Source organism: Alosa sapidissima, chromosome 3 (assembly GCF_018492685.1).
Source record: "Alosa sapidissima isolate fAloSap1 chromosome 3, fAloSap1.pri, whole genome shotgun sequence".
NCBI classification, from domain to species: domain Eukaryota; kingdom Metazoa; phylum Chordata; class Actinopteri; order Clupeiformes; family Clupeidae; genus Alosa; species Alosa sapidissima.
The window spans coordinates 35,480,372-35,552,157 of NC_055959.1; the positions used below are offsets into that span (position 1 = coordinate 35,480,372).

Genomic DNA, 71,786 nt, shown 5'->3' on the forward strand with positions numbered 1-71,786 from the left:
CGCTTGAAATTTATCAACACATTATACAGTAGGTCCTTGAATTTGATCTTAACCAAGGTGTGGGAACCCTGCATACATAGTTACAGGTAGCTATTAAAGGTGCATTCCACACATAGTTACAGGTAGCTGTTAAGGGTGCACTCCATACATAGATTAACCCCTAAATACTCATCTTAGCTCCTCAACGGTACATATTTAAAAATATGTACTTGATTAAATGTGTATTTAATTAAAAAAAAAGGCAATTCCTTCATGACTTTGAAACAGCTTCAGTGTTTCCCACAGAATTGAATTCTACTTGTGGTGGCAGGTTAACAGAATTAACTTGAATGCAACAGTTTTTAACAAATTAGCGCAGCGTGCTATGATGCTAACCAGATTTAATCACAATTTAGTACAACCTGGAAAAATCATTGTGTGGTGGTCAATGTTGATATTGTGGTGGGCCGCCACAAATAAGTCAATGTATGGGAAACACTGAGCTTGTATGCATCTCTATCCTTCTCTGCCTCATCTCCCATGTGGGGAGCTAATTAAGTCTTCTTGACCGTCTACGTGAGGCCTCTGTCATACGGTGTCTTGTATACTAAACTCCATTTCCCATCAGGCCGTATGCTGTGAGGACCACCTGCACTGTTGCCCCCATGGCACCACCTGTAACCTGCTGGCCAGCACCTGTGACAGCGCCCGCGGCCCCGTGCCCCTGGTGAGGAAGGTGCCCGCCCTGAGCGCCACGTTGCCCGCCGCGCCGGTGCCATCCCATGGGCTCATGTGTGACGGGCACACCAGTTGCCCCGACGACAACACCTGCTGCTTCATGCACAAAGCCGGCAAGTGGGGCTGCTGCCCACTCCGTCAGGTGAGACAGGAAGTGATGTCGCAGAGGACGGGGGAAATGGGAGTGTTTGGTGGAGGAAGTAACATCAAGCATGTAGATGCTGATGGCTTATTGTCATTTCTGTTTTTGTTGTTGTTTACTGTCGTTGTTGTTTTTAAACCAGTCCTCCTCCCATCCTCCCCTCTCTTCTACGGTCTGTTGTTGTTGTTATTGTCTTTTACTTTACCTTTGTCATTATCTCACACACACACACACACACACACACACACACACACACACACACACACACACACACTATTTATTGCACTAAGCACTTTACTGGATATAGAACTTTCTGTTTTTTCTATGGGGGATTTTATGGGGAGTTAATTATGTGTAAGGTAATGGGTGATTCATGAGGATTTAAATATTAAATGATATAAGGTAAATGGGTGGACAACTAAAAACTATATGCCTGTCTGTTTTGCTCTAACAACATTTCGTTGTTATCCTGTAACAATGACAAAAAAATAAACTGAACTACACACACACACACACACACACACACACACACACACACACACACACACACACACACACACACTTACCCTGACCCACTAACTGCCCCATCACTTACCATCCTTATCTGTTTTACTCTCCTTTCTCCCCTCCTCCCCTCTGTCCCCTCTCTCTCCCTCCATCTCGTGTCCAGGCGGTCTGCTGTAGCTCAGGTGACCACTGCTGTCCCAGTGGCTTCACCTGTGACGAGAAGCACACGTCCTGCACCAAAGGTCGCCTTGAGATCCCCTGGTACAGGAAGCAGGAGGCCCGGGTCGTCCAGGGGTCGGCAGGGTCAGAGGTCGCAGAGGGTGTGATGGACGTGAAGTGTGACGACGAGAGCAGCTGTGCGGCGGGCTCCACGTGCTGCAAACTACCCACTGGAGACTGGGGCTGCTGTCCTCTGGTCAAGGTACACACACACACACACACACACACACACACACACACACACACACACACACACACACACACACACACACTGTAAACTACCCACTGGAGACTGGGGCTGCTGTCCTCTGGTCAAGGTGCACACACACACACACACACACACACACACACACACACACACACACACACACACACACACACACACACTGTAAACTACCCACTGGAGACTGGGGCTGCTGTCCTCTGGTCAAGGTGCACACACACACACACACACTGTAAACTACCCACTGGAGACTGGGGCTGCTGTCCTCTGGTCAAGAGACACACACACACACACACACACAGATAGATAATAACAAAATAACAAACACCTCCCTCCTCCTCGTTCCAGGCGGTGTGCTGTAGCGACCACGAGCACTGCTGTCCGCAGGGCTACACCTGTGCGCTGGAGTCCGGTACCTGTGTGAAGCCCTCGGACTGGGCCGCCGCGGTCCCCCTCTCGCCGCTGTCCGAGGCCCAGCAGCCCTCCCAGGATGTGCAGTGTGACGCCGAGACCCGCTGCGACACTGACCAGACCTGCTGCAGGACCTCCCCCGACAGCTGGGCCTGCTGCCCCTACAAGAGGGTATAGAACAGTCACCTATTTCCACCCTTCACAAGAGGGTATAGAACAGTCACCTATTTCCACCCTTCAGCTAGGCCTGCTGCCCCTACAAGAGGGTATAGAACAGTCACCTATTTCCGCCAATGACTATGCACAGTGATACAGTGCTGCAGTGTACAAACCGCTTGGAGCTACTAGTGGAGTTTTGATTTTGCGATGAGAATTCTGTCTAACGTCAATTTGTTTCCCCCTTCTCCTCAACGTTTTCTGTAGTACTGATCTGAGCTAATGCACTGATTACCTAGTGAAGTAGGGCTCTTGGGAGGATAGAAATGATATACAAATAATTATCTGAATTTGGCTTTAAATTCACCACTACATTTCAGTGTCCCTTTTTGCACCTTGAGGGACTGAGTGAGTGGGTGGAAATAGGGGACAGGACAACACACTACCAAACTACGAGCGGGGTCAACATGATCGGGTAATTTAGGCAATCAATGCTCCAGGTAAGGGCCAAGCCAGTCTTGGCTTAGTTGGCTGGTTGCCCCCGGGGTGCAGAGCTAGCGTTCAGTAGGGTGACCGCCGCAGGGAAGAAGCTTCCTCTGAACCTGCTGGTTTGGGTGCAAGCAATTCTGAGATGGTGTGTAGAAGGATTCTCCTACTTTGATTGAAATGACACAGTATGACCCTACAGATGACCCACCCGTCTACCTGAAGCCCTAACATTTCACTGTAGGCAATCAATACTTTCTCTAGGTTTGTTGTGCACAGGGCTTGAAAACGAAATTATTTTTCAAACGTTCCGTTCCGAACGGTTCAGGTAGGCCTATGTTTAACGTTTTCGTTCTTGCATGCGTTCCGCCACCAACATATCGGTCCTGAACCGGTTCGGAACGCAAAATATCGTTCGTTCTTAAAGTTCCGGCAGTGTTTGGCGGGCCTATCAAGTCTATTTTTGTGAACTTTACCTTAGAATAGACATACTCATTATTTCCCCTTGATTTAGCCTATACCGTAGCTATGCCCAAAAATAATAAATCACAGGCGGCATCCAAAAACATTCAGATGGGCTATCCATCCCATAGCCTACAGACTTACTGTAAGCCTAACCTATGCCTATAAATAATTTCTTATCAAAAATATTTCTGGATACGTGCTAAACTCCTTACCTGGTTTTATCCATATGGATTTCTTCAAAGGCTTGCGCTATAATTTCCAACCTGTCTGTTGCTGACAAGGCCTATCTCAAATTTTCCGTTTAACTCTTCTACATAGAATAGACTATAATTGCGCAAACATTTCAAATCCCGACTTTAAAACGACAAGGCGTGGACAGGCAAAATAGGCTATTACGCATAGGCTACAAACAATTTCCAAATAAGTTTCAGTAGCCTACGCTACGAGCTGGCCTAAGATCCGAAGTGGCAGACGGATAGGTAGGCCTAGTTGGCTACATAGCGGCTTGTTAGCTTACATTAACAGTGTAGATGCGGGCTTGTTTTTCGCACAACCGGAAATAGTCTCCCTGACATAGGATATGCTTTTGTGAAATTTTATAAAATATATAGAGAACGAAAAAAAAACGTTATTAACCGGTTTTGTGGATTTCAGAATAACGTTTCTGTTCCGGAACAGTTGAAGACCATGTTGTTTTCGTTTCTGTTTCTGCTCCTCGTAAAATTCCGTTCGTTTTCGGTTTTCGTTTTCGTTCCTTGAACCGGTTTGGAGCCCTGGTTGTGCATATAAGACGATCGCTGCTGTCTCATCAGGCTCACGGTCCTAAAACCCCAGTTCATTCATGGTCAGAGATGAGGGAGAGAAACTTTAACCATCTCACCAGGCAGACAAGTATCTATCTCTATCTCTATCTCTCTCTGTCAAAAGAGACAATGTGGCCGTTGAACCGCAACACTAGTGCCACTTGAATTTCAGTGACCACTGATTTACATTACAGTTCCATATGTCTACCCTTTAAAGTCAGTTGTGGCTGTAACATCTAATAAATGGACAGGGCAAACCCTAAGCTCCTTAGTTCAGTGTGCCCCCCCCCCCCCCCACACACACACACACAAGCGTGTCTCTGTTCCTCCTGATCCCATCAGCTGCACGCTCACACTCCCACACCTGCCATCTCACACACATGAATGAGGCTGTGGAGCTGGTTAGCTCAGCTCGTGTGCCTCTCATGCATATGAATTAGCCTGACCATGGAGATGAAAGACAACCACGCCATGCCAGTTCACACGTAGAAGTCAGCCTCTTCATTAAAAACACTGACAGCTAGCATACCCGGTTCTGCTAGCTCTTTCACATCTAAATTAGCGATGGAAACAAGTGACTAGTCCCTTTTGGTTGCTTTATTTGTTCTTTAGGCTATATACAAACAAGTGGAAAACATATATGAACAGGCTATAGGAACAAGGGGAAAAATATATGAACAGGCTATAGGAACAAGGGGAAAAATATATGAACAGGCTATATGAACGAGGGAAAAACATAAGGCTATAGGAATAAGGGGAAAACGTATATGAACAGTCATTTTCATGGTGCAGCTCCTAAAGCCATCCATAATTATGTTTTAGTGAGTCATAAATTGAGTTTCTCTCTCAGATATGTGCCAATGCCACTGCCATCTAACCATCTAAACGGGCAGATAAGATATTCTCTGTCGTTTTTAACTTGCGCGTCGCTGAATATGCCCACCATATTTTAACCTTTACCATTTGCACTACACGTAATGTTGCTTCCACGTGCACAACTGGCAGAACGATGAAGTGCAAATGAGAACAGAGATGGAAAAGCTGCAATGAGGACTTTTTTTTTTTTTTTGCCTTAAAATAAACCTGTACTCTATTTAGCGTACTTCTCAAGACACTTCGGAAACGAAAGTAAACAAGTAGCCACTGAAATAGCCTAATGATGCAAGCTTGTGTTATTTCCTGCAGTGGCGTCTGTACTGTATGTTTGCTTTCATTTTGGTGACCCAAATCACTCTGGTGCATGAATGCGGGTTGTCTCATTGGTGAACCATGTAAACACAAACATCACAAACATCTGATATGGGCCGCTTTGAAATGTAGATGTAAAAAGGCAGACAATCAGAACTGTGCAGAAAAGGTCGCTCTCTCTCTCTCTCTCTCTCTCTCTCTCTCTCTCTCTCTCTCTCTCTCTCTCTCTCTCTCTCTCTCTCCTCTCTCTCTCTCTCTCTCTCTCTCCTCTCTCTCTCTCTCTCTCTCTCTCTCTCTCTCTCTCTCTCTCTCTCTCTCTCTCTCTCTCAAGGGGTAGTCTCCTCTGCATTGTAGCTGAAATGTTATTACTCATTTTTTTTTGTGAGTCACTTTGTGTGTGATAAAATGTGTGTGCTAAATGATTAAGGGGGGGGGGGGGAGGGCAGTGTGCTGTAAGTATGTTGGGAATGTGTGTTGGAGAAGCTTCCTGATGAAATAATGTGCTGTGTGTGTAGGGGGGGGGCAGTGTACTGCAAGTATGGTAAAGGGACTTACTATTGCAAGCAGAGTACTGTATGTATGATGTATGTGAGTGATGACAGTGAAGATGTGTGTGTGGGCTGGAGGGGAGTGGAGCAGTGACTGTGTGTAGTGTGCGTGTGGGTAGGTGGGGGCAGTGTGCTGTAAGTATGTAGAGGATGTGTGTTGGAGAAGATCCTGAAGACAATGTGCTGTGTATGTAGGGAAGGGGGGGGGGGATGGGGTCAGTGTGCAGCAAGTATGTAGAGGAGGCTTACTGTAGCAAGCAGTGTGCTGTATGTATGTGAGGTGATGACAGTGATGATGTAAATGATAACATTTGTGTGCTAAATGATTAGATGTAAATGATAAAATGTGTGTGCTAAATGATTAAATGTAAATGATAAAATGTCTGTGCTAAATGATGTAATGTGTGTGCTAAATGATTAGATGTAAATGTCTCTGCCTTCTTCTCTGATCCTACAGGCGGTGTGTTGTCCTGACATGAAGAACTGCTGCCCCATGGGATACATCTGCAATGCTGAGATCCAGGGCTGCTCCAAGGGCTCCACGGGCTCCAAGGGCTCCACGCTCACCTGGTGGGACAACAAGTTCTGAGAACCACCTAGAGACTGAGCAGTTGCACTACTATATATATATATATCACACACACACACACACACACACACACACACACACACACACACTTGCACAGAATAGTCTACAAAAAACAGTCTGTGAAAAAATCCAAACACTGGTTAAATACACACACACACACACACACACACTCTTTCTTCTCAGACATCTTGCTGAACTGACACACACTCCAGTCCAGTGCTGTTGGGTCTGGACCTCTGGAACAGAAGGGACCTTCCTCTCTCTCTTGTAGTTCCTCTCCTAGTCTTTCAAAATCAGCCATCTACTCAAACACTCTTTTCATGTCTTTTCATTTCAGAGTAGCTGCCACAAGCGCACCAAGTGAAAGAGACTTTTTTTAATTTCCCAAAAGCCTCCTCACCCGTATGTCTGTTCTGCTTCCTGTATGTCTGTTCTGCTTCCTGTATGTCTGTCACCTGCTTGTGTTCTAATCCGCTCGTACCTAGGAACTGTCTAGTGAGTCTCGGTTCTCTCTCACAGTAGATGATTATGTTTCATGTCACTATAAACTAATGCTGAGATGGGCGATGAGGGGGTTGTTTTTATTTTATTTACACTTGAGTCATTTTCCTGTGTCATTCGAGCAGGCGTGTTGTCTGTAGTCCCAGCATTTCGAGGTGGCAATCAGAGGGACATGAATGTAACCGAAGTCCCTCTGCTTTGAAGGAGGTTCTGTGGGTGTGCTGAACTTGTCACCCAGGTAACAGAGTTTTCCTTGATGTGGGCTGTCAGGGTTGTAAGCTGGTCCCCCCCACTTACCAGAGTTTCCTCGGATTCGAGATGTTGGTGTGGTAAACCGGCTATCCAGTTGGCAGGAACATTATGGGATGGAACTGGGCCCGTACATGGCCTTCACCTGATCTAGACCCCAACCCTGACCCCACACCTGGCCCCTCACCTGATCTAGACCCCAACCCTGACCCCACACCTGGCCCCTCACCTGATCTAGACCCCAACCCTGACCCCGTGTGATTGAGCCCAGACTAAGAGGCTGTTTGGGAACAGCTAACAAATGCCATCAGTGTTTTTTGTCGCAACCTCTGAGGCATAGCTGATTCATAAGGAAAGTTAAGAACTTTGATTAGAAAAGGTGGAAATCAAATCATAAATCCAAAGAGTTTTAGAGCCTTTTTTTAGTAACCTCTGTGACTGTTCATTACGGAGCCAAAAACGCATGACTTCAGGATAACCCTGTGACTTGTTTATAAAGGCTTCCTGGTTGATTACAGCCAAGTAAGACTGACCAGCAGTGCAGTTTTGTGTCTGAATGTCCACCCCCAGGATCTGTGTGGTCCATGTGCATGCACTCCCTACTCCTCCTCGTTTCCTGTTTGGATTGTCATGACAACACATCACACCTGCATCCCTGATACCTGCACCAGCTGCTTCCACTTTTAGTGTCACTAATGCTTTTTATTCATGTCAATCAAATCAGTGTTAGCACAGCTTTTAATTTTAGTTTTAGCTCATGCACTTAAGAGTGACTTCTGGTTAAATGGGGTGTGCCTTATCGTCCTAGAAATTCAGCTAACTGCTTACCCAAATGTAACATCAACCCAGAAGGTGGCCAGGCCCTGGGCATAGGCAGGACACTGCAGTTATCTGGGCCAGGTGAGAGCAGCGTCATGCTTCACAAAGTTAGCTGTTAGCTGTTAGCTCCTTCTCCACGCTGTTTGAAGGGCCTCATTCTCCCATGATCCTCAGGGTGGGGTTTCCTGCTGGACACATGGGTCTCGTGTGTCCAGTGAGGATGATTTACAGCTAGAGTCTGAACCATCTGATTCAAATTTGTTTTAAAAAAACATGGTTATTTTTTAGTGTATCTCTTTTATGGTCAGTCAGAACAACCTCTTGACTTTTAGGAAATTTTACGGATGGCGGAAAGCGACAGATTGTCTTTGGACAAGGAATAAAGAGCTGGCTTTACTCTGGATCTGTTTTTATTTTACTATTAAGTGATTTTTGATTATTACTTTGTTTGAAGTGGATCGGTTGTCTTTTGTTTATAATTATACAAGTGAAGGATTAAGATGGAAAATAAAAAAAAGGAAAGAAAACCATTCATCTGTGTGTCCTTTGTCTTGAGTCGAATTCTGTCCCTTTACAAAGACTGGTGTTGTGTGGGTGAAGGCATTAGACCCTCTTAGTGGATCACAGTTCACACTTATATTAACCCAGCTCTCTGCTGCCACCCATAGGAGGATCACTTCTCAAATGTTAAGGTAGCCATGGTAATCCAATGACAAGTCCTCATGAGATAATCTTTGGATATGTGTTTAATCTTTGAACAATACCAAAGGCTTCTTATCTAGGGACGCATGGTATTAGATTTCTGCTGATATTCGACATACCAGTATTTTAAAACTCATCCTGGCTGATAGCGATGCACATCTTTTTTATATCCTTTAAGGGTCTCTTACTATACTAAACTATTGCTCGTGTTGTGATGGCATGCTTGTTGCAGATACAGGCATAACACTTTCATTCTCATTCATTCTACCCCAAATTTATACTTTAAGTAATGTACACATTCACTCGTCAAAATAGATAGAACCTAACTTTTCCCCCCAAATAATTTTGGACACTGAACTTGTCTTCTTTGTGGTCATGTTTGTGAAACATTAGGGAGGTTCCAGAGACTCTTCTTCCTCGCGGGTTCACACAGTTTCTTGAACACAAGTACCTACTACTACTACTTACGGCCTCTACACACAGCTGCGTGCGTTGCAGTGCTGGAGACGCATCCCATTCACTTATATGGGCTTACGTCATCGGTTGCCCAACTGAATTGTGGGTCCGTTGCGTCGCGTTTCTCCCGTCCCTCGCGTTCAGCTGTTGCTGCACTGACCGCACCGGCCAATCAAGCCAATCGACGGACGTCACCAACCAATCAAATTACGGTTATACTTCATTTAAATGACTATAAGTCATTTGCATAACTACCGTCGGGAACACCCACTGGCATGTGTTGACGGAACACAACTGTGTGTAGGAGCCGTTACAGATTCCAGCTCGTTTCTCACATTTCTTTGCCTTGCTCTGCTTAGCGTGTTCAGTACATTTTTCCTGTGTCATTCCACTTTATTACACATAACTCTACTTATGGACTTCGATGTTTGGATTTTTTTTATATATATATATGTGTGGATTACCTGAGTTTATACTAATGTCTGGTGAAACTTTCATGCAAATAGACTCACTGGAAGTACTGTGTACTTACTGAAAAAAATGTTGACACATTCAATACTTATTTCTCCCGCTGTAGGAAGATGGTTTATACTGTATAATTAGTCATGTATGTCAATTATATATTGTATTACGTAAATGGCAATTCTATGCATACATTGCATAGTGCCATGTCATGGAGAATGTGGCTTCTGTGATCGCTGCTGTTGGCCCCTGGTCTGTCCAATCAGATAATATGGGCAATCTCGTAAGCAGAGCGGGTGTGAGTGGTGTGGGCGCTGTGTTCGAGAAACCGGACTCCTACTAATGGGTAACACAACGCCTGTGGCCAGAATTAAACCGCAGATTGATGGGTTCAGGAGATGGAGGGGGATGAGAGGGGAGGAGAGGAGAGGGGGAGGAGAGGGGGATGAAAAGGGAGGAGAGGAGAGGAGGGGGGGTCCCCTTGCCCCCTTGCCCCCTTGCCCTGCCCTGCCCTGCCTGACCACTGTGACGTTTGGGTGTGCTGGTGACGCAGGTGTTTCGTGGGAGAAATGCCTCTATAATGTATATAAATAACATAATCCAAACAGCTGCCCAGCCCTTGAACATCCCTGCTCGTTTAGCCTCAGTGGAATCACACTGTTATGAATGGAGTCTCTCTCTCTCTCTCTCTCTCTCTCTCTCTCTCTCCTCTCTCCTCTCTCTCTCTCTCTCTCTCTCCTCTCTCTCTCTCTCTCTCTCTCTCAAATTCAAAATGCTTCATAGGCATAACATGATCACTTGCATTGCCAAAGGATTTATTATTATATAATACAATAAATCTGAACATATACATACCCCCCCCCCCTCTCTCCCTCTCTCACTCATTTTGTGTGTATGTGTGTGTATAAAAGAGTGAGAGCATGACGTTTGTATCTCCATGAGTGAGCAAAGTAAATGTGTTGGTGTGTTTATGTTTGTGTATGTCTGTGTCCAAGCGTGGGTGGTTTTCGGGAAAGGGGGTCCAATCTTGTCATACTTGTCACCTTTGCCAGCCAATCAGAATCCACTGACACACATTCCCTGGCGTGCTGTCTTCCAAGAGGAGTAATGTTACACAGTGAGGCCGAGTATCTATGTGTGCGCATTTGTGGGTGGGTGGATGGATGGATTTGTGAGTGGGTGTGTGTGGGTGGATGGATGGAATTATGTGTGGGTGAGTGTGTGTGAGTGGGGGGTGTTCAGCATTAACATTTGTACACACACACACACACACACACACATTTATTCCCAAATAGTCCGAGCTGTCCTCAATCTACCTCAAGAGATTCAACCCAATGATTTTTTTAAAAATATGAATATTAAGTGCAATATTAAGTTTGATATTCAAAAGAGCCTGACACGTTTGTCCCTCAGTGTAGGGGAAGCGAGGTTGTCGGATTTCCATGACACAGCAACTTGAGTGTCGGGGCCTGTGTTGTAGGAAGTGTGGGGTAAAAATAACACCGAAGCCTTGGAGAAGTCTGGCTACTAAGCATCCTTCCACTAATCCCCTACTGCCATTGTCTCCTCAGAGCCTCCACAACAGCAGGTAAGAATAGCAAACCTCAGAAATGCTTTGCCTCAAACATCTTTAACTATTTCTTTTTTAATACTTCCACATTTCTTATTCTAAATCCTTTCTATAACGTAACTTTGGGAGCAGTAACCATGGTAACCATAGCATAATTCAGGGGGTGTTTTATTGAAACTTTGTGCTTGTGCATGAGGGATCTATGATGGCTCCTTCAGTCATTTGCTATGAATACTATAAGACAATGGGGGTGGGTTTGAGCAGCAGTAACTGATAAAAGGTTGGCATCGACTCTATACCCAAACATTGGACGTTTTTTTTATCCTTTGGATAAAAGTGTCTCTTTACTTGTAACTGTATTTTCCTTCATAATAATAATTTTAGATGATATACTTAATTGTATTTATTGATGATGCATTACTAAACTCTACACAAAGCGAATGATGAAACCACCCTTTTATCTACATGTTAATTGATTGTGGATATACTTTGTTGGAAATTCATTGAGAGTGACAGTGAGGAAGTAATTTGTTGCTATGCAAGACCTGAAACTTTCAACCTATAGACCCTTTTAACAATAAAAACAAAAACAATGCTTGAACGTTCTATTTGGTTCCCAATCTACTTCCTCTGCATTAAGATAACATATGGAATGTTAAAATGGAAGCCTTGTGGGGCCAACTATGATGCTGATAATGGAACTCTCTTGAAAGGGTCTATAAGATTTTTGAGTGTAGTGCTCTAGAATCTTAGCTTTCTAGAATTTTAGCTTTCAAATTCTATTTGTGTGGCAACTCATTTCTTTCTCTGCGGAAGCCACTAAATCACAACAAATAAATTTAAAAACACTTATTGTTATTTCTATTTTCATTTTGGCAAGTAGCCCCTTAGTAATATATAAGACAATTGACCTCAACGACACTACAGTACATCAGTTTCTTAATGACCCATAAGTCCTTGCGCTTCGCATCAGGGTCCGGTTCTTCCTGTCGGGACTTATTTTCTGATTTTGACCGGGGGACAATACATTATCCCATACTTTGGTTAGGCCTACATGACCAGACCCCACACATTGTTGTAGACCGCTTAAAGAGGATCATCTGAAAGGTGAAGAGTAATTCCTGCGGGCTTTAGAGGTATTTAAGGAAAGGTGTCATTGAGGTCGCGTGTCTTATTAAAACGATCCTTGAGGAGCCGTGTCGGACCTTGACTGGCCAGGGAGTTGAGGACAGATTGTTTTGATCCTTGGCTCTCTCTAGTGAAAGGGTAAGAGAGAGGGAGGGAGGGAGGGAGGGAGGGGAAGGGATGACTGGTAGGCTACAGGAGTGTGAGAGGGAAGAGGAAGTAAGGGCACTGTATGTATGTGTGTGTGTGTTGGCCAGGATAGGCATGTTGGACAGAGAGAGGGAGAGAGAGTGAGAGAGTGTGTGTGGGTGTGTTGGCCAGGATAGGCATGTTGGAGTGAGTGAGAGAGAGAGAGAGGAAGAGAGAGGGAGGGAGGGAGAGTGGGTGTTTATGTATTTCAGAGGGGAGGGGTGGAATGCCATCTATGTGTGTGTAGGTATGGGTAGGTACAGTATGTGTGTGTGTGTGTGTATGTATGTGTGTGTTTGATAGAGGAGGCCATAGGGCATGTGTTTGAATGTGACTGGGGAGAGAGAGAGAGAGAGAGAGAGAGAGAGAGAGAGACTGTGACAGCTGAACAGATAGCTGAGAGCAGGAGGCTGCTAGCATGCCTGCTCATACGTGCCAAATCTCCACTGGCTATTTATAACGGCCTCCTCCTCAGATCCTTAACACCAGCCAGCCGGCCACTCAACACACTCACTCATACCCGGCAGCCAGACCAACTGCATGGAAAAAGGTGCGTGCTGTGTGTGTGTGTGTGTGTGTGTGTCTGTATGAGTATGTGTTTGGTGTACATCCGTGTCATTTACCTGTCTCTCCTCACCTGTAGTGATCGCTACCTGTGGCTCTGTACCTGTTAGTGGTAGAGGCAGTGCTAAAATGAGTGGGAGGAAATGGAGCAGTTTTATAACAGGAGCTACAGTAGTTCTCCGTAAATGTTCAGTTGTTAGACGGAACCCAGTGGATTAGACTTTGAATTCATTCTGATTTAATGCTTAGAGAACAAACTAACCAGCTTTTCTATATCTGAGCAGGCAAAAGGTATTGTTGGGTTTGTAGACTGCATGTAAGTAAACATGTAAACATGACTGAATTGTTTTTTTTGTGCAATTCAGTGTTGATGTAGAATGTATAAATGGAACTGAGTATTGTCTGGTCAAATCATCTTGTTGTTTTGACTTATCTTGTTGAGTTGAATTATGTAAATGTGTAGTTTAAAGTTTATTATGTAAATGTATAGTGTTTCAAAAAGTTTATTACAAACAGACTTCAAATTGATATAACTGATTTCAGTCAAAGCAACAACATGACTACTTCACAGTGTTATGGTCAATACATCTAATGAATGTGGTATAGATGTCTATGTGGAACTGAAACCTTCATGTCTGGGGTATGGCTAGAGTTTGGCCACAGTGCATTCATCATATACTGTCCAGTTTCAGCATTTGAGCCTTTTCAGTGTAGACAGTGAGCTTTTTAGTTGTTTTTTCTTGTTCTTTGTTGAATGAGAACAAACTGTTACATCAATATTCAATAAATATATTGTATGAAATAGATTCAAATACTTAATTATACAGTATGATCTATAAAATATTTTTAAAGTCCTCTAGGCTGACACTGGTGTGTTCAGTGACCCATTTAGCAGACACTTCTTGACCAAAGTGACATATATCATAATATCAGAATCATATGTCAGATGTTACAAGGGATCACATTGTCCCCGGAGCAACTTGGGGTTAAGTGCCTTGCTCAAGGGTACAACGGTGGAAGCCGGGAATTGAACCGACAACTTTCAGGCTACTGCACGCTAGCCCAGCTCCTTAACCACTACACTACCACCGCCCTACAGGCTACTGCACGCTAGCCCAGCTCCTTAACCACTACACTACCACCACCCTACAGGCTACTGCACGCTAGCCCAGCTCCTTAACCACCACACTATCACCACCCTACAGGCTACTGCACGCTAGCCCAGCTCCTTAACCACCACACTACCACCACCCTACAGGCTACTGCACGCTAGCCCAGCTCCTTAACCACTACACTACCACCGCCCTACAGGCTACTGCACGCTAGCCCAGCTCCTTAACCACTACACTACCACCGCCCTACAGGCTACTGCACGCTACAGCCCAGCTCCTTAACCACTACACTACCACCACCCCATGTTATGCCACGCCGCCACTTGTTATGGTATTTGTGACAATAAACAGCAAAATGTTCCCTCACATGAGAGATGCAGTGCCAGTGTAGCACATCTTTTTGTTGAATGAGATCAAAGTGTTATATCAATACTATAAATCTTCTTATGAGCTTCAATACTATAAAGCTTCTTCTGAAGTCAATTAAAAAGACTTTTAGGCTGAGCCTGGTGGGTTCAGTGGTGCATTTGTGTTGTGGTATCTGTGGCAATACCTAACATGATTGTAAGCCACAACTGACCCAGATGTAAGTGCTGATAAGTCACTGTGTTTCTTGTTGTCGGGCCAAGACAGTGGAATGGCCATACCCACCATGTTTAATTGCAGTGCCAGGATCCTGGTGGGAAGGGGAGGCTCCATTCTGTGCTCCCCCAGGGAGGAGGCTTGCGTGCGGGCCACGGAGAAGCACCAAGTGCCCCTGGTCCTGCCCGGAGCTGCGCTACCTGGCATGGACGAGCCTGGCACTGAGGAGGAGCCGCGCTGCGACTCCATCATCGCCCAGGAGGAAGGTAAGAGTGCAGAAGGATGGGCATATGTTTGGGCACGGGAGGGGTGAGAAGGCATACGTGTGGTATGGGAGGGGTAACAGGGCATATGTGTGGGTAAAGGAGGGGTAACAGGGTATATATGTGGTACGGGAGGGGTAAGAGGGTATATGTGTGGTATGGGAGGGGTAACAGGCCATATGTGTGGGTACAGGAGGGGTAACAGGGTATATATGTGGTACGGGAGGGGTAAGAGGGTATATGTGTGGTATGGGAGGGGTAACAGGCCATATGTGTGGGTACAGGAGGGGTAACAGGGTATATATGTGGTACGGGAGGGGTAAGAGGGTATATGTGTGGTATGGCAGGGGTAACAGGCCATATGTGTGGGCACAGGAGGGGTAAGAGGGCATATGTTTGGGTACGGGGGGGCTAAGAGGGTATAGAGTATGTGTGGTTATGGGAGGGGTAACAGGGCATATGTTTGGGTACGGGGGGGGTAAGAGGGTATAGAGTATGTGTGGTTATGGGAGGGGTAAGAGGGCATATGTTTGGGTACGGGGGGGGTAAGAGGGTATAGAGTATGTGTGGTTATGGGAGGGGTAACAGGGCATATGTGTAATCAATCAAACATTGACATTTGATATTTATAGACAGAGATGGGGGAGTGTTCACATCAGTGGAAAGCTGTGTGGGCATTTCTACTGGGATCACGCAGTTCCATTTGAACTGAAATTTGGCTTTTTTTGTGTGTTTTGTCTCAGGCGACGAGTCTGAGGAGTTCAGTCCCAACTGCATGGATTTCTATCTGAGCAAAGTCTCTCACAACACCAGGTGAACACACACACACACACACACACACACACACACACACACACACACAGAATCTAGTGACAACTTATCAATATCTGGGCACAGTTATATAATCTTTGGTGAAAGTACTGGTATTTTGCAGAGTTTGTCTTCTCATCTTTTTCATGTATGTAAATAACATAAGCTCTGTCTGGTGGTTTGTTGTGGGGATTGGCAGGCCCTTTGTGGGGGTTTGTTTGGGAAAGGGAGAGGATCTCTCCGAGTCCCAGGACGATGACTGTGCCTGGACCCCCAGCCGCAGCCAGAAGAGGCGCAAGAGACAGAGGAAGAAGGCAGAGCCCACCAAGGAGCGCTGGAACGAGAGATGGAGGGAGGGAGGGAGAGGGGGAGGAAGAGAGGTGCCACAGAGGGGTAGAGCAAGGGGTGACATGAGAGAGAGGAGGAGCAGAAGGATCCTGTCCGAGCCTAGTGAGCCGGCCAGCAGCAGCGATGAATGCCCACGCACCTCCAGAGCCCACCACAGGTGGAACCCCAATCCATGGGACCCAAGCCCAGGGAGGAGGCACCGATTTCAGCCTCACAGACTCAGTCCACCCCCCGCCTTTGCCGACCGCAAGGCCCCTCTCTGGGAGTCCCCCAGCCTGGACAGCCTCGGCAGCCTCCTCTCCCAGAGTCCAGATGGCAGAGGCAGCACAGACACCTCCAGCACACGCACGCCAGGGGGCGGAGACTCCGCACACACACACCACAGCACTCAGGTCCAGCTCGGCTCCTGTTCCTCCTGCTGTCCGTCGGAGCAGAGCCCCAGCTCGTCCCACTCCAACACCCCCGACTCCGCTCAGAGCTACAGCCTCTCGGAACGGAGCTCTGACTCATTCCCCCTGGACCATGGCTCACCGCTGTGCTGTTTGTGTCCAGGTTTCCCCGGCAACACAGTTTCCGGTTCCTCCACCTGTAGCTTGGATAGGAGTGTCACGACTGTGTCGTCATCGTGCTGGAACGGTCACTCAGATTCTAGATGCTTCCGTGCCAAGCTGGACGGAAGCCTCAGCCGCGTGTGTGTTCGGAGCACCGTCCCGTACACCTACGGCAGCACAGAGACTGGGACGACGTCCGACTCGTGTTGCACACTGTCCAGAAGCTTTGATGCTGTGGACGGCTCGGCCTTGCCTGGTCTGTGTGGGAGACCGAGGACGGACAGGTCGAAGGACTACAGCGTGGACACGTCGTCTTTGTCCCTCCGCAGCAGCACTGACGCCACCTGCACGTCCACCTCTTCTGCCTACACGGTGACGCGCAGCTTCGACTCGCTGTGTGCAGAGGACGTCGACTCTGAACGCTGTTCTGACTCTCACACAAACTCTAGCAGCACTCTCAAGCCGAGGAGAAGATTTGACTCCTCGACCGTGAAGGGCAGTTCTGACTCCCTCTGTACGAACGACGACTCGGACTCCTCTTACGTGTGTATGAACAGGGGGAAGGGCCCCTGCTTGGGCGTCGAGACTAACTCGGACTCGAGGTGTAGTAGCAGTGAGACGGTCTTTCGCTCGGACTCGTCCTGCAACACCGTGCGGCGGAGCTTCGACTCGCTGTGCGTGAACGATGAATCGGAGTCTGTGTACGTCTGCATGAATGGACGAGGAGGCTCCAACGCATCGTACAGCAGCACAGAGACGGCCAGGGACTCCGACTCGTCACTGTACAGCGTGGAGAGAAGCCTGGACTCCCCCTATCTGAGCGAGAGGGTTGTGGCCCTGTGTACCTGTCCTGTCGAGATGGAGGCCTCTCAGACGAGCACAGAGAGAAGCGTCCACTCTCTCTATCTAAGTGACAGCACTACCGCTCTGTGTACCTGTCCTGTTGAGACAGAGGCCTCCCAAAGTAGCATGGAGGTGTATCCCAACCTCTACTGCAGCGAGACGGACAATGGGGTCACCTCGGCGATGACCTCTGTGGTGACCTCTGACCCCTCCGTGTGTGACTCGTCATGCGGGGTCGACTCAGACTCTCTCAGCACCTCGGCCGTTGCGGAGTGGGGCTCGGTCTCCCTCGACGACAGCGAGAGGAGTGCTTCGGAATCCACTCCCGGTAACCATGGCAACTCATCGGACTCACTGTACCAGGCGGTGCTGGACTCGCCCACCTCGTCGCCCGGTAACAGTGCGGAGAGGGACTCCGCTGACGCTCTCGCGCAGACGCTGGAGGCGGGGATGCAGCTGGACTCGCCGGCCCACCTGGCCAGCCACCTGGAGTGGGTTCTGAAGGACCTCCGTGGCGTGGTGACCCAGTCGGACCGGCGCCTGGTGTCGCCCTTCTTCAGGGAACTGGTGAGAGAGACAGGCGACGACAGGGACAGAGAGAAGACTAGCGCCAACGAGGGCTTTCTCTTCCATCCCCAGAAGGTAATACACAATGAAGAAGAAAACGAACCTTCGTCTGCCTCAAACACTGCAAGCATATGTTTAGTATAATTAAATATTATTTACGTTAATTCATGAATTTAGAAAAATAATAATGTGTTGTTTATTTAACTTTAATAGATCAGTAGAGACATGGTACATGAAAGAAACAGAGGAAAGTCGGACAGAAGTTAGTTGTCTTTTTCTGTGCATGGAAATGACCTTGAACAGAAATAACAAACACAAACATGAGCATGTCTGCCTGTTGGCACATTTGTAGCGGCGTCTCCCATTTGCTGTGTGTCCCTATGTCAGCTTCTGCAGCCCAGGAACCTGATGTACCGTGAGGGTCAGCAGTACTCTCTGCTCCAGCACATTCAGAACGGCTCTTACGGAGACGTCTTCAGTGCTGTGGACCTCAACACTGGATTCAAGTGTGCGGCCAAAAAGGTAAGCGTGCAAGTCATTGAGGAGCCCCATGGCTTGCACTTATCATTGTTACACACATTATACTTGTTGCACATGTTACTGTGTCAATGTACTATTTAAACTATATTTAATGCTGAGTAACAAAGGGTAATACGACATTGGCTTTTTATAAGGGAGTACTCAGGTTATGTATTATTCATGTGTTATATTATAGATCATTATAGATAGACTGTATGACAAAGAGGCTTGAACTGAAATCAATGTTGAGAAGCTCATTACAACTGAACAGGATGTTATGTTGCCGTTATAAACTACATTTCCCATGAGTCTCTGCATTCAGTAGATGATAGTTCTGTGTTATGTTCTGTCCCCCTCAGGTGCCGCTCTGTAGTTTCAGCTGGGAAGAGGTGGGCACGTGGAGTGGCCTGAGCTCTCCTCGCGTCCTCCAGCTGTTTGGAGCTGTGAGGGAAGGACCCAACATCGTCCTCTTTATGGACCTCAAGACAGGTACACTCTTAGAGATGTTCTTCACTGGGAGAGGGGTGAAGCGTGGAGGGGAGAGGATGAGAGAGAGGAGAGGAGAGGAGAGGAGAGGAAGAGGAAGAGGAAGATGAGAGGAAGAGGAGGGGAGAGGATGAGAGAGAGGAGAGGACAGGAAGAGGAGGGGAGAGGAAGAGAGAGAGGAGAGGAAGAGGAGAGGAGAGGAGAGGAGGGGAGAGGAGGGGAGAGGAGAGGAGAGGAGGGGAAGAGGAGGGGAGAGGATGAGAGAGAGGAGAGGAAGAGAGGAGAGGAGAGGAGGGGAGAGGAGGGGAGAGGAGAGGAGAGGAGGGGAAGAGGAGGGGAGAGGATGAGAGAGAGGAGAGGACAGGAAGAGGAGGGGAGAGGATGAGAGAGAGGAGAGGACAGGAAGAGGAGGGGAGAGGAGGGGAGAGGAGAGGATGAGAGAGGAGAGGACAGGAAGAGGAGGAGAGAGGAGAGGACAGGAAGAGGAGGGGAGAGGAGGGGAGGGGAGAGGAGAGGAAGAGAGAGAGGAGAGGACAGGAAGAGGAGAGGAAGAGAGAGAGGAGAGGACAGGAAGAGGAGGGGAGAGGATGAGAGAGGAGAGGAAGAGGAAAAGGAGGAGAGAACAGAGGACAGGATGAGGAGAGGAAGAGAAGAGGGGTGGAAAAAAATGAGGAGAGAAAGAGGAAGAGGAGAGATGTTGAAGTTGTGGAGGAGCTCTGAGACTAGAGGAGAGTTGAGAGGGGCGGGAGATGCCAGGTTAAGTCTTTCTATCTATCCGTCTTCTTTTGCTGGAATATTATCCCTGCATGTGCTCACTGTGTCCCCAGCCTGGAGTTCAGTCTCTCATCTGCTCTGTCTCAAGGTCATGTCAGGATCCTCTTCTCTCCTCTTCTCTTCTCTTCTCTTCTCTTCTCTTCTCTTCTCCTCTCTTCTCATCCTGTCTTCATTGATTTCCTCTCTTGTACCCTCCACTTGTGCCTTTATTTACTCCATTATTCTCTTACTCTGTTTCTCTCTCTCTCTCCCAGGCTCCCTGGCTCAGCTGCTGAGGTGTCGGGGTCGTCTCCCTGAGGACTTGAGTCTGCACTACCACGTCCAGGTGCTGGAGGCCCTGGAGCACCTGCACAGGCGACGCGTGCTGCACCTGGACGTCAAAGGTGAGCACCCCACCCCACCCCCACCTCCCAGGAACACAGAAGCATTCAGGTCTGGCTGCTCGTCTTTTTACTCCGACCGTTTGATGCAGGCAGGCGTGACTCTGAAGTGTTCTCTGAGTCTAATGATGTCTGTCTGGTTTTTGAGTTCAGGTGTGCTTCATGCTTAGAACATGCCAGAGTGTTTTTCTGTTCATGAATATCTTGTCCTTTGATTAGTGTAATTGGCTATTATTACAGTGCATGAAAATGCACTGTCCTGTTATCCGAAGTCTTCTTCTTATTATTATTCTTCCCACCAAATTTCTGCGTCTAATTCAGCTTTAACTGTTTAACGTAGAAACTTTGTTCAAACTTTGTAACGTAGGTCTTGAAAAGGACACTTGAGGAATGTATTTTTCACTTTTGTAAACTTTATACTTTTTGAGATATTAACAAAAAACAAGCTTATTTTTCCCCATAGACTTTGCATTAGCACTATGACATCACAATGGACTAATTAACTTGATTTGCACCTGTATCAACCTCCAGCTGCTCAACTAGGACCCATCAAAGGGCCAGTTAAACTGATTGCACCTGTATCAACTGCTTTCTGCTTAACTAGGCCAACTCTCTCTGTGTCTCTCCATTCTACAAGGATATAAGGCACATTCCATCCAACTTTCTATCCATTCATCCTCTTCAAACCATTCACTCATCCACCCATTAAACTATCCACCAACATCCATTAAACAATCTGCTTATCAACATCCATTCAACTTTCTGTCTATCAACATCCATTACACTATCTACATTCAACTTTTAAACTATATACTCTGTCTCAGGGTTTAAGCATACAATCTGTCTCTCTTAAGACTACTATTTCCTCTGCCCACAACTGTTTGAAAATAAATGTCCTCACTACAATATTTCACTATTAAATAATTTAACTATTTAAACTACTCAACTATTTAACTGTTCAGCCATTTAAACAGTTGTTATCAACTATGGCTCCTACCAACTGTTTCCAAATAAAAGTTTGTTTGGTATTTTATGTTAATATACAGTATGTTTATATTTTCATGCACTGGTAATTTCCTCAAAATTAAATTTTCTAGTTTCTTTTTTGCTGTTTGTCGGATGTGGGTATTCAGATTTGAGGACTACCTGCTTGATCATGTAACATAGGTAATATGCCGCTTCCTGATCAAGGGTGTAATTGGCTGTCTGTCTAACACTGGATCTGTGATTGGTTGTCTCTCTGACACAGGAACTGTGATTGGTTGTGTCTCTGACACTGGATCTGTGATTGGTTGTCTTTTTGACACTGAATCCGTCATTGTCTGTTTGTGTGTAGTGGACAATGTGCTGCTATCTGAGGATGGGAGAGACTGCTTCCTGTGCGACTTTGGACTCTCAGAGATGCTGGACACCAATGGACAGGCACCTAGAGCATTCCGGGGTGAGTCACACACACACACACACACACACACACACACGCACACACACCCAAACGCACACACACACACACACACACACACACTCATAGATACACACACATAAATGTCTGTATGATTTCATGGCATATGAAGCTGCCGAGTCAGTAGTTAGGTAAGTGCGGAAGGCTTGGGTGCCTTACAGGGCTCCTCTATCACAAGGCCTATATTTAGCAGTGCTAAAACGGGACATGTGTTGTGTGTTGTGTTGTGTTGTGTTGCGTCTCCAAGGATACGGCCTGCGGGGGACAGAGACCCACATGGCACCTGAGGTGGCGAAGGGGGATGCGCGCGGGGCCAAGGCCGACGTCTGGAGCAGCTGCTGCATGTTGCTCCACATGCTCAATGGCTGCCACCCCTGGACCCGCTACTATGCCCACCCACTCTGCCTCACCGTGAGTACTATGCCCACCCACTCTGCCAACCCACTCTGCCTCACCTTGAGTACTATGCCCACCCACTCTGCCCACCCACTCTGCCCACCCACTCTGCCCACCCACTCTGCCTCACCGTGAGTACTATGCCTACCCACTACTATGCCCACCCACTCTGCCTCACCGTGAGTACTATGCCCACCCACTCTGCCAACCCACTCTGCCTCACCTTGAGTACTATGCCCACCCACTCTGCCTCACCTTGAGTACTATGCCCACCCACTCTGCCAACCCACTCTGCCTCACCTTGAGTACTATGCCCACCCACTCTGCCAACCCACTCTGCCTCACCTTGAGTACTATGCCCACCCACTCTGCCCACCCACTCTGCCTCACCGTGAGTACTATGCCTACCCACTACTATGCCCACCCACTCTGCCTCACCGTGAGTCAAGGCCACAGGCACGGAACATAGAACATATAGAACTCATAGAACCTTGACCCACTACTACGCTCACCGGCTCTGCCTTATGGTGAATCAAGGCCACAGACACGGAACGCAGAACATATAGAACTCATAGAACCTTGACCCACTACTATGCTCACCTGCTCTGCCTCATCGTGAATCAAGGCCACAGACACGGAACATAGAACTCATAGAAACTGGACCCACTACTACGCACACCTGCTCTACACCCGCTCTGCTTCATGGGAAGTCAAGACCACAGACAAGGAATCGAACACGCAGAGCACATAGAACTTAGACCCGTTACTACACTCACCCACTTGCTCTCACGTTGAACCACAGAGAGAACGTATAACACATAGAACATGCAGACAACATAGCATATGAAGTAAAACATGTACTACAGAACACATAGGTTTAGTTGAAGTGTAGTGTAGTTGTAGTGTTTAATAAGTTGTGTAGTTGTAGTGTTTAATATGTTGTGTAGTTGTAGTGTTTAAAATGTTGTGTAGTTGTAGTGTTTAATCACTATACCACTGGGCAATAAACCGCTAAACATCCTTCATCCTTTGTGCAGTGTTAACCACCCTTCTCCCTGATGCCCAGTGTGCTTCCTCCTCTGTGTTAACCACCCTTCTCCCTGATGCCCAGTGTGCTTCCTACTCTGTGTTAACTGCCCTTCTCCCTGATGCCCAGTGTGCTTCCTCCTCTGTGTTAACTGCCCTTCTCCCTGATGCCCAGTGTGCTTCCTACTCTGTGTCTGGCTGCAGATAGTGAGTGAGGAGCCGCCACTGAGGGAGGTCCCCGGTTCCTGCCACCCGCTGACGGCGCTGGTGTTCCGGGCCGGCCTGGTCAAGGACCCTGGGAGGAGGGCCTCCGCCACCGAGCTCAAGGAGAGGAGCAGCGACGCCCTCAGGGCAGGTACGCCTCCACCCACCTGTGCCAGGTGTCCTCTTCTCATGAGTGTGTGTTCATTAAGGTGTTATCTCATGAGTGTGTGTTTATTAAGGCATTATTAAGGTGTTATCTCATGAGTGTGTGTTTATTAAGGTGTTATCTCATGAGTGTGTGTTTATTAAGGTGTTATCTCATGAGTGTGTGTTTATTAAGGTGTTGTTAAAGTGTTCTCATGAGTGTGTGTTTATTAAGGTGTTATCTCATGAGTGTGTGTTTATTAAGGTGTTATCTCATGAGTGTGTGTTTATTAAGGTGTTGTTAAAGTGTTCTCATGAGTGTGTGTTTATTAAGGCATTATTAAGGCGTTATCTCATGAGTGTGTGTTTATTAAGGCGTTATCTCATGAGTGTGTGTTTACTAAGGTGTTATCTCATGAGTGTGTGTTTACTAAGGTGTTATCTCATGAGTGTGTGTTCATTATCTCATGAGTGTGTGTTTACTAAGGTGTTGTTAAAGTGTTCTCATGAGTGTGTGTTTATTAAGGCATTATTAAGGCGTTATCTCATGAGTGTGTGTTTACTAAGGTGCTATTAAGGCGTTATCTCATGAGTGTGTGTTTACTAAGGTGCTATTAAGGCGTTATCTCATGAGTGTGTGTTTATTAAGGCATTATCTCATGAGTGTGTGTTTACTAAGGTGCTATTAAGGCGTTATCTCATGAGTGTGTGTTTATTAAGGTGTTATCTCATGAGTGTGTGTTTACTAAGGTGTTATCTCATGAGTGTGTGTTCATTATCTCATGAGTGTGTGTGGTGACACTTTACTTGACAGTATCGGCATAAGACATTGTCATGACACATGAATCCTAACCTCTAACCCTAATCCTAACCTCTAACCCTAAACCTAACTTGTTATGACAAAAACCAAATGTCACTTAATAACAGAAGCGTTATGTCATAAACGTTTATGACTTTTTTATGACACATTCATGACCGTGTCATGTCACTCTTATGTCGATACTGTCAAGTGACGTGTAACCGTGTGTGTTTATTAAGGTGTTATCTCATAAGTGTGTTCATTAAGGTGTTATCAATAGTGTTAGTTATGGATGATAAACATATGTTACCCTCCACACACCTGTGCCAGGGTACCACAGGTGTTGTTGTCCTTCATTTGTGTGCTTATTAACGTGTTATTAACGTGTTATTAATAGTGTTAGTTGTAGTCCATGGGAGTGCTGGTGTTCAGCTGTTTATGTCATGTAATGGCAAAGTGAGAAGAAATATGCACTGATCTGTATGTAATGGTTACATGAAAATGTGTCTGTTTATTTTTCTGGGCTTTTGATGACGACAAAAGAAAATATGATGTAGATTGTGAAATCAGTTTTTAGGTTGCTTCAGAATCTCAGTGAATACTAACTTTAATTTCCTTTCTCTCTTTCCCTTGTGTGTGCGTGTGTGCATGTGTGTGTGCGTGCGTGTGTGTGCGTGTGTGTGTTTGTATTTGTGCGTGTGTGTGTGTGTTTGTATGTGTGTGTGTGTGCGTGTGTACTTCTCTGCTACAGTGGGTGGAGTATCCAGCACCATAACTTACCCACCAACTCACCCACCTGTGGAACCCTCTGCTGAAGCGAAAATCCCTCCAGCCCCAGAATGCCCGTCTGCAACCTCCCAGGAAGCCCCTCCTCCTCCGCGAGGCTGTGACATCACTTCCTGTTGCGGCGACAGCCCCCAGCCCCTGGTGCACTGGCTGAGCACCTGGAGGGAGAGAGCGCAGGAGGAGGAGGGAAGTGACAGCGAGGATGGAGAGAGACACTCCGAGGAGGAGTGGAGTGAGGTGGAGGGAAGGAGAGAGAAGTGGGAGGAAGAGGAGAGTGAGGAAGAGGAGGGGAGCGATCTGGAGAGCCTGCGGGGGAAGGCCAGCGACTGGATGGAGGAGGAAGAGGAGTGGGAGCCCTTCCACCGGCTGCAGATCCTCTACGGGCCCAAACAACACACACACACTCACTCACACACACCCTCGCACACAGACCAGACTGAGTCAGAGGAGGAAGCACTCATGAAAGGTGTGTGTGTATGTACTTGTGAGTGTGTGTGTGTGTGTGTGTGTGTGTGTGTATATGTGCTTGTGAGTGTGGGTGTGTGTATGTGTGTGTGTGTGTGTGTATGTGCTTGTGAGTGTGGGTGTGTGTGTGTGTGTGTGTGTGTGTATATGTGCTTGTGAGTGTGGGTGTGTGTATGTGTGTGTGTGTGTGTGTATGTGCTTGTGAGTGTGGGTGTGTATGTGGTAGGTGTGTCAGTGTGTTCTTGTGTGTTAAGCCATTGGTGAGCATTGATTATAGTGGAAGGTTAATGTGAATATAGGAGAGAGTGAGTGAAATGGGTAGCACTGAGTTGTCCTGTATTACGTACAGTATATGTGTTCAGTGTTCTAACATAACAGTGGACATGATTGGTTGGATGATTGATTGATTGATTGATTGATTGATTGATTGATTCTGATGTGTTCTGTAGGACCCGGTTTGAACAGTGTGTCTCTGCCACGCCCCCCTCGATCACAGAACCGTGCCTTAATCCCACTCAACACATCAGAACACCAGTTTGATTCCTCTGAAAAGGTGGGTTCACACACACGCAGACACGCGCACACACACACACGCACATTAGTTGCACATATTGCATACACACACACACACACACACACACACACAATAAGTAACACTTATTTACCTAAAAAAATCACAAACACACATGAATTTGCACATAGACAGATATCAGCATCAGATATGCATGTTTTCCCATATACATACTTCTTTTGACTTCTATTCTATTCTATTGACTTCTATTCCATTCTATTGACTAAATAATAATGATTAACTGATGTCTCTGTGTACTCATGGCATACTTCCTGTTATACCCCTAGGAGTCTGATTGGTCAGATGACCTTAGCTCAGGGGTGTTCTCATCCTATAACAGCCAGACTGACAGAGAGAACTTCAGTGTTGATTGGCTGGTTTCCACCAATCAGCCGCCATCCTGTTGCATTGAAGGTTTGTGTTTGTGCGTTGACAGTCACAGAGATGTGTTTTTTGTGCATAGACACTAGAAGCATCCCTTCTCTCCTCTATGAGTTCAATAAGAAGCAGCTGTAACTCAATTGCAAGGGTGTTGGGCTGATTTTTTGATTGAAATTTGGTGGTACATTTTCAAGATAGAATACATGGATTAAATTAAGCAGATAGAATGCATGGATTAAATTAAATTAAAGAGCACAATGATAAATAAACTTGTTAATATTATAAATGTTTTGTTTTAGTAACAAATTATAAACATAACTTGGATACAATACAGAGGGAATGCATGGACACCAGTCTGTAGAATGAGAGCTCTGAATTGCTGCTCGCCCTATTAAGAGTTTATGTGGCGTACAAATGATTTTGGAAACTTTAATTTAAGGTAAAAAAAAACTATTTAAGTCATAATAATCTAAACATTAGTTTTTGCTGGTTAATCCAAATAATGCTTTTAGAAGATCTCAGATCTATTTCTGTCATTTCCAGGTTTAGGGGTGGACATCTGGATCGAGGACTTCAGTGGAGAGCGCTTCAGGATCCGAGAGAGACCACAGGTGAAGGTGGGACACGTTGCCATGGGGATCAGTGACCAGGTGAGTGTGGGTGTATATCAGATGTATTCTATGCCCCTTCACACTTTCTCTCTCTCTCACACACACACACACACACACTATCTATCGATCTACAGTATGGATCTATCTATCTATCTGCCTAGTGACCAGGTGAGTTTGTGTTTACATCAGATATACTGTAAGCTATGCTATGTGGGGGGCTCCCACACATACATACACGCACGCGCACATGAACACACACACCTGTCTGTCTGGGGATCAGTAAGAGGGGATGGTTATAACAAAAATAAGTGTATTTGTGTGTGTTTTCACTGTCTGTGTGATTTCCTGTATATATGTATATAAGAGAGTATAAGTAAATATGCTCTTTTGATCCCGTGAGGGAAATTTGGTCTCTGCATTTATCCCAATCCGTGAATTAGTGAAACACACACAGTGAGGTGAAGCACACACTAACCCGTAGCAGTGAGCTGCCTGCTACAGCGGCGCTCGGGGAACAGTGAGGGGTAAGGTGCCTTGCTCAAGGGCACTTCAGCCGTGGATCTGGGCATGGGAGAGCAGTGCTCAACCACGTTTCTTACTGGTCGGGGATCGAACCGGCAACCCTTCGGCTACAAGCCCTAACCAGTAGGCCACGGCTGCCCCAAGCAGTAAGCATTTTAAGACATCTAGAAGTTCAACATCAGACACCTTGAAGTGTACAACATCAGACACTTTGAAGTGCACTTCTTCTCCGCATGTTTCTTTGCATCTCCCTCTCTCACTGGTCTTTGTCTCATCTCCATCTCCAGATCTCTGTGCGGATGTTTAGCCTGGCCACCCTGGACGGGAAGCTGGTCCGGCCCGAGGAGGAGGTGCAGGAGTCGGGCACCTGGCTCCAGTGTGTCCCCGCCCTGGACGACTGCCCCGCCTGGACCTGGAGGATCAGGGACGGACAACTGGAGGAGAGGAGATGAAGAGGAGAGATCGATCTCCGATGAAGGAAATCGATCGATCGATCAGTCTTTCTGTCTCACTGTCTGTCTGTCTGTCTGTCTGTCTGTCTGTCTATCTATCTATCTATCTATCTATCTATCTATCTATCTATCTATCTATCTATCTATCTCACAACATTGATTATGCTGGATTATTATTCAATTCCGCATAAGCGTATGTTGGTTTTAGGACATTGTATTGCATTGTATGTGTATTACATATTTTGATCACATTTTGTTCACTACATTTAGTTCAGCAAAACATTCAAAGTACAGTAAATATCAGCTGCAGGCATGAAACCAAAGTGGATTTGATTTCAGTCTTACTGGGTGCTGTTCACATTCACGTTGAAAATGTCAGTTTAGATTGTTAGAAGACAAGACTCAACTTCCGACCTTATGTTTGGGCCAGCAAACTGTTGGTATTTTCTAAATGCATAATGTAAGGCATATTTTGTTATCATCATTATTCTTGATTACTCTGACATCTTTGTCAAATTCTTTGATTGATTGACAGGTTGATCAGACATGTTTAACAACTGTAAAACCAGCCTGTTCATGTTCAAGAAGTCATGGCGTGCAAACCTAGATAAAGTGACGTGTTCTCCAGATTTATTTATATTTTTATTGAGTACAAATGAATGCATTTAATAAGCGTTGTGAAATCAAATTGCTAAAACATGTTATGGCAATTAATTTAGAAATGAGTGTCTTTGTAAGACTTATAAAATATGTTATTAAAAATTCTTTTAAATGCTTTTGTATGCATTGTTTCTGTCACAGTTTGCAACATACTACAAAACACAACTAATGTATGTTGTCATTTATGTTGTCAGTTATTTTGTGAAGCATTTTGTCATACACACACACAATCATTCTCAGTCTTTTTTCTGAGATGCTGCTTCTGCTTCAGACAACAGCCTCTCGTAGCGACTTTTGAAAAATCCCACCTGAAAGAAAAAATGTCTTTCACTTTAGGTGCCCTTTTGTACCTAAATAAACTAATAATTATGCGTTTGGTAGAATGTGTTTCTTGTGTACATACGCATTGTACATATATGCATTTCAAGACAGACGAATAAGGAATGGCTGTTTGAGTGACAGTGTGACGTGTACTGATTATGTCCTACCTTGATAAGAACCCCCGTTATGATAACCAATAGAAACAGGCCACCAAAGGCTCCACCAATGATCACCTTAGTTAGGTCTGGCCCCTCATAGACCTCCACAAGGGTCTCAATCTACAGGGACACAAACACACTATTACCACCACTATTCCCTGATGGTCAGAGCTATTTGTTTGGGCTTTTCATCTGAAAATGCAAGAGTTAGTGATACCATGATGGTTACATTAGGGTATACAATGTCCAGAAATATCTACTGTAGGAATACAACCAAAGACTATATGCATCAATTCCCTCTGGTCTTCAAGTTGGACATTTGACAGATTTGTCTTATCAGGAGAAAATTTAGTGTTTGTTTTCTCTGACTTGATAGTGATATGTTGGCGAGTCCAGGGTTACCTTGGTGACAGGCGCGAGGCGCGAGGAGTCCGAGGAGTAGAAGATGTACTTCCTGTCATCGTACTCCAGTGTGGCCGAACTGACCAGGTGAAACATTGCAGAACGCAGTCCAGTCTGGGAGGATTGGAGAGAGGAGAGGAGAGAGGAGAGGAGAGAGAGAGGAGATAGAGGAGTGGAGAGAGAGAGAGGAGAGGAGAAAGTGAGGAGAGAGGAGTGGAGAGAGAGAGAGGAGAGGAGAAAGAGAGGAGTGGAGAGAGAGAGGAGTAGAATGAGAGAGGAGAGAGAGAGGAGAAAGAGGAGTGGAGTGAGAGAGGAGTGGAGAGAGGATTAGAGAGAGTGGAGAGAGGATTAGAAAGAGGAGTGAGGAGAGAAGAGAGGAGAGAGAGAGGATTGGAAAGAGAAGTGGAGAGAGATTGGAGTGATTTGCAAAGCACTGCTCCTTGGGGTTTGAAGAAGTAACACCGGAGCTTTTCAGCAATGCGATGTGAACATAGTACCAAGTCTGTATACGCTTACAAAACGCTTATGTTGTAACTATACAAATCACAGCATGTAAATAGGAAAATGTTGGAGTTTCTTTTGTCACTATTGGGAGGTGTATGCAATTACAACCAGCCATTTTGACAAACCTGTGCTAAGCTAGGCTAGCAGCGGGTGCGTCAGACCGAGTAACTACACGCACAGAGATGAGAAGGGTATCGACTTATCTAACTCTGGGAAATCTTGCATATTGTACCTTCAAACAAAGATGTTGAATATAATACAGCAGTTTCAGCAAAATATATACTTAGCAGTACCTGCTCAATCCATCCTGAGCTCACGTTTCCTGAGACTGTGTAAAATTGGCGGTCACCTCTCAACATGAAAGAGGTGCATCTGAACTCCAGACACACGGCAACAGAACAGTCCTGATGGAGAGACAAGGCAACAACAGTCTTATATTATGTATAGTCATATTATGTATAGGTATATTATGTATAAACATATGTATAGGCATATTATGTATAGGTATATTATGTAGACATATTATGTATAGGCATATTATGTATAGGTATATTATGTATAGACATATTATGTATAGGTATATTATGTATAGGCATATTATGTATTAGTATATTATGTAGGCATATTATGTATAGGCATATTATGTATAGGCATATTGTGTAGGTATATAGGCATATTATGTTAGTCTGTCTAAGCTACTCTGATGTGATGAGCAGTTGGCCTTTCAACCAAACTGCTTCAGCAATATGGCACGATTGAGTTGAGAGTGGGTTTGGTAAAGATATACCCACCCCTGTGAGTGGGCCTTAGGCACGATTGAGAGTGGGGTTGGTAAAGATATGCCAACTTAAAAAAAGCTTAACTCGAGTCGCGATTCAAAGGCCGCTGTTCACCAGCAGCAGCATCCATCTTCTTTGTTTTCAAGTAGAAAGGAATTCACGCGGAACCGTAGCAACTCTGTCGTCATTATGTTAAGTCTGCCCACCGACTCTATACACGATTTGATTGGCTTAATCGAAGTTTGATTTTTCCAGCAAAAGCATCTAGATTTCTAGGCTAGTTGGAATGATTACTAGAGGTGAAAGTGGGGATGACCTTTGGTATCCCCACTCTAGAATATCTCGCGTCCAATCAAAAATTAATAAATAGTTTTGTTGTAGAATTTGAGAGAACGTTTTGACGGTCTGTTCATTACCACAATAGGTTCTTTGTTCTTCAGCAGGGTCTCTTTAAAATTGGTTATGTTTGGTTCCAGCTCACCCTCCCTGGTGCATCCTGTGATCTAATGTGAAATAGAAACAATAACGAAGCCAGTTTTATGAAGACATGGACCGACTATTCATAGACATACCTAAACCTTTAATAGATATCATAGATAGACCATTTACAGGCATCGATAAATCACTTATACACATGAATAGACCATTTGCAATCATTAGCTCAGGGAGTTGAGACCAGTGTGAGGACATAGGTCAACAGCTTCATTGAGCTTAATGGAGACTATTTACCACTTTTAAAATATTCATATTCATATTTAAATATTGACATCATTATCCAATCCTGTGTGGAGGATATAGGGTGATTTATCAGAAAAAACGCAGTGTATAGTATTCATAACTATGTTTTAATTCATCAAGACGGACTAAAAACTTCAGTCGTGTCTTGGTTGGTTATCTGGTGGCAATAAAGAAACACTCACGTTAAGGCTGTCCACATCGGTCCAGATATCTTTATCTTGGAGTCTTACTGGAACATGAATTACAACAGTAAGATTGAGTCCTCTAATGCTGTTTGTTACCTGGGACAGAGAGAGAGAGAGAGAGAGAGTGTGTGAGTGAGTGAATGAGTGAGTGAGTGAGCGAGCGAGCATGCGTGAGAGTGAGAGAGATTGGACCAGAGGTCAACTATCTGATATAATATATTACATTACCTAGGTTGGTGAAAGTTAAACATACCACGTAATGCCATAGAATCACATTATAATTTGACGTAATTACTATATTTATCTGCCTGGAAGCCAGCCGAACTTAGGCCCACCCACAACATTTGAGGTTGAAGTTCGACCAATCAAATTGTCTGGGCGGGCTTTGTACGATGATGGAGAGATTAGCAATAGTGCCTCGTCTATCACGTCATCTGAATGCGCTTCGGTTGATTTTGTTTGCAACTAAAACGCTGTTGCTAAAAGCCCCTGTATTGGTTAAAACACGCCCTATAGTCACATCCCAATGGAGCAGTATCAGACTCAAATTCTGTCTAGAATTGAGTATGCGGACATCAGGCTAGTATTTATCTAATCTTCAAGGTAAAAAACATTTAAATCTGACGTGTTTTGGAGATCAGACACTTTGGCCAGGGTTGGGGTTGTATCAGGTTGATGTTTAAGCCCTACCTCCAAATCCTGCCTCACTTCCTTCCCCATGCTATTGTTACCAGCAGTGAAGTTGATGTAGTTGGTTGTGTTTTCAAATCTAAGACAATCACAGCAAACAGAGCTAGGGTGAGAACCAGGTGACTGTGTGAATTGTATCTGTGTTAAGCAGAGATGCAGATTGCAATTGACAAATTACAATAGTAAAAGTATAGCGCCAACCTTCTGATGAGGGCGTAAATGCTGTACTTGACTGCGATGTCTTTGCTCTGGATTGGTTCACTGTCGTTAGAGTGCATATCATTTCCACTGAAAGAGACCAGATCTTTTCAGATGTAGTAGGTAAATGCCATCATGATCATAACAGCTTATAACTACTAAATAAAATAAGTCTAATTTACCTTGACACCTGGGCGTCAATGGTAAGGGTTTCATCAAAGTCACTGCTGCCATCGATTCCATACACAACAACAAACATAGCCTGTAACACCAAAATAATTTGTGATTCATTGTGTGTGTGTGTGTGTGTGTGTGTGTGTGTGTGTGTGTGTAGGAGGAGTTGTTTCCCCAAACCTTGTCTCCAGCCCGTAAGATGGGTCTGTTGATGCTGCAGTCCGCCTTTCCCAGGGTGACTCCATCTGTACTGTCTAGAGAAGTGCACTCCACCCTGCCCTGCAGCAGCAGACACAGATAGGAGGTCAGTAGTAAAAACAGGTGTTACAGATAGTCTACAGTCTACAGATAGTCTACTACAGTTGCCGTTACGGACGTGACAGTTTTGCGTGGTATTGCCCCCGTATCGTTATATAAAGCTCTGTTCTCGCTGTCTAGCTTTCTACTCTTTGAGCAATCGATGATTTGAAAATAACTTACTTATCGTTAACTTAGATATCCATCTGATTGTTTCTCGTCCCGTCTCCTCTCCTCGCTTGTTTCAGGCTATCAGTCTCTTCCCCATAGTAGGCTACTTTACTCACTGACTCGACTTTATCAGAATTCACAGATTTCACTGGCTGAGTAGCAGCAAGCGAAATGATGGTTCCTGAAGCTACTGAAGTAAATGCTGTTATCCTAACCAACGAAACATTTAGCGCAGCTTTGAAATCTTACGTGAAAATCTAAATTAGGCTATTATGGTCCGGGTCCGGATAGGATCACGTCAGGGTCCGGACTCGGACCGCGGTCCGCCATTTGGTGACCCCTGGTTTACAGTCTACAGATAGTCTACTACAGATAGTCTACAGTTAGTCTACTACAGATAGTCTACAGATACTACAGTATACTACAGATAGTCTACTACAGATAGTGTACAGATAGTCTACAGATAGTCTACTACAGATAGTCTATAGATAGTCTACTACAGATAGTCTACAGGCAGACATGTTTTGTCCCATGTCTTAGACAGAGGCTAGAGTCAGATGGTAGATATTTTAATGGTTAAAACCGACAGATAGTTCAACAGGAAAACTCTATTTTCCCTGCTTTTCCCCCACTGTAGGTCCTCACCTGGCTCTTGATGAAGGTCCTGTAGGAGAGACCAGGAGGGTAGGAGAGAAACATGTGAGTGCCGTAGGAGTTCTCTCCTCTGTTCTCCACACTCACCATCACACTCATCTCCTGTGCAATGCCCACCTCGATGAGGGATCTGGCGATGTCAGGACAAAACAAGACATTTGGATGAAACCGCTCACATAATAAGAATTACAGCCTTACATCATAAACAGAGAGTTAAAGGGATTCCGGTGAGCTTTCACATAGATATCCATTCCTCAAGATCAAAGAGTACTGTCAGTACGAAAAAAACCCGAAAACAATCAGTTTTACAGTTTTACGATACTCCGTTTTTAGCTCGAGTTACTGCAGCCAACAGCTAAAGCAACGAGGCAGCTACAGTGCTACACTCTGGGGGCATGACATGGGGGTTCATGAACATGCCCCTAGAGTGTAGTGCTATAGCTGCCTAGCTGCTTTAGCTTTTGGCTGCAGCAACTCAAGCTAGGTAAAACTGATTGTTTTCATTTTGGAAATGGAAATCTATGTGAAAAATCGCCAGTATTCCCCTTTAAGGCCTCAATGATGGAGGACCTGGCGATGGCAGAGGGGACAGAACTAAAGATCCTTTGAGGTGTGATGTCAGCTCAGTTAATACAAAACATAATCTGTGATTAAAGCATGTTCAGACTGTAAGGCTTACCCAGAGAAGTTGAAGTTGAGATGGATGTTATCTACACACACACTGTCCTGTCCACAGTCGATTTCAAAGTTTAACTACAGAATATAAAATAGAATCTGGTTTTAAATCTGGTCATAAAAACATGCATTTCTCCTCAAACGTGAGCACTCTAAATGTCTAAAGGGTTGAATTGGTGTGAGTAATTTGAAGCAGTCTTTTAAAGTTTGGTCTATTCTACTGCTCAAGTCAGTGTTATGGAAGAGGTTGGGGATCCAGATACAGTACTCATATATCCCTGTTTGAGGACACTGGGATTGCAATCGCAAATATGGGCGAAAAATTTGGTGGTTGGAACTACTGGTCTAGAGTAGTCGCTGTTGCGTCGTTCATAGATATTTTGCAATTGTCAATGTTTAAATTGCATTTGTTTGACTAGATTACTTATCCTTACGTTTTAAACGACGTAATTGCAATGATATTCAGACACAACAACATCCACTCATTCATGCCTGCACGTGAGCAGTGAACATTTTCTTCCATTGATTATAAATTGGTTGTGCATTGTCAATAATTTCTATGTATGATGTAGCTCTGTTAATGCTATGCACAATGGTAAATGTGCAAGAATAATTGTTACTATCAATTTATAGTCTGATGTCATTAACATTGCAGTGTTTAAATTACGGAACGACCATTAAACAACAACGCTTTTTAGAAACAGGTATTACAATGTCATTGTTTGAAAAGTTCAAACGTTATGTCATGCCATGGTGGTTTACTGTAGCAACTTTCGTGGAAACAGACCCCAGAATGAGAGACAGCCTTTTGCCAGTAACCAAAGTGAAACCAAAGATTGTTAAGGCAGAGCAAGATATTTCATCAGGAGCCACTTCCGGGAACCCGGATCGCACGAGGGGGGGTCAAAATCCCCCTTTATGCAGAGCAGAGGCAGCGACTGCTCCATTTAAGTCTATGGGCATAGCTCAGAATTTCACCACATATGCTAAGGTCTTGGTTCTATAGAGTTAGGAATGTGAATTTCGGGCACATTTTCATGATCCTCAAACCCTTCTGAACATTTCAGGTACATTTTTAGCATTTTTGAGCAATCCAGTCTGGAGAAAATCAACCTTATATCAGGTGTGTGCCGGTTATTTCTGCCGCTGCTGTTGGCCGGTTGCAACTTACGCTCGTCAATACGTCATCGACACGCCTCTTTATGCAGACAGGATTCGATCCCCATTTCGCGCCCATAGACATGAACTACGATGAAATATCTTGCTCCGCCTTAACAATCTTTGGTGAAACCACAATCCAGCATCTGCACTCTGAACATTCAAAATTAAATCTCTTCTGTTTGTGCATTAAAAATCGCAAAATCCTTTCTACATAATGTAAAATATGAATCATGGGTTGTAAGCGGTCTTCATGAACATATCCTGGCCCATTGCAGAGACTCGTACCTGGTGAGAGAGAGAGAGTTCACCGGAGCGACAAAGATGTAGAATTTAAGTATTTTTTATTATTAAAGGAACCATATGTAAGATTGTGGCCAAAACTGGTACTGCAATCACTTTCAAATTACTTTAGAGCAGTGTATCCTCTCCCCCTCCCTCCTGACTCGAGGTTGCCAACCCAGATGCCGAAACACTACTGACTTTGTGATTAGTAGATAGGTAGAGGGTGGCGCATCAGGCCAAAACACAACATGACATGACAAAACACAACATCAACATCAGTTGAGGGCTGCAACTTCACTTTTTAAATGACAATATCCTGGCCAGACTACTGTTGTCAGTGATATAAGTATTTGAAATGAACATGATTTCTTAATGTCTAGTGACATATCAGGGCCATTTTATGATTAATTGAAATACATTTCTTACATACGGTTCCTTTAAGGTGCCAACATAAGGACTAACGTTTCGACACACGTCCATGACACACGTCGAAACGTTAGTCCTTATGTTGGCACCTTAATAATAAAAAATACTTAAATTCTACATCTTTGTCGCTCCGGTGAACTCTCTCTCTCTTACTGAATTCGGTCCTCTCTCGTCGATGCGCTAGATGTGACCCGCAGTAGCGCGGAGGTACAATTGTTTTCTACTCGTACCTGGTGGTCTGTGGTGTTGCGAGAGCTGCTGGACAGCTTTGGTGTCAGCTGGTCTGCAGACGGGATAGGAAGCCCCTGGAAGGAGAAGGCCACCTGGACTTCCACAGGATTCACAACATCCTCTGGGGAGCACTGGGAGAAAACAAAGGATCTCTGTGGGTGAGTGTATACATACTGTACATAGGCAACAAGATGAAATATGTGTTTGATGCAGGAGGTACCCCAAAGCTATGCAATGCAACTTCCCATAGGTAGTTAGCTTCAATTAACACCCGGATCTCCTTATATGGGCAAAGATGACAGCTTTAGTTCCTTTTTGTTACCAAACTTCAGAGGTCTATGGATCGCACCGATTCGCACGATTACTCACTGTAGCACGGTTTGTTTATTAGTCTGGTTAGAACAATTTACACTGGTCAAAACAATTCACATTGGTCCTAAAAGTAAAGTATGACCACTTGAAGCAATAAAGGTGACCCCAATGCATATCATATGGAAGCCATTCAACTAACTTCCTAATGTGGACCGAGATATAATTTTTCTAAAAAAACGAGCTATGTAGATCCCATCAACTCTGATAAGCTGTAGGAACGCAACCAGTACACGGCGATGAGATTACTGTCTCTCCCTATTGAGTCATGTTTGACTCTGATGACTGATAACAAAATCATGTAGTGGAAACAGGAAACAACCAAACAAAAAAACATCACATAGAGGAGAGACACATCACATGCTGAAAGTGCTATTCTTTTTTCCTCTTTTTGCAGATCATACATTTGCAGTCACATATCCTGGCCTGCATTTCCACCTTGACAATGGTTTCGAGCGTACCTGCACATAGAGGTTTTACAGCGTAGACCTTTACCTGCACATAGAAGGTTTAGAGCTTTACCTGCACATAGAAGGTTTAGAGTGTAGAGCTTTACCTGCACATAGAAGGTATGCAGGAAGCACTTCTCCCCAAGCATCATAGTCGTCTCACGATCTCTCTCCCGCTCCTCATCTGTGAAGTTCGCCCGATATTTTTGCCGAAGATAGTCCAATGTCACTGTGTAATTGAGTTCAGCTTGCAGATCTATACAGATCAAGGATTGGTATTTTCATCACTCTCAGGAGGGGATCACCAGAGCACACAGATGTTTGAGTTGCTTCTTTTTTTTAGAACAGCGCGGCAAATGACTAACGTTTCGATGTAGGTTGCATATTCATTAGAGTCTATAGGACACTGGTCCCCAACAAAAAGGTACAATTATTATCATCCAAAAATACTCCCTAATATGTTTTTAGTCCGGATTTCCCTTTTAAGCCATTGAACATCCAAACATCCCAATCCAAGAGAATGCAAATAAAGGAATGTGTTAAGTAGGATTAAGTATAAGTACTGTATATACTCTTTTGATCCTGTGACGGAAATTTGGTCTCTGCATTTATCCCAATCCGTGAATTAGTGAAACACACTCAGCACACAGTGAGCACACAGTGAGGTGAAGCACACACACTAATCCCGACGCAGTGAGCTGCCTGCTACAACAGCGGCGCTCGGGGAGCAGTGAGGGGTTAGGTGCCTTGCTCAAGGGCACTTCAGCTGCGCCTACTGGTCAGGGTTCGAACCAGCAACCCTCTGGTTAAAAGTCCGAAGCACTTACCAGTAGGCCACGGCTGCCCCCCAAGGGTTAAGGTTAAGAAGCTTTTATTTGTTTGTTCGTTGTTGTGTGTAAGTTTGCTTGTCTTACTGTTCATTTATGTGATGTAGCAATTTGTTTATTAATAAAGTCATTGTCAAAAATATGCTGAATACGGTTTGATGCAAAAGCTGTAGCATTTTGGCTAAATTATTAATCCTTTCAACCAGTCAACTGTGCAATATATGACTGTCACATTTCTCGTATCCAATAGAAAACGGCGTTTTCACAAAGTTAAATGTAATCACAGGGAACAACAAAGCCTACTTTAGAGTTTGGTTTCTACTGGAGTACTTCCAGGGTAATGTTAAACAGCACCAAAGCTTACCTGTAAAGGTGCCTTTGGTGATTTTGGTCATGTTAATACATACAGACGCGTTGATCTGTTGGGAGTTAGAGCAGTCGTAGATGGACACAGGAATTTTGGTAGGGCTAAAAGTCATTCTTGTGTGTACAGATACAATGGGACTGGACCTATGAGTCAGAAAACATTGCTCCAATCACAATCTTATTATACGGCAAAACCACAAAATGTATGGATGTAAGAACTACAGTCATGTTTCTGCAATGCTTTGTGGTTTTGTATTGTTTGATGACATAAGAGAAACAAATGCACTGACCAGGTTTGAGCTATGTAGCCTGCCCTATTTGTCATTTGCACCAATTGAGCTATGTAAGAAGTATAATGGATATGTGTTCAGTTGTTTGCCAATTAACGACATGGCAGAAATTTCCCTTGTCTTAATTCACGTGTAGGCTAATACTGAAAAAATGTAGGCATGTCAGAATTACAGTTATACCGCTTACATAATGTAGCCTGTAGTGCTTTTTCATGGTTTGATGACAGGATAGAGACTTAAGGAAAATGATGTAGACTAACAACAGAATTTTAAAATCCTAATGATCAGCCTACTTATTTGTATGTCCCGCAGCTGACATGGAACATTATTAACCGGTTCGGAAACTTTTTTGTTCTAACCAGTTCAGGAACATCAATTTTAGGGTTGAACCGAAAACCGGAAACGTTAAAATACTGTTTCTGTTCGGAACGAACCAACTGGGGGAGAAATCTGGCTTAAAGCCCTGGCGTGCATACATGTGGGTGTTGTGTTCTAATATCATGAGAACCTGAGCAGCAGAACCGCTCCTTTGGACCCGACTGCGATGTCAGGCAGTCCGTCTCCACTCTGGTCCAAAGCAGACTGGGCCACGGTCAGCCCAAAGAACCGCAGTCCGGACTGCACCGACGAACCCGCAATCCTCTATAATGGAGAATAAAGACAGTTCAACAGAAATACCGTTAACCACCTTTGTCTGTTTTTAAGGAAACCAGCCGGATGTAAAGTCTTTTGGATATCACTTTTTATGAAGGTCATCGCTATGACTTATGCATACAGTTACAATATAATGTGATCATAAGTCATTATAATAATTATTGTATTCATTTGCAAACAGGCATGAGACTCTATGGTAATATTCATAATGCATTATGACCTGTAGCTTTAATGTATTGTAAGTAATGGTTATATATTCAAAAATCTTACATAATTTTGAATAATGCATTATACCACTGATCCTGCCTACTTATAACTACATTACACTACTATAAGATGTTGTAAGATATATTGATCTATCTCTGTCTCTCTCTCTCTCTCTCTCTCTCTCTCACCTGTGAGTAGGTGGGGTTGATTCCTCCTCTCCTCCCACTAAAGGTGAACTCTCTCTCTCTCTCTCTCCTCTCTCTCTCTCACCTGTGAGTAGGTGGGGTTGATTCCTCCTCTCCTCCCACTAAAGGTGAACTCTCTCTCTCTCTCTCTCTCTCTCTCTCACCTGTGAGTATGTGGGGTTGATTCCTCCTCTCCTCCCACTAAAGGTGAACTCTCTCTCTCTCTCTCTCTCTCTCACCTGTGAGTAGGTGGGGTTGATTCCTCCTATCCTCCCGTTGAAGATGTACACGCTGCCCTGTCCGTTATCCTCCAGAGGAGCTCCCACGGCCACGTCCCTGATACCGTCCCCGTTCTGGTCAGCCAGGCTGGCCAGAGACGAGCCGAACCTCCCCCTCTGGCCCTCCATCCCCAGCAGGGACACGCCGGTGTCTTGCACGCTGGTGTATTGAAAGTAGAAGGAGTAGCGGTAGAAGTAGAAGTACTAGGGAAAGACAGGCTTAAATAAAGATTGGAGCTCCAGTACTCCACCATAGTGGAAATCTAAGTTAAATTCAGGATAATGTGTGTGCAGACAACCATTTCTTCATGTACTCTTAAAGTTCCCCCCAAAGTTGATGTGTGCGTGTGTGTGTGTGTGTGTGTGTGTGTGTGTGTGTGTGTGTGTGTGATATTCATTTTTTGTGATGGAAATAAAAGTGGATCACATTAATTTTCATTAAAGTGAGAAATGCTTCACTAGGACTCTGACAGCCAATACTCTGACTCAATTTTATTAACAATTCAGCTCAAAGACCTGTGTCCCATTGCCTGTTACATATCACCTGATAATATGATATGCTGTAGACAAACACTTTTCCCTCTCTCTCTCCCTCTGTGTGCATGGGGGCAGATGCCAGAATCAGATCAGTGTTGGAGTCTCCGTCCAAATCCACCACACACACCTCTGCTCCAAAGTATGCCCCGATCTGAGACTGAAAGAGAGAGAGATGGATATGTCTACAGTATGTCAAAAGAGTAGTATACATCGCACACTGGTGGGTATATTTTGCTGACTTTATTTAGTGTGCGATGTATTCATCAGGTTCTCGAACGTGAACCTGATGAAGCAACTTCCGAAACGCGTTGTTCACGCCAAATAAAGTCAGCAAAATATACCCTCCAGCTCCAGTGTGCGATGTATACTACTCTTTTGACTTTTCCATACTGCACACCATCAGCACCTGGAGCAAGAAGGGCTGTGCACAGGGATTTTGACCTTTGATGGATATGTCTATGTTTGCCATACACTGTAACCCATGTACTCTGTATGTAAAACTTATGTTCTGCTTGGGCAATGCAAACAAATATATGTAATGCCACTTCAGCTCACTTGAATTTAATTGAATTTTTATTGAGAGAGAGAGGATATATACAAAGAGAGAGAGAGATACAGAGAGAGAGAGAATGTTTGTGAGACACTGACGGTGAAGTTGGGGAAGGGTTCTGAGACCATAAAAAAAGGATTAGTTAATCACCATAACCTTCAGAATGAGACAACTTACCTGTGTGAAACTCCTCAGTAGTGTGTTTCCAGGACGGAAGACCATGACAAGGCCTTTGTGGTCATACCTGGGGGCTCCCATTACTATGTAGCTCTCTCGGTAACCATTTGCTACAGCCATGGAGTAGCCTGATCGTCAGTGCAGAGAGAGAGAAGATAGATGCTAGCATTCATTATAACATAAGAGAGATAAGATAGATGCTAGCATTCATTATGACATACTGTAAGAGAGATAAGATAGATAGATAGATGTTTAGCATTCCTGCTACCTGGTGTGCTGTACCATAAGAGATAAGATAGATGTTTAGACCTACTGCTACCTGGTGTGCTGTACCATAAGAGATAAGATAGATGTTTAGTATTCCTGCTACCTGGTGTGCTGTACCATAGGCCTACTAAGAATGAGTTCTAATGTATGATGGGCTAATAAGCCTCACAAACCTGTACACTAACTTCTGACAAGACTATATTTTAGCAGTTTCGGTTAACGGACGGACTCTCACCAACATAACTGTCAGGAGTGACCTGATCAACCCTCCTAAACCTTGGCCTCATGCTGGATAGAGGGATGTCCTGATAACCCCCTCTCCACTCATTTGCCCCAACCACACTCACTAGAAACCTCTCCTGCAAGAGAGAAAACCATAAAAGCTCCTTTTCATTAACATCAACACAGAAAGTCCCAGTCAGACCTTGCAATTGTGATCCACTGAAAGACGGTCTAAACATGCCATTATATCTGGACCTAAGCATTTCAGCATCTACCAGTCATAAAGGTAGGCTATATGGTCATGTGAATTGTATTATCACTAATAGCTAATAATTATGCAGAATTGTCCTATTATTAGTATTATACAATACAAGTCTATTTTTTAAAAAGAGGATCAGCCATTTTGTAACTCAGACCTATACAAACTAGATGTACCGCAGAGCGGTACAAAATATGACCACCGCCCAGTCCAGCACATTTTTTACACACGCTGAAAGGCATATGATTCTAACTGTCTCACCAAATTGCATTATGCACACTCAATTCTCACTGGTATCTGCTAGACAACAAGTACCAAAACATGATTAGTTCATAGATTTCACATGTAAAATACATTTTATACAACCCCACCCCCATCTTGCCTGTTCATAATTCTGAGAAATTCTTGAATTGTGTGCATGTGTGCGCGTACATGTTTATGTTTATGTGTGTGTGGGTGGGTGTGTGTGTGTGTGTGTGTGTGTGTGTATGCGTGCATGTGCTTGTGTGTGTGCCTGCGTATGTGTCTGTGTGTGTGCATGTGCATGCATGCGTACATATGTCTACTGTGTGAGTATGTGTCATACGTATGATTACTGTGAATGTATGTGTGTGCGTGTGTATCTGTTTATGCACATGTGTGCATATGGAATGGGTTAACATGACCCCTGGAGGCAAACATACGCAAAAAATTGGTCATCTTAGGCCCTACGGTTCTCAAGATATTCACAGAAAACTCTGTTGGTGTATGGTCACTAAATGTACACATAAATTATTTTAGTGTATGCCCCCCCATGAACGAAAGTTCACAAAACTTGGCATGCATTCGGAGGGTGTCATAATGATCCTACACTTTCAATTTCGTGCAGTTTTGACCATGTCAGCCAGAGATATTGTGATACACCTAATTTTTTTATTTTTAATTTTTAACTAGGTGGCGCTATACATGAAATAAGTGGTAATGGGATGGGTTGACATGGCCCCTTAAGACCAACATACCAAAAAAAGGTGGTCCTCCTAGGCCCTACGGTTCTCGAGATATTCACAGAAAACTGTCTCCGGCCACCTACTGTACAGGCCAGTTGGTGTACAGTAACATAAATTAATTTATTGTGTGGCCCCCCATGAACGGAATTCCACAAAACTTGGCGTGCATTCAGATGGTGTCATAATGAACCTACACTTCCAATTTCGTGCAGTTTTGACTATGTTAGGTCACAGATACCTGCGATTACAACACCTAATTTTTACTTTTTTTGTTTTTAACTAGGTGGCGCTATACATGAAATGAGTTCTTATGGAATGGGTTGACATGGCCCCTTAAGATCAACATACAAAAAAAAGGTAGTCCTCCTAAACCCTACGGTTCTTGAGATATTCACAGAAAACTGTGTCTGCCCTACCCTCCTTTCGGGGGGTCCAGTCCAGCGGGGGGGCTACAGATCAAAACGAAAAACGATGGTTCCATGCTATCCATGTGGGGCTACATGCCCACCAAGTTTTGTGTACCCTGGTCTTTCAGTGTTCGGGAATCTTTGACAGAAATTTGGCCATGTGAAAAAAAAAAAAAACCTATCGCTGTGCGATCGCTTCGCTGCGAGGCGGTCATAATAATACAGCATACAATGTGGGCATGTTGGATCAGGGGTAGCATGGCACAGGTTCAATGTGGGCATGTTGGATCAGGGGTAGCATAGCACAGGTTCAATGGGTTGCATGGCACAGGTTCAATTCTCAAATCCACCATTGTGAGTGCATGTCGCTTTAGATAAAGGTGTCTGGTAAACATCAGTCATCTTAACCTTTACAGTATAAATTAAATAATTATGAGAACATACATATGGCCTTGACAAAAGAGCTGCGCTGAATCCATTCTGGGCAAATTCCATCGTTGTGGCATCACCACCAGTGTTTTGGGTTCCTGAAGATAAAGAGATCTTAGAGATCTGTGTCACAACCTGCTATTACATATGACTTGACCACCAGGGTGTGCTGCAGTATCTCTGACAAAAAAGCCAGACATAAAGTCAAAATAATGATATGCCAATTGAAATGCATTCCACTCAGATACTGTAGATAGGTGGCTACCAGGCCCCAGGTTGTTTTAAGTCCGGATCTTTCCTTTAACCTGTCAGCTCCTAGTTTTTGACCAAAACTCCATCATCCCTCTGGGTTAAGATGTTTCATTTTCTGATTATAAACTGGATAGCACATTCTGATGAATCCCAAATGTACCTATACCTTCTATGGCAATGATGCTCTTCTCCAGTTTGCTGCTGATTTTGTTGAGTGCCTCAAAGCTGTCCACTTTAAACATGTGATCTGGTACGGGTGAGGATGCAATGCTCCTGAGCTCATTGCGTGCCCACTGATGGTTAAAGGCATTGCCAACCTGTCACATAAGGAGGAGAATTAGCATCTCTCATTAGTGACACTCTCTGGGGAGACGTAGCACAACACACCCAGACAAGTCCTATATTTGATTTTGAGAATTTATATTAAAAAGCTTCCTTAAAATCAACTGTTAACCACCAGGACCATCAACACTAGGGATTTATCATACTGGTGAAGATGGGTGTCTGTGCTGTGCTTAAAGGTGCTATGTGCCCCCCCCCCCTTCAGTTTAAAACATCCAAAATGACCTAGAAATAACTGCTAGTGCTGTCCAGATATCCACTGAAGTTAGCATTTAGCATGGAAAACAACTAGCGCTGGGCCGACTCTCTTGTAATACCACATTGTATATAATTGTAAATACAATACAAGTGAATTGCAATAGCACCGTGTGGCTGCGTTCAAGACAACTCGGTCAAGTATGTCACTGTACAGCACTTCATACCCCAATGGCATATCTAATTATGTTTTTTCCATCAGCCAGAGCTGTGACACTGGGGTAGTCTGAAGAATCCCATGACTGTCCATCTGTGATGACAATGAGAATCCTGTTGGCATTTGGTCTCGCTCCAGCAGAGGAATCAAATACATTGTTTCTGTAAAAATAGGAATAGATTTGTGATATATACTTTATATGATCATATACTATTATATGCTCTTCATAATCATCAGACATAGTTACTGGATTTGACACTTATGACTGAGCAAGAAAATCCCAGTGCAAGTAACCCTTTTCTTGTGCTGGAGGATAACGGAGCGGTTAAAACAGATGATGGTCTCAGGTGAGACTACACTTAGTCTTCATTTAAGACATACACAACTGTCCGGATGGCTCCTGCAGTTCTTGTGCCTCCTCCAGTCTGATAGATTCTGTCCAGCTGATATTCCCATCTTGTTCTCTCAAACTGATTGAATTTCACATGGATGTTAGTGTAGCTGGCGTATTGTACAAAGGCAAACTGCAAATAAATAAATACACAAATACATAACTAAATACCCCTGGTACCATTCAAGACTAAAGATAATGAACCAACATTAAGATAATATTGGGTCAGGACTCACTAAGGTGTATGGCTTCAGGAGTCTTCTGATGAGATTTTTCACAAATGTTTTCATGGCACTGAACTGGTAAAATGCCACACTCCCAGACCCATCCAGCAGAAAAACGATATCAGTATCTTTACAAGCTGTTGGCACACAACAGAACAAAAAGGCTGGGCGTAAGGCCAATCTACAGTACCTGTATAGAAACCACATTTTAAAAACACAACTGATTTTCACAACTGAACTTTGTATAAATGTATTGAAACCTATCACTTACAGTATGTAAATTGAAGATGAAACAGCTCCCTTTTAGATATAGGCTTCTTGCTACCTGGTGTAACCCACGTCCAGCGAATTGTGCTAAGCTAGGCTAACAGTGTCAGACTGCATTATTGCACACACAGTGAACAGAAGGGTAGTTGACTTTGGGGTAGCAAATAAGCTAAATTCCCCAAAAGTTGGTCTGTTCCTATAAGGGTGCCTACTACTCTATTAAGTTGGAAGATCGTCTGTTTGTGTAGGCTACCTTCAAGAGAGGCTGGCACAGGTCCTTCTTGAAGTCCAGAGTGAAGTGGATCAATGCTGAAACACATCCCACCATAGAGAGTGACTCCTTCACACTCTTTTGGGATGGTTGGGCCACAAACCTGAAGGGTAACACTTTTTAATGACTGAAGCATGTCGCCATTACAATATGCTCCTATGTTACACAGTGTAGCAATAGCCATAGTTATTAAAATGCTACAGCCAATAAAATGTGCCTTTACACTTCTTTATAGGGACATAGTGAAGTGTACAGGTCTGTGTGTGGATGGAAAATAGGTGACAAATGAATAAGTAAAAAAAAAAAGAGACAAGGAAATAGGCCTGCCTACCATGGTCTTTGTGGATGTTTCAGTCTTGCTCATTGAAAGGCCAAGGGACATATTGACTCCATGTGGGGGAACTGTTAGAAAATAAGAACAGTCAATGGAACAATCAGAAGAAAAATCAGAGAGAGAATGAAAAACAAAATAGGACCTTTACATTGTATGTACAAAATAAAAACTATCAGCAGATATCAGAGCAACAGCTTATTAAATGAAGTCAAGTTAAGGACTAAAGACCAAAAATAGGTTTAATGTATCAAATATGAAACCTACATGTAGACTGCATGCATAGACATAAATAAGAGACTACATGTCACTAAAAATGAGTACGACTGAAGAAACTCTCATGAGTGGACATACTGAGTAGTGAGCATATATCCACATCTATATTTTCTACAACTCTTACCATTTATTTGTAGTGGTGAACAGGAGCTGTCTGAGACCTGGCATTGGTAAACCCGTCCTCTCCTATCCACACCGTGCTGCTCTAGAGGGGCACTCACCAACAGACTGTGAACAAAGCAAATGTATTTATATTGCACATTCAATGTGCTTTACATAGCCAAAAGCAAACGGTATAGTACATAAAAGCATACAAGGGGGGAAAAAGTTTAAAAAGTAAAGTATAGATGAAATGCAAGAGAGAGACATAAAAGAAACAAAGTAGAAAAAGAGAGGTTATGAGAAGTGAACGCAATGTTCAAACTATTTGAAAGCTGCTTTTCCATTTACCAAATGAGACAATTAGCCATGATTGTACTGATGTACAAGTGATCTAACTGCATTAAATGAGTTTGTAGAGAACTTCCCCATATCCATACCGTGGGCTACCACAAACACACACACGCACACGCACACACACACACACACACACACACACATACCTTGAGTCACTGTGCTGAATCACTCTGTAGCCAAAGCCTTCAGCAGCATGCTTCAGTTGTATGTTTCTCCAAGGCATAGACTCAATGTTATAAGCCATCACCATTGGATGTCCTGAAAAGGAAACACATTAGGTGTAGTAAAAAAAAAAACATACAGATAAGAAAAATAAAAGTTCATTTTTTTAAAGTCTAATGTTTTCGTATGTAGCCTGTACGGACATCTATCATCTGGTGTAGCTAGGTCTGTGGATTGTAGTGGAAGCTAATTGTTGCAGCAGGCGCTATGCGAACGGAATGCTTCAGTCACGTGCCCTGTGTAGCCTAGCCTACTTATAAGCTATAAATAAAGCTAATATAAAATTAGGGTCAAATGTATTTGCTCCAAAGAAAGTTTTTGATCTGTTTTATATTGAGTATGGAAGAGCGCAATCAGAGAGGAATAGTGGTCCGAGTCAGACCCTGTGAGTAGCCTAGCCTAAGCCCTGATATTCACCCACCATGCATAGGGCCTTCTTTTTGACTCACAGTCACTGAGTATCATACAACTGTGTCAGCTAAAAATGGAGGGGAGAAGGGGGAAAAGCTTTGTTCAAGCAAGACCTTTCAGTGGCATATTCTATTGTTCCTGTTAGTTGGCCCCATTTGTTATGTTCATGATTGTTTATGTAAACACTTCCTCCTTATTCTTCCGTTCATAGTCTACTGATTCCCCTCATTGTTTTGTTATGTCAGGTTCTTCATTTTTTGCTGGTTTCCTTCCCTCTAGGTCCTTGTCACTGTGTTGGCACGCGCCTTCCCTAAATGATCTAACAGTATTTATTTATATTTCTGTTGCAGTGACATTGTGTAATGTATACCTAGTCATAATATCCCTTGTGTTATACCCTCAAATCTTACCGACGTGCTTTATCCTTGGGGTCAATTTGACCCCAGCTAAATAAATCCTCAGAAAATGATTATAATTCATATTGTTACCCAGTTTTTTGTGACAGGTACTTAACAAGAGTGTAATAACTATCATCAAAAGCCCTACAAAACAATCCCACTCCCCCACACCCCTTTATGAACCGTGGAACCCTGGCTGGCAATATTACCCATCCAGTGTCAGCAGCCCAAAGGCTTCACCTTTTGACTTATACAGTCCTGCCAAAATTACTTATGTAATATGTACTTGTATATGTAATAATGATAATAACAATATGTTCTCATACTATTACAATAATAATATCCATAATGTGTCAAATATTCATGCATCTTATGTTTCATACAGCTGGGGTCAAACTGACTCCAAGGAACACGAATGTACTGTAAAATATTTGTACAGGACATTGAAAACATATTATTGTACAAATGTCATGCTTACTCTGTTGAACCCTTCAATTGAGGAAAGTCATGAAATATGAAGCAAAAAAAAAAAGTGAACCATATATTTTATGATGTTAAACGTTGCTTGGGGTCAAATTGACCCCAAGGATAACAGGAGGGTTAAGTCAGTATTTACATTGCATAGTCATTCATTTAGCAGACTTCAAAAGTGACTTATTATGTCAATTATATTACAAGAGCCATTCTCCCCAGAGCAACTCGGGGTTAAGTGCCTTGCTCAAGGGCACAACGTAGAAAGCCGAGAATTGAGCCCACTACTGTATGCTAGCCCAGCTCCTTAGCCACTACCCTATCAATGCCCAATTCTGCCCCATAAATTCTACGCCAGTGATTATAAACTGTGCTACTGTATGTTTTTTCCCCTTTTTTTCTTAGTTTACTTTGGTCAACTGTTGTTGTTTTTAAAGGGCTTCATAATAAACCTAAACCTAACCTTATCCACCAGGTGAGATACAGTAAAACAGTTCAACATCTATATATTGCACATACTGTATATTGCAGCAATATAGTGCTTTATCCAAACCCCTAGGCGCCCCCATTTTGGTACATTGATGCATGTAATATATATCCCTGCATTACGCATGGAAAAGATATAAACACAGTGATAAAACACAAAAACCTACCACCAATGCTGTCTCATATTTCCCTATAGGGTAGTACTGTATACCCTGCCAAAAATCACTGATCACTGAGATTTCCCTTCACCCCGGGCACACTTTTTGTATCATTGCTTAATTTTCATTTGATCACTTGATGCTACAGTATACTACTATGGAGATATTTGTCATTTGCATCATCATTCAGTTAAATAACATGTTATCATAGCGTCACATCATAGCGACACGTCATCAGAAGTGTATGCATCATTACTGTCCTGTAATGTAACTGTTCTAGTGGCACTTACCTGCAAGAATGAACAGTGCTGTAAAGACAGCAGCCATATTTTGTATCAAGTTCAGCATTCAGAAGTGTTCAGTGAGTGATGTAAGTGATGTGATGTGATGTGATGTGATACATGATGGGTATGTTTATATATTGGAGGGTGAACAGGGAGGAGAGCATGGGGTGGGGGTCGGGGCGATATGCTTTATTATAACTATTCACATGGTATTAATAAATGTGTCAGGATTCTGCATGGACTGATTGACTTTGTGCCACCCTGGTGGCCATTTTGTGCATTGCCCTGTGTCTGTCTGCATTTGCTGTTTCCACTTGTGCTCTGTGTTTACCTGTCTGTCATCTGTCTTTGTCCCCGCCTATCTCCATATATGTTCTGCACTTCCTGTCTCATTAGTTTCCCTCCATTTCTGCTCACACTTGTTCCCCGTTATTGACTTGTTAGTCTGGTCCAGTCCTCTTTGTTTCTGTTTTTGTTTTGAAGTCTTGCGCTTGGGTCCTATCCTGCCGTACCCTGACAAAATGGTTTGTTAGGTATTTACTATTATTAGATAACATTTGTAAATTACTATAGTAGTTTATAAGTCCCTTGCATATAAATAACGAAAAGAATGCACACCCTCCGAGGTGCTGGCAAGGGAAAATAAACTAATAAAAACTTGGCCACCGCACACTCGATCTCTTTTTCTGTTTATTTTATCCTTTAATACAGTAGTTGTTCAATATCATGGGTTACACGCATGCAGTAAGTATCAATTGATGCATTTCGATTTGCTTTTGGGTCTCACACCTATGGACTCTAAGGCTGACAGGCTGAAACGCTGGGATAAAAATAAAAGGAGTGTGCTGTGACCAAGTTTTTCTTATACTGTGTCACTATAAGTCACAAACATATTGTAAATGTGTAGTTAACCATTTATAAGGTATTACTAAATGGTTAGTTAAGTCTTCACGATCATTAGATAACATTAATGAAATACTTACAAGTCACAAAAAACATATTGCATGCATAACATGTTTATTAACAATAATATAGATGGCAAAATCATAATAAAGATCATAATAAATGGTGTATGAGAAAGTAACTAGCATATGTATTACATGTTTCTTATCGGTTTGTAAGTTGTTTTGCAGACCCCAATCTGAAGCGAGTACTATTTATACTTCACTTTGGTTTTCAGGCCTGGGCCCAGTTCCCCGAAAGCATCTTAAGCCTAAGAGCGTCGTAAAGTCCCTCTTACGAACATCTTAAGATTTGCCGACTGTTTCCCGAAACCATCGTAGCTTAAGAGCGTCGTGAAAACACTCGTAGATCTACGAGTGCTCCAGAGTTCTCGTTACCAGCTTAGAGCGTCTTAACAGTAGGCTACTTCTCACTGAGGTCACCAACAGGACATACAGAGGAATTACAACTTAGAATACATAATCCAATTTACGTTCCCATTCTTTATTGTGTTTACCTGTGATTAATTAGATTTTAGCGTGCAAAATAGCATAGCCTACATTTAATGGTCATAATAATGTGATGAAAAGCGGACAAAAATGCAATCAAGTTATGAAACGAGACGTTGCCAGAATAGTTTGCCATTATCTTTGCTAAGTGAGGGAAATATTTTATTAGGCCTATGAGGTAAAAGCAAATAAGGGAACATGTGGTTTAGTCTGTAGGCCTACAGCATCAAAATCTAAGCCTACACATTTTCTCACTTTCTTACTCGACTTCTTTCTTATCTTCAAACGTGTTCTTAAGTGTCATAGCTAAAAATTATTGCATGGTGCAACAATTTAATCTTAAATAATTATAGTATAAGTATAAGTATAAGTATATATACTTTTTTGATCCCGTGAGAGAAATTTGGTCTCTGCATTTAACCCAATCGGTGAATTAGTGAAGCACAAACAGCACACAGTGAACACACAGTGCGGTGAAGCACACACTAATCCCGGCGCAGTGAGCTGGACTGAACCGGCAACCCTCCGGTTACAAGTCCAGAGTGCTAACCAGTGGGCCACGGCTGCCCCTCAGAGTCTAATTACAATTATTTATGTCTGTGTGTGGTATATAACCTACTTGGGATGCTTACATGCAGATGTCAAAGTGTTTCTATTTTCGTGTTGATGTGAATTAATGTGTCTGAAGTTTAAACGGTAGGTTTATAGCTGTGACATGCAGTCACCTGACATCACCATCAAATCAGAGGATATTTCAGAACTATTAACGTGGACAGCTCCCCTTAAGAGCATCTTAAGAGCAGTGCATGCATTAACGCTACGAGCATGTTCGGGAAACAGTCGGAAAAAACAAACGAACAATCGTAAGATGAATCGTAGAAACCCCTCTTATGAGCGTGTCTCCGTCGTTATCGGGAAACTGGGCCCTGGCTCAGTATGCATTTGTCCAAAGTGATTTAGAAAATGAATGACTCAGATGGGATTTGAACCAAGGACTTTAGCTTGAAAGGTTAGCAAGCTTTAATAAAAGCTATTATTAATCATTAATCATGACAACAGTAATGACCGTAATAACAACATGAACATGAGAAAAAGCAAACATGAGCATGAGATATATTTGTTCAGCATAATAAGGTATGACTGGCTAATGATTTAGCATAAAGATGAAAGAAAACTAATATGCCATTCCATCTCCAGTACAAAAATGTAAAATAAGATAAGATAAGATAAGATAGCTTATTAGAGATACGATTAGATAAGATAAGATAAGACAAGATAAGATAGCTTTTATTACAACACAACAACGTTGGCGTAAATTTTTTGGTACAGCTAGAAGATAGCTCAGTCAGTAGTTTTGTACAAATGGTACAAAAATGCATACAGTGCAAAGAGGTCCATGTGCATCTCGTTTCATGGCGACAGAGCAAGAGTGTTGAGTAATCTTATAGCAGAAGGAGAGAAGATGTCCTTCCATTTACATTTACATTTAGTTATCCTGCTGACGCTTTCATCCAAAGTGACTTAGTTACAACAATCAAGGTACAATAAAGGCTATTTGCTACGATATTTACCTCTGTTACAAGTTTAATTTAGGCTACAACAGCCTAATTTCGAGCCTAATGTCTGTATCATTGGGTTATTAATGCTTGATAGTCCTACGCTAATATCTATTTTGTAAGGAAATGTAAAATACATAGATTAGGCTAATGACAAAACTGTACACTCAAATTCCAAAATAAATGTTTGGAGCCTACCCCAATAAAGAGTTAGTCCAAAGGTAATTGTGTTGCATAGGTTATACTAGCTTAACTACAGTACTGTCAATTCAAAGACCTATTTCCATTTTTTGGATTAGACTAAGTGCCACTAGGATATTGTTAGTGCACCAATAAGTACTACTTGCATAGAATAGAAATAGAGATTAAAGGCACCTTTAACAGTTGTTTGACCTTAACATAACGTTTCCAAAATCATTTTGATGGCACATAACCTTATGAACGACACTTCTGCTATTGTCTAAGCGGACATCTGTAGGCAATTACTGACATAGCAACTTTCTAGTTTCGGGTAGGATACACAGACACAGACACACAGACATACACACACACAGCGGTTATTCTGCTTCCTCTCCTGCGTGCGCAGCTTCGGCCTCCAGCAGCCTCTGCTGGTACTCACTCTTGAAGAAGCCCGACTGAAATGAAAGATTCATGGGAAGGACAGAAAGGTGACTTCCAAACCGCAGTGCAGATTCCATATAGACAACAGGCTAGACAGGCAGGCAGACAGCCAGGCAAACAGGGACTTAGAGACATTGGCTATGCATATACCGTATGTAGCCAAACATAGCTAGAGAGCTAGATGGAAAGACAGACCAGCAAACAGACAGGGACAACAGACATTAGCTATAGAAATAGCAGGCCTATGTAACAAAACATATAGCTCTATGAGCTGGAGAGAGACAGACAGACAGACAGATAGACAGACAGACAGACAGAGAGATCACCATCCAAACACAGGCAGAATGCTATAGAGCGCAACAGTCCCGCCCCTCCTCCGAGAGAGCTTAGTTTCCGGAAGTTTCCCATTCATTTCTCAAATCTACGTCTGGAAAAATCCGTATATAAAGAGTTTTAGACCATGCCTTAGGCTAACTAGCTACGATGTGACTCATACTCGTACAACATACCATTTCGAGCAAAAAAACTAACAGAAAAACGAAAAAAGCCTGGCAAGCCTGATGCTTTTTCTCTACGAAACTCCCCCTCGCTCGGTCTGAAGCTCTTTTCCTTTTCTTTGCATCTTCCGTCAAGGGTTTTCGTTGCTTCTTCGCCGGCTCTGCCATTATACACACGTTTCATCACTAGCGTTTCATTAGCCTGCCCTGTGTGCTGTGGATGCAGGATGTAAACTGATCCTGCTTCGGTCGGCGGGTACGATACACTAAACTTGCAAGCGGGATATTCTTCCTACAGGCAGTAGGGGCGGGTGAGAGAGTCTTCATTCGCCCTGTAATGAGTCATTTAACCATATACCGACTTACGAAGATGAGTAATTAACACGAAAACGTTGCCTGGTGTCCCTTTAAACTAACACATTTTTGGTAGTGTAGTAAACTTTTAAACTTACACATTTTGGGTAGTGTAGTACTTTTCTGTTAAATCGTGATTTTTTTTTTCTTTTTCTCAAAAGTAGCCTGATGCCCCATTAAATGTTGGCGTCTATATGAGCATGTGCAATCGCTTAGTCATGTCGTAGCTGGTTTTAAGTCTACCATGGACGGTTACGATTTTATGGCTTATACTCCACTTCTTACTTCCGAAATCGGCAGTGGGCGGGACTGTTGCGGTCCAGCTTGACAGACAGCCATCTATATAGACCTTTTTTACACTTTGCATTTTCTCATCAATGCAGTGTAGCGGAACAGTGTAGCGGAACCATAGCGCAGGGGTGGGCAAACATTTTGGCCACATTGGGTTTTGAAAATTGGCTGGCGGGCCGCACAGCAGGGGAGCTGCCCAATCATCAGCGCATGCGCTGTCACACCTGTTGTCACTCTCCTCATCAGCCATAGCATTTAAGCAGCGCCAGGAGGAACACTCTTTGCCAGACTGTCATGTCCTTTGAGAAATAGGGGATTAAAAATCTTAAAAACCTCATTTTTCCCCCCATAGACTTGAATGGCTTTGATGTCATAATGACCTAAAGCCAGCTGCGCTCGTTAAGCTCCCAGAGTAGTTCCTGGGCTAATCAGAACACTGGCACAGGTGTCACCTGTGAATCCAACTGTCTCAGCTTCTAATGCATACAATCTGGTGCTCCCTAAAACTACACATCCCATAATTAACTTGTGCGCATGCGCAGTAGCGTTCTCCTTGCGATTCAGGCACTGCTGTAAAGCATCCTCTTGGAAAAAAGTTTACATTCTTGTTGTCTGGTTCGTCCAACAAATGACGACGAAACGGACGTTTTCCTACCACACCCAATGTAAGTTACAATTAATTTGTGTTTTTTATTTGAACGGAGTGTGTGAAGTCTGTTTAAAACGACTCGGCTAATCAAGTAAGCAAGCAAGCTGGCGTTAGCTTCAAACTTGTAGCTTAGCAACATGCAGTGGTGGAATGTAACGAAGTACAAATACTTCGTTACTGTACTTAAGTACATTTTTCACGTATCTGTACTTAAGTAGAATAAATAGTGCATACTTTTTACTTTTACTTCGTTACATTTTGCAGCAATTATCTATACTTCTACTCCGCTACATTTCTACAATACGTTTCGTTACATTTTCTGATAAAAGTTTTCCCCCTACCAAAACGTCTTCCTGGCCAGCACCAGCACACATGACTCACCAGTGAAGTTTGGTTGCCATAGATATAGAACGCTAGTCTTTTTGACCCAATCACCTGGCTCTGACCCAATCAGATATACTCCTTCTAACCAAAGATTCTAAACTAGAGCCCTTCAACTTTTCCAACGGTCGTAGTCTCGCATAGTCTGGTGCCTTAGCAGACATGGAGTCAGAGCCTGAATCAATAAGCCACCCGTGGCCGTATTTACAACAACTATTTGAAATAAAAGGAGCAAAAAACGACTCGTGGAGGTTCCAATGCAAATTATGCCTGCCCAGAAAAAACGAGTTGCTGGCCTTCAAGAACTCTCCTTCAAATTTGAAGAAGCATGTTGAGGTAAGCAAACTTGTTATGCTATCTAACGTTAACGTTAGCTAAGTTAGTGATAGTTAACGTTAATGTCCCGCTGCTTTTGCATGTTGTAGTGCTATTTATTTTAGTTAGTAACGTGTTATTTATGCTGCAACCTTGCGAAATGCGTCTTCTTGACATGATATAGCAACCGTAACAAAATAACATAAAGGTTATGGCTATTATAAATTCAGCGTAGAAGCTAGACCAAAATGGTGGGAAGATAAAGCTAGTAGATTGCTAACTTAAAATTATGGGTGGATACTTAGCGGGAAACGGAGGGAGAGATGGGCGCGAATGCGTTGCTGCAGCAGGCCTACCTGTTGGCATGTAATTGGGCTACAGGATTTCTACAGGAATAGCATATTTGAATGGGCATTGCACTAGTTGCTATAAACTTTGGACAGTAACCTCCATCATTATAGGAGTATTAGGTTGAACAAATTAATTAACCAAGAGTATATTGTTACTTTTTATTTTCAGAGAAAGCATGAACTTCAGCTCCAACGATACCTTCAACTGACAAAACCCACAATTAAGAGGAAGGGAAGCTTGCCTGCTGGTGAGAGTGAGTCAAACAGTAAGCAGCAGAGAATAGAGGACACCAAAGCTACACAAAAGAGTATGGATCAGGTAGTCATCACCTTTGTTGTTCAGGGTTTGCATCCCTTTGGAGTTGTGGAGCAACCAGGATTTATACATTTAATACAGCATACTATGCCAAACTACACAGTGATGTCCAGAACAACAGTCAGAGCTAAAATAAAAAAAACAGCAGAGGAAATGAAAGTCAGAGTAAGGAACGTGATGCAAAACATTGAATACATCGCAACAACTACAGACTGCTGGACGGCTTTTCGTCAAAGTTTTATTGGGGTGACTGCCCACTGGATCGACCCAGACAGTCTAGAGAGATGTTCGATTGCGCTTGCGTGCAGAAGGCTTAAAGGATCCCATACATTTGATGTATTAGCTGGAGCCCTTAATGACATCCATACTGAATACAACATTCGCGAGAAGATTGTCAGGACCACTACTGACAATGCTTCAAATTTCATCAAGGCCTTCAGGGTTTATGGTTGTGATGAAGAGAGTTCGGTTGAGGGGGAGGGGGAAGATGTGAGTGACAGTGAGAATGCTGAAGATGTGGAAGAGGAGATAGTGGGTGTTGAGATACAAGGTCTCATGGATGAAGAGGATAGTTGCTCTGAATATCAGCTCCCTAAGCATCACCGTTGTGCATGCCATCTTCTGAACTTGATCTCAACAGTAGATGCTGCAAAAGCCAACTCAGATCAGGTCTACAAAAAATTTTCCCGTGCAGCATTTGCAAAGTGCACAGCACTGTGGAACAAGAGTGCTCGCTCCACTACAGCTGCAGAGGTGATTGAGAGGGAATGCAAGCTCCAACTCATTCGCCCAAATGATACTAGGTGGAACTCCCTCTTTCTTTCCGTGGAACGATTGCTAAGAATCATCCAAGAAAGTGGAGATGGAGCCATCAGAGCAGTTTGCATTGCACTTAAAGTCCCCATGTAAGTGTTATGCTGCACAAACACATTGTCTTCCATAAATCTATACAAATAGCAGTTAAATTCTTATTGCTTATGCAATATTAACTAATGTAATATTTAGTATTATCTGTGTATGTTCCAAATGTTATCACCATATGACATTTTGTATGATTTTCTATTGTTGTGTGACAGGTTCAGCCCTGCAGAACTTGCCTTCTTGGCTGAATATGCTGCTACCATGAGCCCTATCGCCAAGGCACTGAACATAATGCAGACAGAGGTGAATGTCCATATGGGATGGCTGGTGCCCACTATAACCCTCCTAATTGTGAAGCTTGACCGCCTCATAACCTCTTCCAAGTTCTGCCAGCCACTGATCTTCGCCCTGCAAGAAGGAATACAGCAGCGGTTTGGACCCATGCTTTCCGACCCTGAACTCATTGCAGCTGCAATTTTACTTCCAAAGTTTCGCACGTCCTGGACAAGCAATGAGGAATTGCTGAAACTGGGTAAGTCATTGGTTCTTTAAATACTGAGGAGCAATATTTCCATAGCCTAGTCACACTAATGGTCATATCTGGTTATGGAGACACATACAGTAATCTTTTCTTTCCTTTATTTGGTCCCATGGACATTCTGTGTAGGCATGAACTACATCAAGACCCAGTTGGAGCAGGAGCCAGTGCAGTCTAACCAGTCAGAGCAGGAGGAGGAGGAAGAGGTGTCAGACACCAAACAGGACGAGGACCACAATTGCATCACGTTCAAAAGTTTATTTAAGGGTTGGGGGTTTCAGGGGTTCCGGGGGGGGTACAGGAGTTCCAAGAGTCTGCGTGTGTGTGTTCCCCCAGTAGCCGAACAGCGAAGGCAGGAGCTGGATGATCCGGGAAGTCCTGGGGGAAACACACACACAACAGCAATTGAAACGAAGCAGCAGTACAGTCAAGGACTAGGCGGTATTCGTAGAAGAGGGACGGAAGGCAGGTCAAGATTACCGGGGCTGGAGAACACAGAAGTAGTCGAGCGGGTCCGGGATCACAGGCAAAGAGTCAGAGGCGTTTTCAATAAACAGGCAGGTAACTGGTGCTGGTTGCAGACGATCTGACAAGTGTGGACTGAAAAGCAAGGCTTTATATAGAGGGCATGATGAGTGGTGAATGCAGTGCAGCTGGTAGGTAACGAGGGTGAGGCAGAGCAGGAACAGGTGGAGGTCATCAGGCTTCAATCAGCACGTGTTACCAGGCAGAGAGAGAGCTCATGACAGAACCCCCCCCCCTAAGGGACGGCCCCAGAAGTCCCCAAGAGTGACACCACGTCGGGAGGGCGGAGGGGAGCCGGTGGAGGGCTAGAATTCCTCCGAGCGGTCCGAGTGAACATCCTCATCCTCGGAGGGAGCTGGAGGGTCGTGGACAGAAGACGGGACAGGTACCGAGACAGGGTCAGGGTCAGGCACATGACAGGAAGCCGGGCGGGCAGGACGGTTAGGGACCCCTCTGGGGCGGCCCCTACGGATTGCAGGTTGATCAGGATGCAGACGGTGGAAGTCGGCGATGAGTGTCCGGTCCACAATCCGACTGGCTGGCACCCAGGTTCTCTCCTCAGGTCCATAGCCCTCCCAGTCGACGAGATACTGGAGGCCCCTACCTCGCCGTCTGGACCGAAGCAGGCGTCGAACGGTGTACACCAGCCCACCGTCAACGAGGCGAGGAGGAGGAGGAGGAAGCGGCACGGGGACCAGCGGGCTTTCATGCGTCGGCTTGACTTTCGAAACATGGAAAGTAGGGTGCACCCTCATGGAGGTTGGCAACTGGAGCCGGACTGCGGTTGGGCTGATGACCCTCTGGATAGGGAACGGGCCGAGGAATCGAGGTGCCAGTTTACGCGATTCCACCCGCAGTGGGAGATCCTTGGCTGACAGCCACACCTTCTGGCCAACACGGTAGGCGGGTGCCGGCGATCTTCGGCGGTTAGCCCCAGTGGCATAGCTGACAGCTGACTTGAGTAGCGTGGCACGAGCTTGTGACCAGGTACGACGGCAACGGCGGGCATAGGCGAGGGCAGACGGGCAGGACACATCTCCTTCCTGGCTGGGGAACAGGGGGGGCTGGTAGCCATACACACACTGGAAAGGTGACATACCAGTGGCAGAGCAGGTGAGGGAGTTGTGAGCATACTCTATCCACATCAGTTGTTGTGCCCAAGCCTGGGGTTTGCGAGAAACCATGCACCGCAGCGCCTTCTCCAGCTCCTGGTTTGCCCGCTCGGATTGACCATTGGACTGGGGGTGGAACCCAGAGGTGAGACTCACTGTGGCCCCTAGAAGACGGCAGAACTCCTTCCAGAATGTAGAGGTAAATTGCGGGCCTCGGTCAGAGACAACATCCCTGGGCAGCCCGTGTAGACGGAAGACATGATCAAGAACAGCCTGGGCAGTCTCTCTGGCAGATGGCAGTTTAGGGAGGGGAATGAAGTGTGCCATCTTGCTAAACCGGTCAACCACAGTGAGAATGACAGTCATCCCACCTGATGGTGGGAGGCCAGTTACAAAGTCCAAGGAGACGTGGGACCAGGGTCGTGTGGGCACAGGCAAGGGCTGGAGTAAACCAGCGGGGGGCCGAGTGGAGGACTTGTTCTGATTGCAGGTGGGGCAGGCACGGACGAATTCTCGGACATCCCTTCTCAAAGACGACCACCAAAAGCGCTGGGCAAGGAGATGGCAGGTGCGGGCGGAGCCCGGGTGGCAGGCAAGGCGGGAGTTGTGTCCCCACTGTATGACACGGGACCTCAAATTATCTGGGACGAAGAGACGACCGTCTGGGCATGCACTGGGACTGGGATGGTCACGGAGGGCCTCTTGAATTTCCTCCTCGATATCCCAGGTCAGGGCAGCTACGACGCAGGGATCGGGCAGAATTGATGCAGGTTCCTGGGAAGGGGCGTCATCCTTATGAAACTGACGGGAGAGAGCGTCCGGCTTGGTGTTCCGAGAACCTGGGCGGTATGACAGGGTGAAGTTGAATCTGGTGAAAAACAAGGCCCAGCGGGACTGTCTGGGGTTAAGACGTTTGGCATTGCGGATGTATTCGAGGTTTTTGTGATCGGTCCAGACCAGGAACGGAACTGTGGACCCCTCCAGCCAGTGACGCCACTCCTCCAGGGCAAGCTTGACAGCCAACAGCTCACGGTTTCCAACATCATAATTGCGCTCTGCAGGTGAAAGCCGGCGAGAGAAAAATGCACAGGGGTGCAACTTGTTGTCCTCCTCTGCCCGTTGAGAGTGTATGGCCCCGACTCCCACGTCTGAGGCATCCACCTCGACAACGAACTGCCGGTCTGAATCCGGCATCTGGAGGATGGGGGCAGTGGTGAACCGGGCCTTGAGGGTATGAAAGGCTGTGTTGGCCTCTGGGGTCCAGGAAAAGGGGTGTTTGATGCTGGTCAGAGCTGTGAGGGGAGCGGCGACGGAGCTGTAGTTCCGGATGAATTTCCGGTAGAAATTGGCAAAACCGAGGAATTGCTGCAGCTTCTTCCTATTCCCCGGAACTGGCCAGGAGGTAACTGCCGAGACCTTTGCGGGGTCCATCTGGATATTGCCTTCAGCGACGATGTATCCCAGGAATGACACAGTCTGAGCATGGAACTCGCATTTCTCCGCCTTGACATAGAGAGAGTTCTCCAGGAGCCGTCGAAGAACCAGCTGGACATGACGGGTGTGTTCGGACAGAGTTCTGGAGAAAATTAAGATGTCGTCCAGGTACACGAAGACGAATTTATTCAGCATGTCCCGCAGCACATCATTCACCAGCGCCTGGAATACCGCTGGGGCGTTGGTGAGGCCAAATGGCATTACCAGGTACTCATAATGGCCGGTGTGGGTGTTGAATGCTGTCTTCCACTCGTCACCCTCCCTTACTCGCACTAGGTGGTAAGCATTTCTAAGGTCCAGTTTAGTGAAAATAGTGGATCCCTGGAGCAACTCAAAAGCAGAGGTGAGTAAAGGCAGAGGGTACCGGTTCTTCACTGTGACATCATTCAGACCTCGATAATCAATGCAGGGGCGAAGAGAACCATCTTTCTTTCCCACAAAGAAGAACCCGGCACCAGCAGGAGAGGAAGACGGGCGGATGAGTCCAGCTGCCAGGGAGTCCCTGATGTAATCCTCCATAGTTTTTCTTTCAGGAGGGGATAGTGAGTAGAGGTGACCTTTGGGTGGAGCAGTCCCAGGGAGGAGATCAATGGCACAGTCGTACGGACGGTGTGGGGGCAGAGATGTGGCTTTGGTCTTGTTGAACACCTCTCGGAGGCCATGGTAACATTCAGGGACATTAGAAATGTCGTGGGCAATGCTGGGGGGTACTGAGCCGGGGGGCAGCGAGGCAGCACGCAAACAGGTCAGGTGGCAGGCATTTCCCCACTCTTTCACAGTTCCGGAGGCCCAATCGAGGTGAGGATTGTGGAGACGGAGCCAAGGGTAGCCCAGGATTAGGGGTTGGCCTGGAGAGCTGAGCAGGTGGAAGCGGATGGTCTCTCGGTGGTTTCCTGACACCATCATTGAGATGGGGGCTGTGATGCTGGTAACTGTGCCAATTGCGTGACCGTCCAGGGCCCGGGCTGGAACAGGAGTGGACAAGCGATGGCTTTCCAAGCCCAGCTGACGAGCAAGTCCTGTGTCAATAATGTTTGCTTCTGCGCCAGAGTCCACCAGGGCTGCCAGGGTGTGGGTGGAATCAGACAGGTGAAGACAGACTTGGATGAGGGGTTTACGGCTGATGGAGGGCTGAATGTTCATTGAGCTCATCCGGATTCCTCCTACATCTGGTGAGCTCCGGCTTTTGCTGGACAGGTGGCGACTCGATGACCATCACCACCACAGTACAGGCACAAGTTGGAGGTGATGCGTCGCTGGCGCTCTGCAGGGGTTAGGGAGGTGCGGCCGATCTCCATCGGTTCAGACTGGTCCGGCTGGCTAGATGGTGTGGCAGGTGCGGACAGAAGGGCAGTTGGGACACTCCGTGTGCTGGTGGATGGACTCTGGCGCCCTCTCTCATGACGGCGGGCCTGGATCCTGCGGTCGATGCGGACAGCCAGAGCAATGGCTTCATCAAGAGTGGGGGGTTGATCATGGGAAACCAGCTCGTCCTTTATGTAGTCCGCCAGGCTGTGGAGGAAAGCATCCACCAATGCTTCCATGTTCCAGGAGCTCCGACTTGCCACGGTTCGAAAGTCGATGGAGTAATCCGCAACAGTCCTTCTGCCTTGGCGAATACTCATCAGGATCCGAGATGCCTCGGCTATTGTGGATTCCAAATCGAATACCTTGAGCATCTCCTCTGCGAATAGGTTGAAGGTTGCACATGCTGGGGTCTGGCGCTCGAACTCCGCCGTTCCCCAGAGTCGAGCTCGGCCCGTCAGGTGAGTGATCACGTAACCGACCCTCGCCCCTTCAGTGGCAAAAGTCCTGGGTTGCAGGGTAAACTGGACACGGCAGCTCGTCAGGAACGCCCGTACCTGGGTTGGGTCGCCGCTGAACCGCTCTGGATTGCCGATCCTGGGTTCTGGGGCTCCGGCAGCCACGGTAGCAGTGGACTGGGCAGGAGACTCGGGTGCTGGGCCGGTGAGCAGGCTGGCTGGGGCTGGGCCGGTGGGAGCAGGCAGAGGAGAAAGGTTGGTGAGAAGTTGAATGATCATTGCAAGTTGTTGCTGTTGCTGCTGGAACTGCTGACGCTGGCTCAAGCCGGCTTGAAGTAGGGAGGCAATGTCAGCAGTGTTGCGGTTTACCTCTCTCTCTGTCTCTTCCAGGCGTTGCATGGCGGTGGGTGGTTCTGGTTCGTCGGTTTCCATGCTGGTTCGACCGTGCGCTGGGTCCATGTTTGGTCAGATCGTACTGTCAGACACCAAACAGGACGAGGACCACAATTGCGTCACGTTCAAAAGTTTATTTAAGGGTTGGGGGTTTCAGGGGTTCCGGGGGGGGTACAGGAGTTCCAAGAGTCTGCGTGTGTGTGTTCCCCCAGTAGCCGAACAGCGAAGGCAGGAGCTGGATGATCCGGGAAGTCCTGGGGGAAACACACACACAACAGCAATTGAAACGAAGCAGCAGTACAGTCAAGGACTAGGCGGTATTCGTAGAAGAGGGACGGAAGGCAGGTCAAGATTACCGGGGCTGGAGAACACAGAAGTAGTCGAGCGGGTCCGGGATCACAGGCAAAGAGTCAGAGGCGTTTTCAATAAACAGGCAGGTAACTGGTGCTGGTTGCAGACGATCTGACAAGTGTGGACTGAAAAGCAAGGCTTTATATAGAGGGCATGATGAGTGGTGAATGCAGTGCAGCTGGTAGGTAACGAGGGTGAGGCAGAGCAGAGCAGGAACAGGTGGAGGTCATCAGGCTTCAATCAGCACGTGTTACCAGGCAGAGAGAGAGCTCATGACAAGAGGACTACTTTGACATCATGAAAGACAACATCCTAGAGACCTCCAAGCAGCTTGATGTATACCTGGCCAGCACAGCTACCACAATGGCTGTTCTCAAATCAATGCCTGCCGTGTACAGATTGTCACTTAAGGTAAATACGCCGTTGCCTGCCTCTGCAGCCTGTGAGAGACTCTTCAGCTCAGCAGGGCAGATTTTTACCCCCAAAAGAGGCAGGCTGGGTTCAGAGAACTTTGAAAACCAACTCCTTTTAAAACTCAACAAAAAATACTGGTGATGTGAAGTTTTTAAAAAGTGCTCCAAATGTTCACAGGTTGTTTTGTTTTGTTTTTGAGACTTGATGGAGATGGATTTCTAATGATGTTAATGAAGTTTTATACTTAATGGAGACTTGAAATGGAGTTGAAGATTGAAATGTAATACTAGTTTATAATTTCTAATGATGTTAAGTTTAAGTTTCATACTTAATAGAGACTTGAAATGGAGTTGAAGATTGAAATGTACTATATAGTTTATATGTACTATAAGAGCACTATAAGCAGAGAATATGTGTTCTTGTCAAATGAAAATGTATGCTCTTAATCAAAAATGTTTACAGCTGTAAACATATGGTAAATAACAATGTTATTACTACACTGTTAAAATGGTTAATGTACTGCAGTTGACATTACATATTTGCGTTGCAGTTAAATAAATCTTTTAAAGATGTATAACCAGCCTTCTTTGTTGGTTTTGCTATTGATATTTAACTCTGAAGATTACCCTGACAGATGACCAGATGGGCCACAGATGGTAAGCACATTACATTAACCTAAAACTAACTTAATTAAAATGCTACAGCCTGTTTTTTTTTTTTATTATTATAATTAGAATATAAACATTAAGAGAATCAATCATTATGCAAGTACTTTTACTTTTAATACTTAAAGTAGATTTAAAATCAGGTACTTTTTACTTTTACTTAAGTAGGGTTGTCATTTTGGTACTTCTACTTTTACTAAAGTAAATATTTCTCTGGTTATTTGTACTTTTACTTAAGTACTGAGATTCAGTACTTCTTCCACCACTGGCAACATGCTACTCTTAGATGCTACGTATAGAGAGGACGTTAAGTTTAACTCTAGCTAGTTTGATAATATTGGTATTACGCCGAGTAAGTTCATAACTTGATTAAGCGATAACCGAGGATTCAGTAGGTAAGTTATATTGCGTTAGCTAGACCTCGGGAATGTTTCTAGGTTCGCGGTTGTGTGCAGTGGAGGCGGTAGCTAACCACTTCACACTCAAATTGCCAGCCAGCCGCCTTTCGTAGATAGCTGGCCTGACGAGGGAAATGGCAAACAATCACTGGCTGAAACTTAGCCTTCGTTTTGAACTATGTTTGTATGAGTGGTAGGCTAGGTTGTGGCGTAAAATGACTTGATTGTAGGCTTAGCTGTTTGTTTATTGTTCAGTTGAACATATTTATCTAACAGCATCAAACTTGGCACGAATATTCTTTGGGACTCACTTTATCCAAAAAGCACATTAGCCATGCAAAAAATCCAATATGGCCGCCATTTTCCAAGATGGCCACCATTGAAAGCCATTATACTTGGTTTTTGACTTGGATTGGGATTGGATAATCACATTTTGATGATCTTGATATCTAAATATAGGTAAAAGGGTCTGGACTTTCCAATTATACGATAAAATGTCAAAGATTGTGTTGAATTGTGAAGATAGATGCAATTAATGGGGAAAATAGCACATTTTAGTACTAATTTTAGCATAAGTAAATAGTTTTGTTGGTTGTTAGGTTAGGTTGGTTAGGTTACTTCAGCAGGGGGCTAAGTAAGTGCATGTTCTTTTTTCAGTTTAATATATATACTGTATATATATATATATATATCAATCTGCACTATTGTATTGAAATGATTATATATATATATATATAATCATTTCAATACAATAGTGCAGATTGACAGGAAATTAGCAGGAAAGAGAGACAGGGCTGGATCGGGAAAACTGAAATTCAGCAGGGGCAGGGGCCCCAGTAACGTCTAGTGACGCCTCTGCTCTGTAGCTAGCCATATCAGAATTAATGTAATCATTGCATTTGCAAGCACACAACAGAGTACACTTAAGACTAATGCGGTATAGCATTTACATCCTCCCAGACATTCAATCTTGACACATTTAGTCAATTGTGGACAACTCTCTGTAACGGAGGCAGACTGAGCTAGCGTGCTAGTTGCCCGTGTAAATCCTCACAGCCCTAACCTTAAGAACGCTTCTAACCGCTGAGTTGGAAGCTTTTAGCTCAGTGGTTAGAGCGTTCGTCTCCCATGCGTGTCCCTTGTGTGTATCAAGGTGGCGGGTTCGAGGCCCGTGAGCGGCGAACAAACTGACCTTGTGACATCTCAGCATCCACACTACTTGCCAAATTCTTTCCTCCACCCCAGTTGGCAGGACTCTCCATATTCATTTGATACTTGCCTGGCCCCAGATACAGGCAGCTTGATAGGTGTCACACTTCACATGCTTAGTAAGAGATGCCCTTGTTGGTGGAATGGCATCATAGGACCTCTGCTTCTGTGCAAACAGGTCAAGTCTTGTTTCATCAACTCCATCAGCAGTTGCTTTGCAGCATTGCTATGACAAACTTCAAGTGTGCTGATATCCACATCATCCGTACTGGTGGGTATTGACTGAGATTCTCAAAGACATTAGACACTTCAGGGCACACTTGTCAGGATTACCAGGCAGTCCATTTGCCTCTACCACGAAAAGCTAACACAACATCACAACCAATGAGGCCATGGACAAAAAGCATGCCATCTGACAGACTTACCTTGACCAAATTCAATCCACAGCTCCTCTAGGCCTGCATCCCGTAGAGTCCCAAAAACACTGAGTGCAATAACAAGAATATCCGTGTCACAGGCCTTAATAAACACAAATTTCTTCTGTTGCGCATGTAACGGATGCCAGCTAGCTTAGTTGTGTATGTGGAACGTTGGTAAACCTCACTCCCCGACGCCTCAACAGTGCTGCTGCGAGCCAGTAGCCTGGGCTTTTAGCTCAATTGTCAGCACGCTCGACTCCCAGTCCGATGTGCTGTTGTTAGCGGGTTCGAGTCCGGGCGTGTGCAGGGCTGAATCGCACAGGTTCAACACAACACAGGTTACAGGCAACTGCATGAAGGGCATGCAGAAAGATTCTAGTGTCAGCCTCTTCATGGTTGACAGGACTTAGGCCTTCCAGGCTGTCTGGTTTATGCAAAGAACATTTTCTTGGTCACAATTACCGCATTGTCTGGACACCAAGTCACAATTAGGTAAGCTAGAAACCCAAAAAGTTCAGTCTTGTTGTAATTGTTTTGCAGGAAGCTTTTCCAGTTAGGTGGTACTTTGGTTTTGTCAGACACTCATCTGACGCCCTTGCCTCATTTTGATCGTGTTTCAGCCTTCAGACTGGAATTGCAGTAGACGTCAAATACAATGTCTGTCCTAGCATACTTTGATAGGTATGTATCTTTGGAATAACCTCTTAAACAGCATTCTTTAAATGTCACTGATGCCTTTGGAGACAATGAATAAACAGGAGAAGACTCATCCTTTGTCTGGAGGAGAAATAAGGGTTTCCAGAATGTTGACAAGCTTCGACCCATGTGGAGTTTTCCGGAGTCGCTCAATGATGCAGGGAAAAATAGTTTTTCATGCTTAAAGAATTTGCTTCTTATGGTCACCTGTACCTGAGTCTGACTCTTGGTGAAAGAAGTTAGTGTTGTTCTTTTTAATTGGTTTGTAGAAGGAAGCTTAATGACCCAAACCATTGAAAAAGTCTTTGAAAGAAACCTAACCTTTCTCAAGATGAGGGCCAACAAGCTCAGCGGCACTAGGGTGTGCAATGGCTTTTGACTCTAGCGTGAGAAGATCTCTGGTCTCCTCCTAAAAAGGGTTTCCCAGGTCCATCACACCAAACAACTTCTGGACCTTGTCTGTGAAGGATTTCCGAGACTGGTTAGTCTGTTCATGGTGTCGGATATCTTCACTAGCTACTTTGGCCTGAGATGCAGACTCATACTGAGAAACCAAATAACTACTGTAAACTCTGGTCAATACCATCCATCGCATTAGGGCTGATGGGTTCTCAGTTATTCCAATGGCACCACCATCACCTTTGACAATTGCATTGGCCTGTTCATGGGCTTGGTCAAAAGCCAATCCGGAAAACTCTTTGTGGGTCTTGTGGACCACAAAGTTCCCTTGCTGCAATTCATTGGCCAACTGAGGATGTGTTTGTTGTAAGGAGACCATGTCTCTAAGGTGTATGGAAAGCCATCTAGCATAGTTTTAGACATTATTGTTTGCAAAGAAGAAGGGGATGAGTGCAGACAATGATTGACAATACAAAGTGAAGTTTGCTTCTCTGAAAGACCTGATCAAAGAGAACATCACCATTTGCATTGACATCACAAGCTCCCAGAATTCAAACTGTGGACACTTCATCTGCCTCTTCTCACACCAGTCTTCCCAAGAAGTATGGCCTTGATCGATATTCAAGAGTGAGCTTCGATAAATGATTTTCGAGTGCAGTCCAACTATTTCTGGCCGCCATCTTGGAAACTAGCCTTGAAATAGATTTCTTTTTTTGCTCCAATTATTTTGCCATGTTAAAATACATAAATTAATGCCTAGATCATGTAAATACGTCCAGCCATTAAAGTTCTACAGCAAAAAACGTTTTTCTTACATTTGATGTAGCGGCCATCTTGAACAATGGCCGCCATGTTGGATTTTCAGGTGGCTAATGTGCTTTCCTCAAAAAGTAGGTTCTAGTGATTATTCATGCCAATTTTGGTGCTGTAGCGTGACTTTACAATGTGAAGATGTGATAATAATTAATAATCAGACTCATGATTTATTATTAAAAGATTTTTAGTCATATAACTGCTTAAATCCAGCTTGCTCTAAAACAAATAAAAATGTGCAAATGCTGCAAGATAATGATAGACAACCAGTGTGAAACAAGTTAGACTTATAATGTTTAAAAACTTAGAAGTTTAGAATTGAAGTGTGTTTTCTTAATTAAAAGCATAAATTGTTTTTTTTCTAGAATAATCTGTTATGATTTTGCTTAAACTTAAAGAGTGTTTTTTCTTAAATATATATAAGAAAGTTTGCTTATAAAACTTAAAATGTTTTGCTACATAAAATGTGTTTGCTTAGATATAAAAAGGTTGTGTTAGAATTAAAGTGTGTTACTGTATGCTAAATGAGATGTGCTTTGAACAAAATGTAAAGACAGAATGTAAGAACATAATGTACCAGCTGTAAGAAACTGTTTGTCAGCAAAACAAAAAGCTGACTGGCAACCAAACAAAAACAAAAAAGCAGAACCAATATTTCATGGCAAGACACAATACCAAATTTGGACATGTTCTATCTGACCGAGAGGGGTATAAAAAGAGAACGGCCCCTTGTTCAGGGCTTTTTGATCTTCTTTTTTCTTTGGATCGAGCATTTTGCTTTTAGACTTAGTTTTCTTTCTTTGTATTTTTTTATTTGTATTTAATAAAAGTCAAAATCCTAACCTTTGATTAGGGGTTTGTAAAAAGACCGTCTAGCGTTTTCTCGTATTTTTCTGCCTCTCCTGTGTTGCTGAGAACCCCGGACGCCTTGCAACAGGGGCTCTGCCCCAAAAATCTTCGCTCCGGGTGAGTAAGCGTCCGTTTGAGGGCTACTTTCTAAGACACTGTATATGGGCAAAAAATATACTGCGCACGCACTGACACACACAGGAGTAGAGAACTCAGCCAGGCATTTAGGAAGGAAAGTCCTATGCTCCAGGGCAGACAAAAAACCAAATAGGCTTTGTTAGCAAATTTATTTGTTGTGAAAAATTGTTTGTGAAACTAAGGTCTAGGACCCATCGTGGTCTAAACGCACATCACACACCCAAGCGAGGATACGGAAATCTGTCTGATACATACAACTGTATTTAGAGATAGAACGGTTATAGTGCTTATATGTTACAAGAATTGTCATAAAAAGGAGCTTTAATTTAATTTTGACAAGAATCCCCAAATAATAGAGTAGGTGATTTTCTCTCAAATCTGGACGGCCAGACGAACGTCCGTAGTGAGTTTTTGACCTCTCTCAGATTTTGATGACAAACAACTCTTGCAAAAACAGCTCTGAAATTCTTCCTCTTTTAGTGAAGTTAACCACATATTGAAGTACAAACCAAGGGAATAGGGAACAGCGACTAAGAGATAGAAAGTGACTCTGAAGTAGTCCACCTTCCTTAGCCCCCAAACCCCAAATTAGGGAATCTGATTCAGATAGAGAAAACCTCTCAACAAAGTCAACCCTATCGTACATCCTAAACCCGTTGAAAAGGGGCCCTCGCATGAGACACATACACTGACAGATACTTCCTCTTTTACCCTGTGATATTATCACAGTCCGAAGACAATTACACACAGGAGTAGCGATCTCAACTGTGTTAAAGGGAATCCCTTTAGACACCAGAGTAGTCACAAAACGCATACCTCCTCTTTTACCCTGTGAAATCCTCACAGTCCGAAGACGAGCGCACCCACACCTACAGGAGTAGCGATCTCTACTGTGTTACGGGAGCCCCGTAGACACCAGAGTGGACACAAAACGCAACAGTGCTTGTATCACAAAGTGAATGATTGTCCTGGAATATGGATTTAACCCGCTGCAATACCCCCCCTTCTATTTCTGTTAGGTGCCGCTTCACTCTGCTACTGAAGGATCAGGCTGACTGCATCTGCTATGGATGCTATGGATGGCAGGAAAACACAGTACACAGTGAATTTCTAGATGAAGTGCTTAACTGATAACAATTTGTCAATGGTTATTTATGCAAGCTTGTGTAGCCTAAACAAGACATACCTAGGCCTAGCCAAATTTATCCTGGCTGTAGATAAAGCAGGATATGAATTTTCCAGATTAGGCTATTTACTGAGGTTTAATATCAATTGAAATACCACTGAAATCACGTTGATTGTCACGTAGTTGTAATTTCAACATTGTTTCAATATTCATTTTAGTGGAAATACCATTGAAATCCCGTTGATCTGTAGTTAGAATTTCAACGTTGCTTCAATATTAATGAAGGGTGCAATTAGAATAAATGTAAAATAAATGTTGCAGTGCAACGTTGATTCAATGATTTTAACGTTGACAAAGTAGGCATAATGTTGATTTTAACATAGATTCAATGACTAATTGTTAGCTGGGTGCAGAATGAGCAGTCATCAACACCAACTGAAAGCCCCGTTTTGCAGGTAGTCATGCATTCCATACAAATAGGCTTTCTCTGAACTACATTCTCCAAAGGCCAGCTTTCGTGCTTGTGTCACAACTTCAGAACGGCTTGACGCACATGCTTCAAATTTGGTGTATGGACTTGACTATTTGTATATTTGTATGGACTCAATGATGAAGTCAAATGTCAAGGTTAAACCCACCTTGACTGTGATATCTCAAGAATGCCTGACACACAAGTTTTTTTGGTACAAGGGTTTGTATGAACTCAAAGATTAAGTGAATCAATGTTTTTTTTTTCTGGAATCTCCCTACCAACATTAACCCAGCAGGTTTCCATCCACTATTGTAATTCCTCTGGCATTACATTTCTAGTTTGGACTTAAAACGGTGATTTTCTCCTCTTCTGGCGTATCGTGAAGGAAGAACGAACCATGCCAACTTTGGA

At 44.3% G+C, this 71,786-nt stretch overlaps 3 protein-coding genes across 6 annotated transcripts in view; 2 read left to right on the top strand and 1 right to left on the bottom strand.

Annotated features, from left to right (window-relative positions):
* grnb (granulin b) overlaps positions 1-8,555 on the top strand; it is a 22,704-nt gene extending 14,149 nt beyond the window's left edge. Inside the window, exons 13-17 of one of the 2 annotated variants that reach the window (XM_042085588.1) lie at positions 608-859; positions 1,530-1,787; positions 2,157-2,390; positions 6,323-6,499; positions 6,596-8,555. In XM_042085588.1, coding sequence (XP_041941522.1) covers positions 608-859; positions 1,530-1,787; positions 2,157-2,390; positions 6,323-6,454 — 876 coding nt within the window. In that variant the 3' untranslated portion in view covers positions 6,455-6,499; positions 6,596-8,555. Of the gene's footprint in view, positions 1-607; positions 860-1,529; positions 1,788-2,156; positions 2,391-6,322 lie in introns of both variants that reach the window. The other variant, XM_042085587.1, reaches the window with a different exon arrangement.
* A 2,452-nt stretch (positions 8,556-11,007) lies between these two features.
* LOC121704961 lies at positions 11,008-28,763 on the top strand. Of its 3 annotated transcripts, XM_042085566.1 has the most exons (16): positions 11,008-11,231; positions 13,003-13,077; positions 14,870-15,051; positions 15,792-15,861; positions 16,058-18,242; positions 18,555-18,689; positions 19,046-19,175; positions 20,201-20,329; positions 21,663-21,767; positions 22,033-22,196; positions 23,412-23,562; positions 25,106-25,606; positions 26,055-26,158; positions 26,464-26,590; positions 27,101-27,207; positions 27,978-28,763. In XM_042085566.1, the coding sequence occupies exons 1-16, from the start codon at positions 11,086-11,088 to the stop codon at positions 28,140-28,142; spliced, it is 4,476 nt and encodes a 1,491-aa protein (XP_041941500.1). In that variant the 5' UTR covers positions 11,008-11,085; the 3' UTR covers positions 28,143-28,763. The 3 variants fall into 3 exon arrangements, with proteins under 3 accessions (XP_041941500.1, XP_041941501.1, XP_041941503.1); XM_042085567.1 differs by lacking the exon at positions 13,003-13,077 and having other exon boundaries at positions 11,009-11,231; XM_042085569.1 differs by lacking the exon at positions 11,008-11,231 and having other exon boundaries at positions 12,811-13,077; positions 14,833-15,051.
* LOC121704962 (integrin alpha-M-like) lies at positions 28,751-50,097 on the bottom strand. Its single transcript, XM_042085570.1, has 30 exons — positions 49,966-50,097; positions 47,676-47,787; positions 47,198-47,301; positions 46,798-46,868; positions 46,449-46,569; positions 45,941-46,065; positions 45,695-45,837; positions 45,324-45,474; positions 44,726-44,876; positions 44,323-44,405; positions 42,240-42,363; positions 41,738-41,865; positions 41,018-41,167; positions 40,435-40,677; positions 39,658-39,791; positions 38,858-39,003; positions 37,774-37,922; positions 36,848-36,979; positions 34,753-34,826; positions 34,065-34,203; positions 33,132-33,230; positions 32,960-33,039; positions 32,781-32,867; positions 32,580-32,658; positions 31,887-31,985; positions 31,383-31,469; positions 30,481-30,591; positions 29,684-29,797; positions 29,291-29,401; positions 28,751-29,110 (listed from the first exon to the last, which is right to left on the bottom strand). Exons 1-30 carry the CDS (start codon positions 50,021-50,023, stop codon positions 29,039-29,041), a joined length of 3,477 nt encoding a protein of 1,158 aa, XP_041941504.1. The 5' UTR covers positions 50,024-50,097; the 3' UTR covers positions 28,751-29,038.
* Positions 50,098-71,786: the final 21,689 nt, after the last annotated feature.

Excerpts from the sequence above, each read along its gene's own strand:
- LOC121704961 (XM_042085566.1), top strand. The coding sequence starts at position 11,086 with ATGACACAGCAACTTGAGTGTCGGGGCCTGTGTTGTAGGAAGTGTGGG. Across the intron at positions 13,078-14,869 it reads GACCAACTGCATGGAAAAAG|TGCCAGGATCCTGGTGGGAA; the intron begins GTGCGTGCTGTG and ends GTTTAATTGCAG. Across the intron at positions 23,563-25,105 it reads CAGCGACGCCCTCAGGGCAG|TGGGTGGAGTATCCAGCACC; the intron begins GTACGCCTCCAC and ends TCTCTGCTACAG.
- LOC121704962 (XM_042085570.1), bottom strand. The coding sequence starts at position 50,023 with ATGCTGAACTTGATACAAAATATGGCTGCTGTCTTTACAGCACTGTTC. Across the intron at positions 39,004-39,657 it reads GGAGCGGTTCTGCTGCTCAG|GTCCAGTCCCATTGTATCTG; the intron begins GTTCTCATGATA and ends TCTGACTCATAG. Across the intron at positions 29,111-29,290 it reads TAACGGGGGTTCTTATCAAG|GTGGGATTTTTCAAAAGTCG; the intron begins GTAGGACATAAT and ends TTTTTCTTTCAG.